This window comes from Rhinichthys klamathensis, unplaced genomic scaffold, assembly GCF_029890125.1.
Source record: "Rhinichthys klamathensis goyatoka isolate OS25496 unplaced genomic scaffold, OSU_Roscu_1.1 h1tg000771l_1, whole genome shotgun sequence".
NCBI classification, from domain to species: domain Eukaryota; kingdom Metazoa; phylum Chordata; class Actinopteri; order Cypriniformes; family Leuciscidae; genus Rhinichthys; species Rhinichthys klamathensis.
In genome coordinates, this window is record NW_026607171.1 from 27,735 (window position 1) to 91,941 (window position 64,207).

At 38.2% G+C, this 64,207-nt stretch overlaps 4 protein-coding genes across 7 annotated transcripts; 1 reads left to right on the forward strand and 3 right to left on the reverse strand.

Moving 5' to 3' along the window:
* Nucleotides 1–1,179: 1,179 nt before the first annotated feature.
* On the forward strand, nt 1,180–28,601 carry si:dkey-247m21.3 (5-hydroxytryptamine receptor 4). 2 transcript variants are annotated; one of them, XM_056243043.1, is made up of 7 exons: nt 1,180–1,332; nt 4,850–4,944; nt 5,035–5,166; nt 6,195–6,395; nt 7,206–7,359; nt 11,122–11,684; nt 28,408–28,601. In XM_056243043.1, the coding sequence occupies exons 2-7, from the start codon at nt 4,916–4,918 to the stop codon at nt 28,499–28,501; spliced, it is 1,173 nt and encodes a 390-aa protein (XP_056099018.1). In that variant the 5' UTR covers nt 1,180–1,332; nt 4,850–4,915; the 3' UTR covers nt 28,502–28,601. The 2 variants fall into 2 exon arrangements, with proteins under 2 accessions (XP_056099018.1, XP_056099019.1); XM_056243044.1 differs by lacking the exon at nt 28,408–28,601 and adding an exon at nt 15,697–16,029.
* A 1,201-nt stretch (nt 28,602–29,802) lies between these two features.
* Nucleotides 29,803–46,057, reverse strand: zgc:86764 (uncharacterized protein LOC797431 homolog). The gene is made up of 14 exons (XM_056243045.1): nt 45,941–46,057; nt 45,336–45,468; nt 45,134–45,256; nt 40,468–40,701; nt 40,205–40,375; nt 39,331–39,480; nt 39,059–39,209; nt 36,493–36,629; nt 36,314–36,409; nt 35,997–36,143; nt 34,305–34,400; nt 34,107–34,223; nt 30,390–30,488; nt 29,803–30,185 (listed from the first exon to the last, which is right to left on the reverse strand). The coding sequence occupies exons 1-14, from the start codon at nt 45,955–45,957 to the stop codon at nt 30,120–30,122; spliced, it is 1,737 nt and encodes a 578-aa protein (XP_056099020.1). The 5' UTR covers nt 45,958–46,057; the 3' UTR covers nt 29,803–30,119.
* A 1,189-nt stretch (nt 46,058–47,246) lies between these two features.
* slc26a1 (solute carrier family 26 member 1) lies at nt 47,247–52,816 on the reverse strand. 2 transcript variants are annotated; one of them, XM_056243052.1, is made up of 4 exons: nt 52,714–52,816; nt 51,137–51,251; nt 49,503–50,144; nt 47,247–48,982 (listed from the first exon to the last, which is right to left on the reverse strand). In XM_056243052.1, the coding sequence occupies exons 3-4, from the start codon at nt 50,115–50,117 to the stop codon at nt 47,465–47,467; spliced, it is 2,133 nt and encodes a 710-aa protein (XP_056099027.1). In that variant the 5' UTR covers nt 50,118–50,144; nt 51,137–51,251; nt 52,714–52,816; the 3' UTR covers nt 47,247–47,464. The 2 variants fall into 2 exon arrangements, with proteins under 2 accessions (XP_056099027.1, XP_056099028.1); XM_056243053.1 differs by lacking the exon at nt 52,714–52,816 and having other exon boundaries at nt 51,137–51,267.
* Nucleotides 52,817–57,208: 4,392 nt separating this feature from the next.
* On the reverse strand, nt 57,209–58,675 carry rbp4l (retinol binding protein 4, like). 2 transcript variants are annotated; one of them, XM_056243047.1, is made up of 5 exons: nt 58,528–58,675; nt 58,295–58,431; nt 57,820–57,932; nt 57,519–57,731; nt 57,209–57,409 (listed from the first exon to the last, which is right to left on the reverse strand). In XM_056243047.1, the coding sequence occupies exons 1-5, from the start codon at nt 58,642–58,644 to the stop codon at nt 57,399–57,401; spliced, it is 591 nt and encodes a 196-aa protein (XP_056099022.1). In that variant the 5' UTR covers nt 58,645–58,675; the 3' UTR covers nt 57,209–57,398. The 2 variants fall into 2 exon arrangements, with proteins under 2 accessions (XP_056099022.1, XP_056099023.1); XM_056243048.1 differs by having other exon boundaries at nt 57,209–57,397; nt 57,515–57,731.
* Between the last annotated feature and the right edge of the window lie 5,532 nt (nt 58,676–64,207).

The following is a 64,207-nucleotide window of genomic DNA, read 5'->3' on the forward strand; positions in this document are numbered from 1 at the left end:
ATAGAAAGAGATCAAATTATATTGTGCAGCTTCCTTACTCAGTCTCTCTTCTGTCACTTGTTATTAAGCTAAATTCTAATATACAGCATTAGCTGTAAAGGAAGTGGCTTTCCTGTAATGGTAAAGTAAAAGAAGCAGCTCAATCAATGGCAGTGATATCAATAACCCACAGTAGGCTATATTGTCATGTAGGCCTAATTTAATTTAGCAGACTGAAGACCAGCTGAAGTCATGATGTGTCCACCAATAGAAGATTTTTACTCTTCTGCAAACATGTTGGGAATGTTCAAGGTCATTCTTTGTTTGCTGATTCATTTCTTATTGGGAAACAAAATGCCAACAAATTAAATTTGATATATTAGCTATTTGTACTAATATGTTTTTTCCTCTATTCAGTAAATTACTTATTGTGGGCAAGATAAACAAGGTCAACACACGTTTTGCAGGGGGTTTGCATTTTTTATAAATAAAAATGTAGTATTTATCAGCTTGACTTTGGGCATCCTGCATAATGCAGAATCTTACTTTTAGCCTACACGTGTATTGAGTCTGATATGAGATATAGAGTAGATTGGTATGTAGGTAAATCATTTTATAGATTATATCTCAGAATTTTGTTAACTTGACCAACATAGCGACACAAATTCAGCAGTAGCCTACAATATACGGACGTATCTCCCACCCGATTACAGGGACTTTAGTAAAATGCAATAGGCCTAGCCTATGTTTGGTGCTCTTTCGCCATCTCGTGGTTTGAAAGAAGTCTTTCAATCTTCAGACTGTGTATGAATGAATCAATGAGGCATTTCAATGACAGTGGTCTCCACACAGCAGACTATCATTCCGTGACCATTTAGTTCGTAATCAGTTATATTTCACTTCCATTTTTGACACTGTAGTGTCGCTACAGCATCCTATTTTGCTTAATATAACAACTGACGCTTGTTCGTGACACTACAACTTTATATGGCAAAGTACATAGTGAATATTGCATCCTTAATATCAACAGCTCATTTTTCAAGAAGAAAAACGGAAACCTGAAAGCCTAATTGGCCTTTTGTTTTGAATAAGCGCAGTAAAGTGAGTTGAGACACTGGGTGGCGCTGTTGCTCTGTTGTGGTGTGTTACCGACGCTTGTGTATTCTGTGTTGGACAGGCAGCTCAGAGCGCAACATTCAATTCCATCAATAGATGATCTGCTGCTTGCAGCCGCTGTTTGATTGTTACATAGAACAGAGAAGAGCACTTCAGTCTGCGACAAACTGTGATGGAATATGACAGGTTATAAAAATACGTGTGGATTCATAGAGACATGAAACTCGGAGCCCCTAGGTGAGTAAAGTTGTTTGAATGATGCTGCCTCGTACTTAAATGGCTTCAAGTGTCAACATGTGCAACAGGTTATTCTAAGCACTATAAAGTATGTCTATTTTGAAATATTTTAATGTAATAATGATAGCTATTATTATTTTTGTTGTTACTATTGTTGTTTGTTTAATGTTTTTGATAAGATGTGGTTTGTTTTTCCTAAATTGTAAAGAATAATCATTTGGTTTCTATTAGAGAGTATCAGAGTTTATTTGTTTACTGATTTTGGAGAAATTTGCCTCCAACTATGAAATTTACAGCTGTGGTTGAAATAATCATGAATTTGTTGAAGATATCATAATTATTGTAGTGCCACTGATTTTGCACACTTTAAACAGCCAAAGATGTGATTGTCATCATAGTTTATTCATTGTAATTGTACAGAGGAACTGATCCTGATCAAGACTAAAACCACATTATAGCTTTCTATATTTTATTCATATATTTCAAGATGAGCAAAGACTTTGTGAATCCATTTCCAGTCGGTTAAAAAGATTGTTTTTAAAAAGATGTGAAGATTGTTATTGTTTTATTATATCGCCATGTAGGTCCCTCACTGGTGAACGTGATTTCACCCAGTACAACATGCTCCTGGATCAACATCTTTGTTGATCCTGGAACAACATTCAAATCAACCAATCAGATTTGGGGGACAAGTTTACAATTTATGTCAAGTTTAAGCTTACAACCAGGGTTAGGTGGTTCTACATCAGTGTTATTATTCACATATCATTTCACTCTGATTTTAGGGATAAGATATGGGTAGGGTTAGGGTTAAGTTTAGAGGTAGGAATAGGGTTAAGACAAAATTTTAGGACAAGAATGATGTTCCAGGATCAACAAGATATGTCTTACTTGGCAAAATCACATTGAGCTAACATAACTACATGATCAACGTGTGTTTCAGACCACTATTTGTGTCACTCCCATATGGGTTTTATTATTGTGTAAAAATGTCACTCTCATAACATGTTTATGAGGCTTATGGCTTATGTTTAGTTATTTTTTTGTCACCACAGATTGTATTTGATCCCTTTAATGCAAATGCCACTCCGTTTTCCTGGTGGCGTGAAATGAAAAAAAGAGGTTGTGTGGGAAGGTGTCAAAATTGTTTATCGGAGGGTTTGTCAGTGCATATTCTTTTCATTATGTCAATTATGTCACTTTGTTTTGTTTTGTATAAGAGAAGCCAATCAAATCGTAACAACCGAGTATTGCCAAGAGGTTACAATGACAATAACTTGCCAAGAGTTATACATAGTGTTATTTCTATTGAAACCTCGAGCTACCTACTTCATCGATATGTTAGTTAATGTTTTTCAGTTTTATTGTAAATTGTTCAATAATTAAGCATCCAGGTTGTGATACATCACTTTAGGGTGCAGTTTCAAGTATAATGTTCATTAGCTCTAAAGGGTTAGTTCACCCAAAAATGAAAATTCTGTAATTAATTACTCACTTCCAACCCATACGATTTTTCTTCATCTTCGGAACACAAATTAATATCTTTTTGATGAAATATGAGACCTTTCAATCCCTTCATTGAAAGTCCACGCAACGACCACTTTGACACTCATTTTTGCTTCTTTTCACGATCTTTTTATGAACTTTTTGAAGCGTCAAAGAGGGACAGAAATCGCTCAGATTTCATTCAAAATATCTTCATTTGTGTTCCGAAGTTGAACGAAAGTCTTATGGGTTTGGAAATGATTTTCATTTTCGGGTGAACTATCCCTTTAAGTAAAGAGTTTGAAGTAAATTTAAAATTGTAACAACCAGTTTATTTAATTTATTTAATGCTTTTATAAAAACAGGAAATTTCAAAGTCCCACATTATTTATCTGGACAGATCTATATGCTTTGAAGTTTGAAATCCCTTGAGCTGAAGGGAATAGTGGGCTCTTAGATCTTATGAGACAAGATTAGTGAAAGTTAGTGTTGTCACATGGCATCAGCTTTCATACTTCAGCTCAGCTTTCTTTTTGGGTCATTCGAGAAAAAGAACAAAAAACCGGGTGCCATCCCCAGTGTGATTTTTAAGTGAAGTTTCTTAAGATTTGAAACATTCTAACAATTACATAATGTGTTTAAGAGTAATTAAATTATATTGTGATATCTTAAGCTAAATGAATGCATTTTGGGACTTAATAACTGTATAGCTTCTGAAAGGTAACAGGGTTGACAGTTACAGTTACAATTTAATTTGACAAGCCTTGTACTCAAGATTATGAAACAAAGGTGCTTCTTAGAAAGAGAATCTTTTTAAAGATGTTTTCAATTGTCAATTGTTCACTATGCAAAATCATGGTAAAAGGGTTGACATTTTAAAATTGTCCCCTACTGACAGATGAGCATATAGAGATTAGAGAATAAAGAAAAAAATGCTAGATTTTATTTCTATATTGTTAAATGGTTAATCAAAAATAAACACATTGATTAATTTAGAGACATTTCTACAGAGCCCACGAGGGGACATGGTGAGGAAAAATTATATTGCAGTGCTTTTGAGTTCTCTCACAAAACTATTGAGTTCCCAGAGAAAATTAGTTTTATTGCAAAACGTTTGTGAATGAACGCAAACTTGCAAGAGGAGCGCATCTCATATACTTTCCCATCACCATGTCCTTTTATGGGTTCCATGTATTTCTATATTGACACATAAAATTGCCTTCATATGTTTAATTGTTAAATTGACTATTTTTTACACATATATCAGGGACACAAATGGCTCCTGTTTTGTAGAATGACCCTTTTACCCTCTCCTTTAAAAAAAAGCATCATGTGTAAATCAGCTGTCCTCTCTGTGTATCTGTTCAAAATAGCCTATTTTGTTTAGTGTGTCTGAAACAGGGGTATTATAATCATGCGGCTCATTTGAAACTCAAACGAAAGCAACAGAACAGGAAAGAAGCGTCCGAGCTTTCTCTCTAATACCCACTTGAGCCTCCCAGCTGGGCAAATACATCACACACCTCCAGTGTTTACCCTGTGAGAGCTCTCTCTACACTTCTGCTTGAGTTATGGCTCAAGCGCCACAGGCACAGGGTGCGATTTGGCCACTGTGGGCATTAACCCTGCGATGATGATGGAGTGCATGTGCTTTGAGTTGAAGTTTTATATCTTCAATATTTGATGTGTTTTGAGATTGAAAATCTAATAAGACTTAAATTTTCCAGTTTTTCCTAACCTTTTTTGTTTTATCCACAGCCCCATCAGTAATACTGAAGTACCCCTTTATCAACATCAAACCAGAAATGTCAGCAGCAAAAACTATAAAGTCTATAAAGTGCAGGGACAGTTATATTTAAAGGGGGTCATAGACTCATCATGGCTCATATTCCCATGTTATATCCCAGAAGCCCGTTTCATATACAAAGGTGCTGATGGTTTATTCTCAATGCTCTCACTTTGAAGCTCATGCTGAAAGAATATGATTGAATCTGGGATGTGAGAACCCAAATCAGTTGTGTTTGTCCCACAGGAGTGGGACTGCTGTGTCTTGTGTGAACCAAACTCCATCTGACCACTTCCATACAGATGACCAGTGATGGCCGCAGCATCAGACTCAGCGGACGAGTAAGAACCACCTCAGATATTTTTACTACAAAGATTAATACGAATTTATCTTATATTCATGTATAATTATCGGCATATTTTTGTCTACAGTGCAGTGGATCCAATCATGTCTAAACACACTTTAAGGATAATGCTGTCTATTGTCCTGGTAACCATCATCATACTGACTGTGCTTGGTAATTTGCTTGTGATGGTGGCTCTCTGTAAAGACAGACAGTTAAGGTAATGGTGCTTCATATCTACATTTAAATTTACTGTGTCAATGTACATTTTTGATGGTAAAAAAGCTTTAAAATGCAAGATATCTAAAAGAATCCTGACCAGCCTCACATAGCAGCAATGGCTCAACCAATTGTGTGAGTTTGGGGCGGGGCTATCAGTTAAAATATAATGGATTTATGTGGTTAATACATTTATCAATCAGTGTTGAAAGAACTTCAATATATTTTTTTAAATCAGTATTTTTGTCTTTCTTTCTAGTAAAAATGTCTTAAACCTTAAAACAAGGTGAATTTACTTGAGAAGCAAAACGGACATGATATAAGGATTTGTTTTCAGACAAACGATACATCTTGAATCTTGAAACCCCACTGCGCAGTTAGTTTTTTCCTACAACCAGAAAACAAAGGGAAAGAAAATAAAAAAAATAATCCTCAATTTGTTCTCTGAAAACAAACCTTAAAATCGTAGGCAGTTTGCTTCTCAAGTAAATCGATCTCATTTTAAAGATGCTTCAATATTTTCTTTCTGCAAAGTAAGACATAAATGCAAGGAAAATATTTCCTGCAATGAAATTTTCATATGAAATTATAGGTTTTTCAAATGTCTAGGGTTCTCAGAAGTGCAAGTCATCATAGTTGGGTAATAGTTGGGTCACTTCTACAGTATAGTGATGAACGGAAATACAAAAAAATAAATGTTTGTGTTCCCCTTTTCTCCAATAGCAAAAGATAAAATCCATGACGATAGCATTTGTATGACTTTACTTAAGAGGAAAAAAATATTGAGAGACTTGATTACTTTGGTCAAATTTCCCATCCCTCTATCAGCTGTTGTATTCAAGAAACACTAGAAACTGGAAACTTTGAATATGATCATATAAAGAACTTCCATAAAAAAGCTCCATAAGTATGATAAAATATCATTAAATTACTTAAACATGAGTATTTTTGACAAACTGTACAGACACTATTTTGTACTGTTAATGTCTCAATCTTATTTTTTTTGTGTATCTACTGTTCTAAACATAGGAAGAAGAAGACCAACTTCTTCGTTGTATCCCTGGCATTTGCAGACCTTCTAGTTGCCCTTGTTGTGATGCCCCTGGCAACCATAGAGTTGACCACGGGTCAGTGGAGTTATGGAGAGACGTTCTGCTTGGTCCGTACCTCACTGGACGTGCAGCTGACCACTGTATCTATTCTGCATCTGTGCTGCATTGCACTAGACAGGTAAGTGCTACTCATGAAGCTAATATAGTAACAAAAAAATACTAATGTCCTACACAAATAACTGCTTGTGTTGCCATGGCAATATTGAGAAGAGAAGTCTAAATTTAGACAGTTTTGGGATAGCAATTTTCATTGCTAGATTTGATCACATTTTCTCTTTAAAAAACATTTGCATTTTGATACAGTATATACATATATATTACTTATATGTACAGTATATATTGTCCAGTTTCTAATTATGTGTCTTTGAGTAAACTGTACATTCAAAATCGTATGCACAAAAAAGAAACGCATAATTTATGTCTTCACGCTAACTCCAAGCGGCTTGTCAGCGTGTCAGCTAATTATGTGTAATTTGCAGTTACGTACAGTATGCAAATTGTCTCATGTTCACCCATTGGGAAGACTGCAGCACTCTTAACCCGAAAGAGAGCAGCTGTGATTTATGCAGCGCACCTTGTCCATACGGCAGTAACATGACTCATTCTTAGTCTCTCAAAGCCTCTCTCTATCTATCTCTCTCTTTCCCCCGAGCAACAAATTCTGTTGATCTATCTCACTGTGTCACCAAGTTCTTTTTCCATCCGTATATGATTCCCATGACTCATGATGTCTTTGCCTCTGCGGTCTCTAGTAAGTGCAAATTTTCTAGTTATAATTCACTGCATTTGCTTTTCAAGGAAAGATCAGCAGTATCATCAGGGTATATCAAAGTACAGTATGTAGGGACGCAGTGTTTACGAAAGACAGTGTACTGACAGCTTCCATTGAATCATTAATTCAGATATTTGCAATTTTTGTCTTGGGCAGGTATTATGCGATTTGCTGTCAGCCTCTGGTCTACAATAACAAGATGACACCTGTAAGAGTCTCACTGATGCTGGTTGGATGCTGGGTCATCTCCTTTTTCATCTCTTTCCTTCCCATCATGCAAAGCTGGAATACTATTGGAATCGAGAGCATTGTAAGTGAGCAGTAGTTTGGTTCATTCTTTTTGTTATGCTGCTGATGCATTATAAGCTTTAAGTAATTACTCTCCGCTAGATCTCTCTAGGTTGGATTATAAAACCTTTGTTGTTGTTTTTTAAAGAAATGGTACTTTCCAAAATAAAAGTGTTACAAAAAGTGTGTAACAATAATAAAAAATAATGGAATGAGATCATTAATTTACTTTAGCTATTCTGTAGAAAGGGGTCTAAATGATGTCACTTCTTAGGCGTGGCCATTTTAAGGAATGTTGCGTTTTTGTAAACAGGACAAATTCCCATTATATTTTTGGTAATTATAGTAATAATTAAAAATATTATATAACCACAATTAATTAATAATAATTCAACAGATTACACTACTGTTTAAAGGTTTTTTAGGTCAGTAATTTTTTATTTAGATATGAAGCATTACATTAAGTAAAAGTGAAGGTGAAGACTTTTACATTGATTAAAAAAACATATTTCAAATAAATGCTTTTGAACCTTATGAACAGTTTTGGGTAAGTTACTCTAATAAAGTGATTAATTACTAATAGGACGAAGGACTTGTGTCAGACTCCTGTGCTCTCCGCTCGTCTTGGGCGATGATGGATCGTCTGATGTGGGGGGGGGGCAATGCCGGATAGGGCGTAGAGGCAAGGGACTGGCGTTGTCTTTATACACCCCGTGATAATGCGGCAGGTGTCATTGAGAGCTGTGTCAATCAGTTTGGTATGGTGGGAGCGGCTCCAACTTGAGCAAGCGTATTCAGCTGTGGAGAAGCACAGGGCTAGGGCAGTTGCCCGGATGGTTGGTGGATCAGCGCCCCATTTTGAGTTTACCAGTTTGCGCAGGTTGTTATTACGGGTGTTAATCTTGGCTTTAGTGTTCTGAAGATGAGTTTTAAAAGAGAGTGTCCTGTCGAGTGTGACTCCCAGGTACACGGGGTGAGGGTGGTTGGAGAGTTTGTATCCATCCCATGATATGCTCAGTTCTTTTTTCGCATCTCGGTTTTTAAGATGGAAGCTGCACAGTTGGGTTTTCGATGGGTTGGGTTTCAGGTGGTTGTTATTGTAGTAAGTTGTCATCTCTAGGAGGGCACTTTCCATGACAGGCTCAATCTTCTGGAAGTTCTCCTGTTGGGTGGTGATGCAGAGGTCGTCCGCATAGATAAAACGGCGGCATTGTGGGTGAAGTGGTTGGTCATTAGTGTATATGTTGAAGAGAAGGGGGGCCAGTACGCTGCCTTGTGGTAGGCCATTCTTTTGGGCTTTCCATTTGCTCTTCTTGTCGTTTAATTGTACAAAGAACCGCCTGTTGTTAAGGATGCTTTTGATGATTTGACAGAGGTCGAGGTCACCAGTCATGTCAAAAAGTTTCCTAATCATGGTACGGTGCTGGACAGTATCGTAGACAGCAGTGAGGTCTATGAAAGCTGCTCCGGTGATGAGTTTGCACTCAAAACCGTCCTCAATGTGTTGGGTGAGGTTCAGTAGCTGTCCAGTGCAGGAGCGGCAAGGACGGAAACCAGCTTGATCTTTAGTAAGCTTAGAGTCTATAAGTGGCATAAGGCGTTGGAGTAGTAGACTCTCATAGAGCTTGTAGGTGCTGCAGAGGAGGGAAATTGGTCTGTAGCTCTTTGGAGATGATGGATCCTTTCCAGGTTTGAGAATTGCAACAGTCTTGGCCTTTCTCCATACCGGTGGGATTACTTTCTCTGCCATGCATGAGTTCAGCATTTCTAAGAGCCAAGTCTTTGCTTTAGGTCCCAGGTGCTGTATCATTTCCGCCAGTACATCATCGATTCCTGCTGCTTTCCCAGGTTTCAGCATGCTCATTGCAGTTTCAAGTTCTTGTGGATCGAAAGGCTTGGTGAGTGCTCTGGCTGGTTGTGGGTGGTCCGGTACCGCTGTCCGGCGGTATTCTCCTGTGGGTCTGCGCCGGTTTTGGCTGCGACCGTTTGCCACCAGCTGTGCTGCAACTGAGTTTGCTGTGACTGTTGTGAGTGTGGGCGGAGTGGTATGGTCTTCACCGAGGCGGCGGATTGTGGCCCATGCCTTCCTGCTGTTGTTGGTCATGTTGGTGTTTTCTAACAGCTCCTTCCAGGCTTTCCTTCGATCTTCCCCGACTTTGTTCAGCAGGATCTCTCCGAGTTCCATGGTGGTGGGGGAGAAGGGGTCCTCATGGTATGCCCCGTGGTAGGCTTTCAATAAGTCACTAGATGTTTCCGACAGCCCGGAGATGTACTCGGTCTGGCATCCTCTTGGTATATGTCGCCTGGCTGACCTTTTCAACAGGTCTATGAACATGCTGTAGTTGTTGGGGTGTGATGGAATGCTGGAGATGGAGTTTTCAATCTCCCGTTGGAATGACAGCCAGTCTGCCTTACGCAGATTGAACCTTCTGCGGAAGGGGACGGTTGTTGCTTGGAGAACAGATCGGATGGTTATAGTGATTGGCCGGTGTTGCGTGTGGGGGATAGGGTCCAGTACCTCTTTCACAACTCTCGATGTTAATTCACTGCTCACACACACAAGATCTGGGTTATATCCTCGTTTCCATCTGGCGCTGTGAAAAGATTTTGGCAGTTTCGCGTCGTGGATCAGAGTCAGGTGTTTCGACTCGAGCCAGATTTCGACTTCATCTCCGTCTTGATTGTTCTTTTCATATCTTCGATTGTTCTTTTCTTCTTTGTATCACTAATTACTCCAGATCAACCGCAGTCAGTTTATAAAATTGCATAATTTATTCTTGAACTGGCCAAAGTATTTAAAGGGAGAAGGTTACATCAAAAACATACATTTTAAAATTAGATATTACATTTTGATGTTAAATCCACTACTGTTTTATAAAGAACTGTTCTCTACAGCATGTAATGCAATAACATCAGAAATAACTAAATTACAGAAAAATTAATAGTAATCTATTACTTTACTTTTTCATGGGAAAAGTAATAAATTACAGTAATTAAATACTTAGTAATGAATTACACCCAACACTGCTTATGAAGGATCATGTGACTCTGAAGACTGGAGCAATGGTTTCTGAAAATTCAGCTTTGCCATCACAGGAACAAATTACCCTTTAAAATATATTAAAATAGAAAACAGTTATTTTTTATTGCAATAGTATTTCACAATATTACCGTTTTACTATATGTTTGATCAAATAAATGCAACCTTGGTAAGCATAAGAGACTTCTTTCAAAAACATTAAACAATCCTACTGAGCTTTTGAATGGTATGTATGTGTAAATTGATTGTATATAATTTTTTTGTATGATTTTATTTCTTGCATGTAGTTGAGAAGGTCAAGACTACAAAATAAATCAGTATCGGTTATGAGCCGATATTAGATATTTTATAATTTATTGTACTAGTCAATATTGCATATAGTATGCACTGGTTGATACTGGATAATTGTGCCTGGTATTTTTACTATATGCATGATGTAAATTACATTTTACAGTATCTAACACTCCCTTATAAGGTTACAGTCTTTAAAAACCCTTTTAAATGTAATCTTTAGCAAATCACCGTATCTATGTGAATATCCATTTTCCATACATTACATTATAATGTTGTGATGCTTAAATTCACGTGGCATTTAAAATGATTGATTTTAATCTTTAGTGTTTTTTAAATGTATTCAGACAAAATATTATAGAATTGTTATTGTTTGTTATTGACCATAATAACATGAAAATAATGTTTTAATATCGATGCATACTTAATTGTTTTTTCATTTCAATTTCCCAGATCGAACAAAGAAAATCCAACTCTTCCCGCAATTCAACTTGTGTGTTCATGGTGAACCGACCCTATGCCCTGGTGTGTTCAGCCGTGGCCTTCTATGTGCCTCTGGTGCTGATGGTTCTCGCCTATCAGCGAATCTACATCACCGCTATCGGTCATGCTCGGCGAATCGGATCTCTACATCGGGCCGGCTCGGCCCCTTCTTCGACTTACCATAACCACGATCAACCAGGCTCCAGTCGCATTAAGAATGAAACCAAGGCGGCCAAGACGCTGGCTGTCATTATGGGCTGCTTCTGTCTATGCTGGGCGCCCTTCTTCATTACCAACGTGGTGGATCCCTTCATTAATTACAGCGTGCCCTGGCAGATGTGGACCGCTTGGCTCTGGTTGGGTTACATCAACTCGGGCTTGAATCCGTTCCTGTATGCTTTTCTGAACCGGGCTTTTCGGAGAGCCTTCCTTAGGATCCTGTGCTGTGGGGATGAGCACTATGCCCGGCAGGGGGGCTTTAGTCCGAGCAGACAACACTCAGAGTCTGTCAAAGGAACCTCCATTTCTCTCAGGTACAGTTAGTCCCTCTTGAACACTCTGAGCTTTCAGAATTGAGTTCTGGGGAGAAAAGAGATGAATGTAAGAATGTTGGTAAAGTGAGATTTCTGGTTGGACACCCATGCATCATTAAGGCCCTTTTCTTTTTTAATTTAGTTTAATCGTTTACACGACACCGTTTTCAACTAAAAACCGAAAACTTTTTATGCATTTTGGCCGTTCATTTTCACGACAACGACGTTTTAGAGGCCTAAAAACGCAAACTTTTGAAAACGTTTTTCAAAGTGCATGAATTAGTGAAAACGATGACATCATGCACATGCGTATTACGTGTTCAGTCTATAGGAGCGTGGTGTTTCATTACAAAGTGACATCGCCAACTACTGTCCTGACAGCAGAATACAGCGTTTCTAATAGTTTTCGCAGATCCGTGTGAACGGGGTCGTTTTGACAACGGAAAACGCAAAGGAAAAACATTTCCATTTTTAGTACATCGTTGTCGTGTAAACATACCCTTAGTTGTTTGCTAAAGGCCATGAAAAGTAAAAGTGTGTATATATACACATACAGTAGGCCTATACACCATTTAAAAGTTTGGGTTCTGTAAAATTTAAATTTTTAAAAGTTTCAGACTCACCAAATACAGTAAAACAGTAATATCGTGAAATATTATTACACATTAAATGAACAATTTTCTATTTCAATATATTATATACTGTATAATATATTTTTGGCAAAGCTGAATTTTCAGCATCGTTACTCCAGTCTTTAGTGTCACACGATCCTAATATGCTGATTTGCTGCTCAAAAAACATTTATTATTATTATCAATATTGACAACAGTTGTGCTGCTTAGTATTTTCACGAGTTTACATGTTAATGAAATCTGATGTAATATTATAATGCGTATTTGGCTTGCTGTCCGGGGGGAGGGCTCCGAGCTCAGAATTCGGCCCGACCCCAGAGTACTCCCCCCATAACCTTAGAGATCATAGGTAACTATGAGCGGACCCAGCAGAATGTGGGGTGAAGGGATGGTGGTGGGATGCTGAGAAATTAGTCATGAGACAGGAGGTAAGGGAAGGCTTTATTTATACTGGCTTCTTCTTGCGCTGATTGGATGATTACCTGAACATGCTCCTCCCGAACTTTGTTTACATAAAACTTCATTTTGTGGAAACAGTGACAATTTATTTCAGGATACTTTGATGAAGAGAAAGGAAAAGAGAACAACATTTATTTGAAATAGAATGTTTTTGTAACAGTGTAATGTCTTTACTGTCACTTTTGATCACTTTTTGTTTTTTAATAATTATATATATTTTTGTTATTGATGTTAACATGAAATCTATAGCAGGGGTCTTTGATGGGGTGTCCATAGCTAATTATTAATTATATTTTACTAATATTTAATTTTTCAAAAGTTTTCATCATTTTGCTAAAAGACCATGTGCGATAAACAAAAATATAATATTAAGTCATAAGTTGAGCCAAAGTTCAGCTAAAATGTTTCATCATCCCCCCCACAAAATGTATTAAGTCAAATTAAAATGTTATGTGCCAATTTCTCATCAATAATAATAACTTGTAATGATAGTGATAACAATGCAAGTATCATAGCGTAAATCATAAAATGCAACCCTCAATTCTTTACAATATGTTTATCAAGTCCTTGGCCTGCAAAATGTTGAAGATGATAAAAATGTTAGGAATGATAATGTTACTGTAATCTTAGGCTGTGTGCATTATCATGAAAATGATTTTTATAAAACCCATTTAGAAACATGCTAATTCCATACAGCTTTTTACAAGACACTTAAAAATGACATAATCGGCTAGAACACGCTCAGTAACTTTGAAAGTGAAAAGCTGCGTTTAGCCACAAGAGCTGGTAGAATATTCAGCAACAAGTCTTTCCATGTTTCCAATTGTTTTTCTCCTCATGGTTTCAGACTATTTTAAACGGGCTCTCCATTACAAAGGCAATTACCCACAGACTCGTTTTGCATAAGTATAGATGACATCATTGCGGCTCTTGATCAAAACAAAAGCACATGGTTCTGACCGTGGAATATTCATCGTTATGAAATTTTATGATCTGCGTAAAACAACACAGGCATTTTAAATACACCACTATTTACTTTCCCATCTTTTATTTGTGCGTTTCTATTATTTGTGTGTGTTTTTCACACCAGGCAAATTAATTACTTCATTGATGTTTTGACCTTTTTGATTTTTGAAGGCCAGTACTCTGAATGTCTACGCTCAGTGGTTTGCCGTCTCATCCTAGCAAAATACTTCGTTTTATGCACCAATATAATGGGTGGATCCTTATGATTTGCTGTTACAATGATGTTTTGAGGAATTATTCACCATTTTATTACTTTTAAGTGGCTCTAGACAAATAGTGATGTTTAGTTTGCATGAGTAGTCTCTTATTTATTATTATTTTAGTGTGGTGCAAAGCCCCTGCCCAATGTCACAGTCACCAGCTCAGTCACCCTCAGCACTACACTTCCCAGGATCCTTCATGCTCACCACCACCTGCACACCAGTGGGGATTTCTTTAAGACTGCAAGGGAAGCTCGGCTTCCCCTATAATGTCAAAAAATTAATGGTCAAATATGTACTATTGTGTTAACATTTTATTGGCTAAAAATGCGTTAGAACACGTTCATCTCGAAGACGAGTTCGTTGAGAATCAGCTACATATAGCAGGTGGGCTGACTTGATTTCCTTCTCATACATTCCCGTAGCGTCACAGTTAATTTCCCTGTTGAAGCTTAGCGTCCATTGACTTCAATGGGGCTGCTTTGAACAGTTTTTTTCAGTGCTTCGAAACTGGACGGTCATTGGATAAATGGTGCGATTATGTCCTGCCCACTGACGCACAGCGTCTCTGGGGGTGAATGGAGGAGTGGGCTGGCCTGGACTCCGGGCTTCTGCGTGATGATTGGAGGGTCTGTCGAAAGACTGCATCTCTTTTTGATCGACAGAAATTTTGTACTATAAAAAGTCGTTGAAGCTATTCGAGCTCAGTCCTATCGCGGATTTTGCAAGTGTAGTCCAAAGGTGTAGTCGAAAGACAAACTGCTGCAACCTATTTCTTGGTATTTGCTTGGTAAAATTGCTAGCCAATTTTCATCATACATTTCACACAATTATACACCCCATTCCTTGTTTCAGTTTAACCTAATTCCCACATTTCCCCCTGCTGGCCATTGAGAGGACACTGGTCAAGTCACTGGAAAAGACGCCTAGTTGATACGACAGGGTCACAGAGCATTTTCTTGAAAAGGAACGTAGGACAGAATTTACGTATAAATAAATGGACAATTTTTATGATGTAGGCCGAAAATTAGCTTCCCCTCTTTGAAAGACCAGCACTCCTCAATCACTTGCACCTGCAAGCAGTCAACCTCCTCACCATTGATGTGGTCTCTTCTACACATAAGGCTTGTTCAACTTCATGTAGCGCTGCGCAGACCGATTGGCAGCTGACTTGAAGCAGTGCATGCTGGTTAGATATTTTGTCCGACTTGAGACAGCGCCGACGCCATGTGACTGTGACTTGTGCCAACAAAGTACCGTGAGAGCGGTTCGAGAGGAGCCGGCTGATCATTCATTCATGCGTAGCTTCTCCAGAGCAGCTGCACGAGCTCTGATGACGACACTGCTGTTCCACGATTGGCCGGATTCACCGCATGAAAACGATCACATGTGTTCCGTGTTTATTCTAAAACCTTCAGTTCCACTAATGCTCACAAATCTGTTTTTTTATAACAGTAAAACCTCTTTTCATGTAGTCGCGATGTTATATTGTGTCATGTTTATCAAAATAAAACTGATAAAAAACGTAGACCCCACTCTGTACAAACAGACGCTGTATTAAGCAAAAGGCCTACATAAAGTATTGAATGAAAATTTCTCTGAAACATCTGTGTATTTGACAAATATTGCATTTTATTTCACTTCAGCGTCACTATGGGAAGCAAAAAGTGTCTGACTTCACGTCTCCATTTTCAGCTCCTCCCCGCCTGCAAGCGGCAACTCCTGCCAATCGGTTACATCCAGCCGCAGCAGATGTCGAACACACCTATAGACACTCACCTGATCTACTCACCTGATCCACTCACCTGTGTTCGCCATCACATTGTTCCAGTCGCCAGTATCTGTCATCTGTCTTCAGTCTGCAACGACTCTCCTCATCATCATCTGCTACCCGTTCAGTCATCTGTAAAGACATCAAGAGTACCATTACTCATCCAGCTAAGTTAACTACAAACTATCTGGCTGCAGTTATACTAACCATTGTCACTCTCTTACTCACGCTTCCTGTTCCTGCAAATAAACATCTGCATTCTGTATCTGTGACAGAAGACCAGACCACTTTATACTGAGAACAATATGAACTTTCTCTTCAATCTTATTTACCCCGCTGATCGGCTGATCTCGCATTTCCAAGATGGCCTCCCAATCAAGAACTATGTAGAGGAGTTCCTCGAGCTTTCTCATCAGGTAACCTGGAACGATGACACTCTAAGACCGCTGTGGGTGAGTGTTTCTATCCTTACAATTGGTGAGGTTGATGAAGACACAACCACCACTCAGCCACAGTCACCCATGTCCACTTCAGGCAAGATGTGGCATCAGATGCATTCAGGCATCAGTCTGTTCCCATGAGAGAAATTCCTGAGCCCGTTCCAGTCCCCAAGCTCAGCCCAAAGCCTGCTCCAGAATCCTCGCCAGCCCATGAACCTATAGCTCTTCCCAAGATTTATTTTTGTCCCCGGGCATAGTGGCCCAGCCTGACTTCCTTGGCAAGGTCATGAAGGCCGATCCACAATGGCTTCCAGAACTACCTGCACCGCCATGGGCCCTGGAGCCACCTCCACCTCCATGGCTTCCTGAGCTGCCAGCGCCTACCTGGGTTGCTGGTGCCATCCTGGAGGTATCCCTATCACCTGACACCCATCCTACCACCATGGATGGAATCCATTTTGAGCGAGGTCACGCTTTCTGGGAGGGGGAAGTACTGTCACAGTCACCAGATCAGTCACCCTCAGCACTACACTTCCCAGTATCCTTCATGCTTACCACCTGCACACACGAGTCCTCAATCCAGGGGCGTATAATTTAGTAGGGACGCTAGGGACGTGTCCCTACCAATATCCAGTGACACTGATGTATCCCTAGCAATAATTTCGATCAAAACTTAAAATATATTTATATATTGATGTCCCCGTCCCCACCAATTTCGAAATCAAACCTATGCCACTGCCTCAATCACCTGCGCCTGCAAGCCGTCACCCGTGTTATCACTCATCAGCACTCCCTATATCAGCTGTCAATCTCCTCACCAGTGATTTCTGGTCTCGTCTACACATAGACACTCACCTGATCTACTCAACTCACCTGATCTACTGTACCTGATCTACTCAACTTGATCTACTCAACTCTCCTGATCCACTCACCTTGTTCCAGTCTCCAGTATCCGTCTTCTGTCTGAAACCCGTTCAGTCATCTTGAAAGACATCAAGAGTACTATTACTCATCGAGCTAAGTTAACTACAAACTATCTGACTGCAAATCCCTGCAAATAAACATCTTTATTCCGCCACTTACCTGTGTTGTCTCCTTTTGTATCTGTGACACCCAGTCATGTGGTAAAATGGCCTGGTATATTTAGCTAGTACATTTTGTTCAACTCTGTTGGATTTAAATATGTTGAAAAATTGTGTTTTTTTTCAAATGCTTGATCACCTAAAATAGTTAATTCCTGTTTTCCCGAGGCAGCGTATGTCAAAAATTATCTAAGAGGATGTTTCTGAAGGAAAAATCATCATTGGTTCTCAGATTGATCCCCTCTGAAATGTAGTCCCCTGTTGATATTATTATTATATCCAAATTAATAGTGAACATTGGGCTCGCTTAATTGCTTTAACATCCCTGCTTATTCCAGTGTTTCGTGGACTATAACTATAAGGATTTAGAGTTACACTATTGTCTCTTTTGTGAGGGGCTGCTACAGAATCTGTCCTTGTGCAACATGAGCAAATATGGAGCGAGAAGAGAAGTGAGGTTTTTGTCTGAAAGCTACAGCCTTGATGCCCGCATGAAGTATTTTCATGCTGCATTTTTCCCACTTTGTTCATTATCAGACTGATGATTGGCGATGCAGAAAAGGTGTCAGAACACACAAATCTCTCTGCTTCTGTTTCCATAGAGACTTCTATAATGGCCACCATCCAGCAAACCTTATCTGTCAATCACAGCCTTTCATATTTTCCATATTCTACACATTTTTTCCTCAAACGTTTCGGAGGTATGTCTGGAATGTGACGTTCTCCCAAACATGGAACATTTGGGCAGCTTAGCTCTATAGCCATGCGGTTTAAGTCCTCTCTCTACTCATGTGGAGGGCTTTGAGTTGAGCTTTCTGAATCCGCTCAGTAGCAGCCGGACTCGTGTTTTGCTCAGTGTGACTGAAAAAACTTCACGTTTGTGAGAGGAACTTTGGACCTTTGGCTCAGTCAGAACCAGGCGCCACAAAATCTTGTGGGTTTCCAAGAAATAATAATGCAGGACTGTGTCCAAAACTTTTTCAGAAAGATATGTACATGTTAAGAAGTTTGAAGGTAAACTTCAAACTCTGAACTCAGCGTTCAGATTCAGCCAAGATCAAATCAAATCAAAACAGCTGTGAAACACAAAGCCAAGAAATAAAACCAAAACATATGACATAATGTTTTATTGCAACTCTTCAATTTAATAAGTGTGATTCAGGAATGAACGTTCTCTTGCTGATATTTCTTTTAATAGACGCTGAGATGAAGGTGGTCACATGTTTTATGGTCCTATCTTAGAATAAGGACATTGTTGTTATTGCTATACCTATAAAATGTCCCATTAGATTTTGGTCTGGTTAATGGCTCAAAAGAGAGAAATTTATTTTGATGTGGCCCTTCACCCTGACATCGCTTTTATTCAGAGATGGACAGACCTGTCTCAACACATTTTTTAAAACGCATCCACCCTGTGACTGCAGCCATTTTGAAGCTAACTCTGACTTGTGATGAATTTGACACTGCAGAAAAGGCCTTAAATATTGAATAACTTAATTTCTGCCATTAAGATCTCATCTCAGACACTTGGAGTGGGTTAACAGGAGCAATGGGTTAATGTTTCTGATTGATTTTACAATGTACTTTACAAGCTTTTCCTGCTTGCCGGAGCAGTTTTTATTTCAGATTGATCCCAGAAGTGGCAGTTTTAGCAACCTATATAAATAATGGTGGGCAAACCTCCGTGCCATGTTTAAAAGAGGGCATTTATTTGTTATTATTACTAGCTTGCAGATTTAAACTAATTGACTATATATAACAAATCATAAAATGTGCTGGAATATAATCCTGGATTCACTTTCACCATTGAGCATCTGTCTAAACTGTTAGACAGTCAAAAATATAATCTTTTTCCTCACCCATGTCTTTGCAAAGTTTTCAAATTTTCTTTATTCCACATCAGTGTTGCTATTTTTAACAAAAAACTTTTAAAAGTCATTTTTGGTAATTAAAATTTAAAAAAATTAAATATTAGATGAAAAACTTAGCTTGAAAACCCTTGATCCTTAACTTTTTATTCTATGGAAAAGAGTTTGAACATCCTGCTAAACATCTCTTTTTTGTTTTCCATGCAAGAAAGTCACACAGGTTTGGAACAACAAGAGGGTGAGTAAATGATGACATAATTTACATTTTTGGGCGAACTATCCCTTTATTAGAGATATCCAGCCTTAAAATACCACTTATTCATTTTAATTGTTGCTCTAAAAACTGTTAAATGAGCTGATTTTGTAAAAATAATTAGATAATCACTGGTAGCTATAGGCAGCAACCTGAACACATTTTGTTTTTACCGTTTCTCTTGTGAAGTCTAAATGAGGTTCGGATTGAGCATTTGAGAAAGGTATCCACTATAATCCACTGCTAAACATGATGTTTCCATGTTTGGTCAAAACTGCACCACTTTCACTCTCAGCTGCACCAAATCCTTGTGTTTCAGGTTTAATGTCAGGTCAGGCTATGAGCTGGTCATCAGACTAATGGATAGGGTCTTGCATGCATATCTATTTTAAATCATTTTCCCCATGGTTTTAAAAAATGTTGACAGGGAGTCATAGATTTTTTTTAACGGTCTCTATTTCTTGCCCTGTCACTTTTTTCCAAGACATTTCACATTTTTTGTCTCATTTCTTAATTGTGAGCATTAAAATGTTGTTTATTTTAGATTTGAAAGTGCTGTTAAGTTCAATTGCAGTTTGTACAGGGGCCCAGAGGTTTGTAGTCCTGGTTTCTGTGTGAAAAAATAGTTTTGACATTTATGTTTTTCTTGTTTTAATGTCAATGGCAGTCCAGCAGGTTTGCGCTGGTGTCCATGTGAACATATAGATCCAAGTTGTCAGGGATGATTATTTAAACATAAAAGTGCAACAGATTTGGCCGGGCAGAATTTCAGTATGGCCTCTTTTGTAATTTTCAATGACAGTATTGAAAATATTTAGTTTTGTATCATTTCTTTCCCATGCAGAATGTGCACGGATTACTCAAGGCCTGATAGATTCTAGCAAGAAATCCGTATCCTCTTATGATTTGATTTGTTACAGATGTTTGGGATGTTTTTTAAATGATCATACTACTTCGATGAGGTTATGTTTGATTTGGAAATCAAAATGAAGGTTTGTTTGGTTAGATATATCAGTGCGTATTCCCTGGACCTTTCTTTTTTTTGACCACCCGTACTGCCTGTTTTATCTTTAGCAAAGTTCACAGTTAGAACAATGCGGTTTGCTGTGAAAGTAAACTTGTGTGCTCAGTTTCAAGTCACACTTTGATACGAATCATTATTATTGTATTACTTACACCGATGAGGAAGTGCAGAAGAAAGAACCGGGGATAATGTTAAATGTGTGTGATTTATATGTCAGGCAGAGTTACAGACTAATTACTACATTCAGACTTAATTACTTTAAAAGCAGAAGGTTGAGTGATGTTAACGGATGTTCCTCTTCTCTGGCACTGATTGGATTGTGCAGTTACTTATTGGATTTAATTTGCCTATAAACGATTCCCAATCAATAGGCTATCTACAAATAATAGAGGACAGTGTTGCTCATTAATAATGTACAGTCATCCGGTCATTATCACAAAATAAACCCTGCTGGGGTAATTAGGATGCAGAAGGAACGGAGGACATGAAATATTAGTTACGATGAGAATAGTAAGGTTTGAATTTAGGTGCAGTCACATTAGCAAGAAAAGGACCATTGTTAATAGTGTAGGTACGATGCACTGCTCACACTGAAGTCACTTTCAAACCAAATTCGTGTGACCAACTTGAACATCAGCTGTATCTGCATGGGAACTTTTTCGCCCTCACGCAAAACTCCCAGTTATGCGAATTCTTTTGGAATGACTGGATTTCACCCTTGAAATTAGCTGAGCAACGCTAAGGTGCATACTCCGCTCAGTGCCGCTGGCAATGCTATAACGCCTCCGCTTCTTTGCCTGCAAAATTCCTTAGAAGTTTTGCTAAAGTGACTGCGGTCTTAGAAGAGCAGAAATATCAGATGACCAATCAGAATCGAAAATTCCAGTGAACCGCCTATACAAGTATATTTTTCTCCACTTGTCTTTTATCTTCTCTTCTCCACCCTCATCTTTCTTTTCTCTTCTTATCTGGGAATGTTGAAAGATTTTTCGATAGCTTATAGCTAAGTATAGAAACAAGAAGAGGACAGAGATCAGTCAAAGGAGAAAGCTGCTTTTTATTTTTTATACAAAAGTTTTTACAAAGTTTTCAAAGCCTGGCTGCTGTGTTGTAGGAATCTGTTTTGGCATATGGGGAGAATTATTGGACATTAGGAGTATAATGTAGCTCATAAAAGGGGGAACTCATCTGAACTGGATTACTGATCTTATCAATCTCAGTCTTATTATAGAACAGCTCATGAGAACGGCATGAAAAAAGGTTTCAAGACATGTCTGTTGACCTAAGGGGTTCATTGCTTCTTTTGGGACATTAAAGGGTTAGTTCACCCAAAAATGAAAATTCTGTCATTAATTACTAATTACTTTTGGGGGTTTTTGCGCAAAAAAAGTATTCTCGTCAGAAAGCTCTCGGAATTCATCAAAAATATCTTTATTTGTCTTACTGGTTTGGAACGACATGAGGGAATTTGACAGAATTTTCATTTTTGGGTGAACTAAACCTTTAATAATAGTTAGTGCAATGTGCTACTGCTAAATCATTTAAGGGTTATTTTTAAACATAACTTCTTAAAGTTTGACCATCTCGTCAGCAATGTATGTCTTGAGAATTTCCCAGAACTTTATGCATTTGGAGACCTTAGCAATGTTCATATTTTAACACATACACCCACCCTGGTATGCACATTGTTTACAACAATCCTGTTGCATAACGTTAAAAGGCATTCTATGAGTAAAAGTTAAGAAGGTTTTAATATTTGACAGTTGATTCAATAAGAATAATTTGATCAGATTTCACTCTGACATTCAAGGTTAATCTCATTTTCTTGGGCATCATAAGCAAACACATTTACTTCTAATAAATCAGGATTCATTTACAAAGCAAATGTATCACTGAGGAAAAACATTTCCACTCTATTCAAATGGTTTGGCTTATTGCATTGTAGAACCTTGTACCAAACCATGTGATCATGAAATGATGTGTATTTTTAGATACATATACCAGTCTCACATTTTTCAGACAATATAGTGCTTTTGTTGGCAAAGTCTAAAAGAGCAGATCATTCGCCCAAAAATGAAAAGTCTGTCATTATTTACTCAACGTCATGTTTTTCAAAACCCATTCACAAATTGGATTGATTTGGTTCAAGTAAAACTCAGTGATCCAGTCACAGCGATTCTCAAGGTAACAGCTTAGAAGGAAAATACTGTATATAATGACTTAAATGTCATATCTGTACCTTTCTTAGCTAATTCCTTATTGCCTCAGAAGACTTGAAATATATTGTAGCAGTCGTATGGACCAATTTTATCAAATTTTATGGTGCCGATTTATTGGAACTGGACTGATGTGTTTGCTATTGTATGAAAATGACCTGTGTGAAATTACTGATTTGTCTTGTTTTCCATAAAAAAAAAAAAAAAAAACTAGCATTGGAACATGAGGGTGAGTTGGCTACCTAATGACAGAATTTTCCTTTTTGTGTGAACTATCCCTCCATAGTTTGCATTGACTTGTGTTATAAGCTGAGAGGTCAAATCTCAAAGGTCCCATTTTAAGAAGGAAGCAAAGCTGGTTGGAGAGATGAGAAAGTGATGAGGAACTTAGTGAGTTTGCGGCTTGTGTGACAGTCAGGCTGAGAATTCCTCAGTCTTACCCTGCCGACCCTCAGCCAAGATTCGCGCCAGTGAAACTCACAAGTCATTCACTCTATACTCCCCTAGCTAGCATACTTGAACCCAAGACACATTCTTTGAGCTGTTTCGCTCCACCAAACAGCTGTTGTTGTACTGTATCATGGTTAAATGAACAACATGCTGAGGACAGAACCCTGTGGAGCCCTGTTCATGCAAGACAAACGGGAAGTGACACTCATGCTGTCCATGCTGAAGAGTTTTTTTTTTTTTAAGTGCTTTGCTTAAATGCATGATAATGTGTGGATGTGCAAAGTTTCATCCTTGGAAGATCTGCAGTGAGCTCAGGTTCACTGAAACCTGCTGTAGTCGTGAGATAATGCAGATCAAGTGCTAGTTTTAGAGTTTCTGTCCCACATTCTGCTTCTCCATGATGATGGTTTATTTTTTTATCACTAAGCACCAGCTACAGTCATTCAAATGGAGACGTAGGAACAACTTAAAAGTGGAAGGGACACATAGGCCACAAGGCCTGTGAATATAAGGAGATGTAACATTTGCCAACCAGTGCCAGAAATATTTTTTTTTAGCTTTTAGCTGTGGTCTGATTACTGACAATGCAAATTGCAGATGTCTGCAACTTCAAGGGCTTTACAAACCAGGTGTCAATATAGAATATAGATATGTGGACTGTATACAACATTAGTCAAGATGTAATACTTATGGATAAAAATAAATAAAATAATACTTTTATTCAGCAAGTACACATTAAATTAATCAAAAGTGATTCTAAATACATTTATAGTGTTACCAGAGACTTGATAAATGCTGTTTTTTTTCTTTGCTTTCTATTCATAAAAAAAAGTATCATGGTTTTAAGCTGCATTGATGTTCAACATTGATAATAATAAGAAAGGCTTCTTGAGCAGCAAATCAACATTAGACTGATTTCTGAAGGATCATGTGACACTGAAGACTGGAGTAATGATTCTGAAAATTCAGCTTTGCCATCACAGAAATAAATAGCATTTTAAAATAAATTCAAATTCTATTCATATATCAGTTATTTTATAAAAAATAATTTGAAATATATTCAAATAAAAAACAGTTATTTTAAATTGTAATAATAGTTCACAGTATTACTTTTTTACTGTATTTTTGATCAACAAGACTTATTTTTGGTCACTAGACTAACATTAAAAATATATATACAAAGTATACACTCACCTAAAGGATTATTAGGAACACTTTTTGTTAAATTTCTCATTAATGCAATTATCTAATCAGCCAATCCCATGGCAGTTGCTTCAATGCATTTAGGGGTGTGGTCCTGGTCAAGACAATCTCCTGAACTCCAAACTGAATGTCAGAATGGGAAAGAAAGGTGATTTAAGCAATTTTGAGCGTGGCATGGTTGTTGGTGCCAGACGGGCCGGTCTGAGTATTTCACAATCTGTTCTCAGTTACTGGGATTTTCACGCACAAGTTCACAACCATTTTTAGGGTTTACAAAGAATGGTGTGAAAAGGGAAAAACATCCAGTATGCGCAGTCCTGTGGGCCTTGTTGATGCTAGAGGTCAGAGGAGAATGGGCCGACTGATTCAAGCTGATAGAAGAGCAACTTTGACTGAAATAACCACTCGTTACAACCGAGGTATGCAGCAAAGCATTTGTGAAGCCACAACACGCACAACCTTGAGGTGGATGGGCTACAACAGCAGAAGACACCGGGTACCACTCATCTCCACTACAAATAGGAAAAAGAGGCTACAATTGGCAAGAGCTCACCAAAATTGGACAGTTGAAGACTGGAAAAATGTTGCCTGGTCTGATGAGTCTCGATTTCTGTTGAGACATTCAGATGTTAGAGTCAGAATTTGGCGTAAACAGAATGAGAACATGGATCCATCATGCCTTGTTACCACTGTGCAGGCTGGTGGTGGTGGTGTAGTGTTGTGGGGGATGTTTTCTTGGCACACTTTAGGCCCCTTAGTGCCAATTGGGCATCGTTTAAATGCCACGGCCTACCTGAGCATTGTTTCTGACCATGTCCATCCCTTTATGGCCACCATGTACCTATCCTCTGATGGCTTCCAGCAGGATAATGCACCGTGTCACAAAGCTCGAATCATTTCAAATTGGTTTCTTGAACATGACAATGAGTTCACTGTACTAAAATGGCCCCCACAGTCACCAGATCTCAACCCAATAGAGCATCTTTGGGATGTGGTGGAACGGGAGCTTCGTGCCCTGGATATGCATCCCACAAATCTCCATCAACTGCAAGATGCTATCCTATCAATATGGGCCAACATTTCTAACGAATGCTTTCAGCACCTTGTGCCACGTAGAATTAAGGCAGTTCTAAAGGCGAAAGGGGGTCAAACACAGTATTAGTATAGTGTTCCTAATAATCCTTTAGGTGAGTGTATGTGTTCCAGATTAGCAAAAGATTAAAATATATATATTTTTTTTAATAATTAGTCACATATGTCATCTAAATGGCAACTGTAACTCAAGCATTGTGAAAGTTTTCTTTTTGGCTCTTAATGGATGTGCACCATAATTGTGCAAAAAGTCTTCGACAAGGTTTAATTAGTTTTAATGAATGTCTAAATTTGGTCAGAGGAACTTTGATGGATCTCTTTGATTGACACAGGTTGGCTTGACATTTTTTATGAAACCATTAGGAGAGATCCTTTTTGGAAACCATACTTTCTCTAAATCTAAAACAAATCCAAGAGCAGCTAAAACGTATTGGACCCATTAAAGTATTAGTTCACTTCAGAATAAAAATTTCCTGATAATTTACTTCAAGATCATGTCTTTCTTTCTTCAGTCGAAAAGAAATTAAGGTTTTGAGGAAAGCATTTCAGGATTTTTCTCCATATAGTGGACTTCAATGGGGTACAAGGGTACAACGGTTTGAAGGTCCAAATTGCAGTTTCAATGCAGCTTCAAAGGGCTCTACACGATCCCAGCGAGGAATAAGGGTCTTATCTAACGAAAGGATCGGTCATTTAAAAAAAAAAAACATTTATATATATTTTAACCAGAAATGCTCGCCTTGCACTAGCACTGCGATGCGCCACGCATTATGTAATCACGTTGAAAGGTCACACGTGACATACGCAGATGTACCGACCTAGTGTTTACAAAGCGAACGTGCAAAGAAAGTCAAACGCCATTTACAAAAAAATAAAAAATAAATAAAAGTTAAAACAAAGATGTTGGACGATTTTGAAGTTGGAGGAGAAAATAAAATTAAGTTTTTCGCCCTGTACCCTACCTTTTTTGAACCGGAACATGTGTGACCTTTCAACGTGATTAATCCTTTAAAGTCCCTGTAAAGTAAAAATGAACTATGTGTTCTGAGTTTGTCATATCACAGAAAAATGTGTTATTAGACACTCAGCCAAATTTGAATGATAAAAAAATCCGGCAAGTACATAAAATAAGCTATCAAAATCTTGAAAAAATGAGCAGTAGTCTCTGCTCTCAAACGCTGGGGGCGTGTCCGTTGGCTGCGCTGAAACCACGCCCACTCGTGGTAAAGCTGCCGTCGCCACAATCAACTGTCACCCGATGCTCCTAGCAGCCTTTTAGGGTTATTTATAACATAAGCGCAAAAGGCAACTTATGGCGCTTTTCCACTACACAGTACCAGCTCGCCTCGGCTCGACTCGACTCGCCTTTGTTTGGTTTTCCACTGTGTAAAAGTTGTACCTGTACCTGCTTTCGGGTACTTTTTTTCGTACCACCTCCGGCGAGGTTCCAAGCGAGCTGAGGCGAGCTAACCCGATACTAAAATGTGACGTGAAAACAATGCCGACTGCTGATTGGTCACAGAGAATCTGCGTCATCATTGCACGCGCCAGATGGAGTATTTTAAATAGTTTGGCCAGAGATAGTTACTAAACTTACTACTATTGTTATGGCAACTCGGAAGAATACGCCGTGGTCAAACGAGGAGGTGCAGACATTCCTTTGTTTGGTTGCCGAAGAGAGGATCCAGCGAGAGCTTGATGGGGCAACGAGGAACGAAATGCGTCGCTATGACGACCGGGTACTATTTGTGGCGGTACTTTCTGCAATGGAAAACGGAGCGAAAAGCGAGCCGAGTCGAGGCGAGTCGAGTCGAGTCGAGCTGGTACTGGTAATGGAAAAGCGCCATTACACTCATTGGTGGGCACGCACTGCCGATGATGTCACCAGTTGTCGGCGCGACCGGGAGGATGAAGGCCGAGGCGGGAGATAGTCGTTTCGGCCCCATTCACCAGTAACAGCGGATTATCAGTGAATCCCAGTTGTCTCCGACGAAAGTTTATAAAACTATCCCGTGTAAAATGATCACTACAGAGGCGGGTTTTGGTGGTGATCCTCAGCTCTCCATCAAAGTGGCTCTTCACAAAATTAATCCACCCCTTCTTGATGTGATCCTATTTAGGAAATTTAAATAAGGAAGGACACCGATCTGTTTTGTACGTGATCGCATCCAGGTAGTATGCATTTCCGTGACGAAGACATTGCTAACTAGCAAACTGTAAGCTGTAGTAACTAATAATACTGACAGTAACTCGCGATTGAGCGGCAAACTGATGCGAATGTGCTCTATTTATATTGTTAGGGGAGCGGCCAGCCTCAGGGGCTCCAGTGCGTCATCAGGTAGGGGCGGGGCCAGGAGCTCAGGGGCTCCAGTGCGTCATCAGGTAGGGGCGGGGCCAGGAGCTCAGGGGCTCCAGTGCGTCATCAGGTAGGGGCGGGGCCAGGGGCTCCAGTGCGTCATCGAGTACCCTTTTAGCCCCGCCCAAAAAAATCCGTAAAATATCAATGGTGAAAAATTGTTTAACAGTCTAACTCCACAATTCAGTACTTCACAGTTCAGTCTTTGTAATGTGTTTTAGCAATACATTTCTAACATTTATAATGCGTTTAGAATTTTTTTTTTTTATTGCCTTTACAGGGACTTTAAGGTTTCCTGTGTATTTTAGTTCAAGAACAACTAAATATTATATTTTAGTTCAGAACTTTTTTCCCTGAAGAGTTACTGAGACATCATATCAGGGACATTTAGAAATTGTATGTCCAAAGCCAGTCCATAAGGCTCTATATTACTATACACAAAGAATCTGTTGCTAGTTTGTTTCTGGTCTGATCCATCTTTACTTTCATTACTTTTGGCTTTTCTTGTTTTCCTGTTCACATCTGTTTTTATTCACTTGTCCACTGACATTAGCATATTCTTTTTGCACTGAACTGCATTGTCTTCTTTTCCAAGAAAGCTTCTTTGCCTACCAAGCAAAATATAAAATGTATATATTTTTTTATCTTCAGATTGTCATTTCTTCAAAGCCGAAGATACAGCAACAATTCCAACCGATTTCTGTCGAGTGAGCTGGAATCACAGGAGTCTGTTGGTGCATCATAGCCAAGAGTTCAAAAACCTACAAATGTTGTTTGATGAAAACATACAGACAACAGCCTACATAGGAAATATGTGTCAAATCAAGAGACTTCATTGCAGTTAGTTTATTTGGCCTATTTGGCAGAACTTCTACAGTGTGATGTTAGCATGCAGACATTTTAGCAGACGAAAGCAAACAGATAATATGCCCAGGAATTTAAAGTTTGAAACAAAAAGGTAAAGAAAACTGCTCCATACAGAGATCTTTCTTCATCCCCTTGAATATTTTTCAAGCTATATGGGGTTGTCAGCTTACTGCTCATTTATGTAGTTCTCATCTTTCAAATTAGGAGCAATCCCAGACAACAACATAGTGTCCGCCCATATTCGGCCCACATCTGGTACGCGTGGATTCCATGTGTACCAGATGTGAGCCGGATCTGGGCAGACAATATGTTGCTGTCTGGGATACGTCAGCTTTGGCTGTAAAGGCTATATATATATATATATATATATATTGCTCAGCAGACAGCTAAAAGCGACCTGTCATTAAGCATGTGGTTATTCTTGCATACAGTGAACCTCAAACGCTCATTTTAATGATGAGTTGATACTCCCTCTTTAATTCATCAAGGTATTTATATTGTACATGTAGTTTTGACTTCTGTGAAAAGAAGCAGTGGCTTGTCACTGTGTGACATTTGTACTTTTATTGTATCATTGTGTAATCGAACTGAATTTAATGTACAGTGTATCTGGAAGATGAATCTAAAAACAAAGTTTCATAAAACTACATAAAAACTGTTGTTAATCGTACTGCATCCGTTCAGCACTTCTCATCCATTACATAAAAGCATCTGTTTGATTGATTTGCCATTGTTCTTTCCATTGTGCTCCAGACGGCTTGATGGAGGGTCCTCGTAGACAGCTAAATGGTGAAGAATATTTTAATTGTGTAATGCTTCATATGGCCTTGAAAGCATTAGCTTGATCAAGCCATTACATTGTTTTGCCCAAATGAGCCACTTACATGTCGAGGTATCTAGTGCCACTCAAAAATTCAAACTCAACCATCAAAGATCTAAATTACTATCCATTTGCAAAACGAATGTGAAGATGATTACAAATGTGAAGTTAAGGCACACAACAGATGTTTATGCTCTGCCAGTGGCAATCAATCTGATGATGTATAATAATGCTAAGATCTCTGAAGCACTGCGTTGACATCCACTCACAATATACATTACCATTGAAAAGTTTGGGGTCAGTAAAATGTTTAGTCTCTTATGCTCACCAAGGCAGAAATCAGAACAAAGATAATTCAATTTTGAATGTACAAAAAAGCATTTTATTAAAAGTGCTGAATATACACAAGGAAATAACTGACCTTCTATGAGCTAATATATACACAATCCAACTAAGTAGGTAAACAATGACAATTAAAGCAATATAAAAATATATATAATAGTGCCTTTTAAAACAAAATAAGTTGTTGGAAAGTCACTGCACTGGTAAAATGTAAATAAGACAAACACCTGAGAATTGTTTTATCCTGTACAGTTTCAAATCCTGACATGATAATTCATGACCTAAACCTCATAAAAAAATAAATAATAATAAAAAAACAATGCCGACAGACCATTCAAAGCATGTCTCTAACGGTGGAATTGAGAAAAGCATCACTGTTGGCTTTCTTGGAGAGCTCGCTCTGTAATAGGAAACAAGACGACACATTTGTTAACATTTTTACAAGCTGGACACTGAATCATTATTATGTGTGGGTCTTAAAATGTTAATGATCTCTCTCAGGGGAATTAGCGGTCACAAATGAGCATCCTTCCTATCACCGATGCTCCATTTGGAGTTAATATACATCCGGGGAAGTGGTCTAGAACCGAGTGATTGGTCTTACGGTAAAGGCTGAGTAGCTCATTGGAACCAGTTTCTGGTCACTGTTGAACTCCTGCAGCGGCACATGTGGGCCAGAGCTGGCCTCTGTTGTCTTGCTCCTCTGTTAGACCAAAGACAAAACCACACAAAAATGAAGCATCATCATTGATCTTCAGTGTAAAGACGCTACCAACAACATACTAAAGAAGATGGGACTTGACCAACAGTTTTACAGAGTACTGATTTTTGTTGATCCAACAGTGTCATCTAGTGTTAGCTGAGGGAACATCTGTTTTAACACTGAACTTAAATGGTTAGTTCACCCCAAAATTCTGTCATTTACTCATTCTCATGTCGTTCCAAACCCGTAAGACTTTCGTTCATTTTCGGAACAAAAATGAAGATCTTCTTTTTGATGAAATCATAGCGATTTGCACAACTAACACTTTGATGCTTCAAAAAGTTCATAAAGAGATTCTTTATGAAAACTAATCCATATGAATTGAGCGGTTTAGACAAAATTTTCTGAGGAGACACGATCGCTTTATATGACGAATGTAGGCTTTTATTCACATATAAACAGTCATCAGCTCACATATCAGTTGTGGTAAAAGGAAGCTCAAGCATGTTCGCTTGACGTGCGAGAACAAATGAGGTTCATTCTCGTGTTACGCAGCAGGTTTGAGCTTCCTCAAGAACCAATGAGGTTCATTCCTGTGTTACACATATGGCACTTTTCCACTGCTGGTACGGCTCAGTACGGTTCGGCTCCGCGCGGCACGGCTCGCTTTAGCTCGGTTTGCTTTTCCACTGCAGTTAGTACCGCTTCAAAGAGGGTGGGATTATAGTCTGACCGTTATAGTTTATCCGCTCCTCGGCAACCAACGAGAGGAACGTCTGCACTTCGTCCACTGACTACGATTCAGCCATTTCTTTTTTGGAAGTTTTCTTTCTTTCTTTTTTCTTCAAGCAAGTAGTTTTAAAACAGGTGCTACAGCGGTGGCTGTTACTGGCTATTTAAATCTAGCGGGTTTGATGTCTCGCAAATACAATGACGGTGGTAGTGACGATTCTGTCTGACCAATCAGTGATCTGCAGTGTGTTCACGTCACATTTTAGTATCGGTACGGTACGCTTGGAATCTCAACAGAGGTGGTACCATTTAAAGCGAGTCGAAGCGAGCCGTACCGTACCGTACCATTAGGGGTGCACGATTCAGAAAATGTCACAATTCGATACCAATTTTTGATTCAAAAACGATTCTCGATTCAAAAAACGATTTGCAGTATATAAATGTAGTTTACTTTTTCCTATGTGATTGATTGCAGTAGACATAATTTAAAAGAAAAGAAACACAACAAATTAAATGTAGTTTGATATTACTTTATATGCCTTCATACAAAAAAAACTTCTTTTTTTTTTTAAATAAAACTTAAATAAAAAGCTTTTACATTTAGCTTTAAAGTGCTGTAGTCAGATCAAACAAACAATTATGCTAAATGTGGTTTAAGGACTACTTCAGCTACCAGGTTGACTGTTGAAATGTGAAGTCGACTGGGCACATTGAACTTCCTAAAAATATATACTAATGTCATAGAACCCTTGCGAAAATATTTTAAATAGATTTAAAAAAGCCACCGCTACTGGTAACATCTATGGTTAGATTGATTTGTTTAGATCCAATGAAGTCGTTCATAGGCGTAATTTGCGGGTATCTCCAGTTAACTAGCAGAGCATTCATTTAGTTCGCTATTAGATCTGTTGTTTTTGAAATCAAGCTGCGCGCTCGTGTCCGCTGCTGTCAGTGTCATGGATACGGTGTTCTCTGTGGCTCGCGCAGTCTTCACTCGGACGCACGCTTCAATCTATCGCCGTTGTGGAGACTCCGGTGAAATCACAAAATAAACTGCACACAAACGTGATAAACATATTCGGTTTTGATGAGAGAGAGAAAAAACTATACGAGTGCGGTTTAGAACCCGTAACCTCTGACACACTTGGGAAAAGATCTACAGAACTCAAACATAAGATCTGCGGATCGATGCATTTATTTACGGGTTGAGCAGAGAGGCTGCACAGTTTGACCAGCAGGCGGCAAGAACTTGCAATGTATAACTATTTATCAGACCGGCCCTCGCAGCCTCGAAACACTACCGGACCACCGGTAAAAGTCCCAACTCACCCGATTGCCACTCCGCCCCTGCACGCCATTAAAAAAAATATATATGAATCGATTTTTGGAATTCTATGAATCGATTCTGAATCGGGAAAGATTGAAAAAAAAATTTTTTGCACACCCCTACGTACCATGCAGTGGAAAAGCGCCACAAGCGAGCCATACCGAGCCAAGCCGTACCGTACCATGCAGTGGAAAAGCGCCAATAGTGCTGGGCGGTATACCGGTTCATACCGAATACCGGTGTTTATTTTTGTTATGATATGAATTTTTAATATACCACAATACTGGTGTATGACCATTAATAACGATCGGAACGCGGCGCGACACTGTTTGAGAGGGTCCCTTTTCACCCTTGCACTCTGTGGTGATGCATGTGTTACTTAGCGTGACTGTGAAGATGGATAGGTTAAACTATAATTGATAGCTGTCAAATTATATTACAGTGTTTCCCATACATTGGTTCACAATATCAACACAGCCTTTTGGAAAATCTATTTGTGGTTGGCATTGACATCGTTGAATAAACATGAGCACCGCACGTCTCAAAGTCAAAACGCGGCGCGGGTGTTTTTATATGAATGTGTCTGAAGTGAACTAACGGTCTTTAGAAAAGTTTCTTTGTTATTACGATTAAATCTTTCTTTATCTTTCCTGATAAAGCAGCGTTTATGGCAGCCGTTACCGGGGAAACCACTATTTCTGCCGCTCCTTAAGCGCCTCCTGCTGGCACCTATTTGTAAACAGCCTTGCAAACCTGTATTAATACTAGTGTGGATTTTTTCTACAATATTCACTCATGACAGTAAAATAGGGCATTCTAAGTCAATCTACTGCAGTATTTCCTCTCTCACTCAGTAGAAAATGTGGATAACACCCAGTCATGCTTGGGGAAAAAAATACCGTCATATACCGTGAAACCGGTATTATTTTAAAAAAAAACGTGATATGGATTTTTTGTCATACCGCCCAGCACTAGTTACACACCACGTTTGAGCTTCCTCAAGAACCAATGAGGTTCATTCTCGTGTTACGCAGCACGTTTGAACTTGAGCAAGAACCAATGAGGTTCATTCTCATGTTGCGCAGCACATTTGAGCTTCCTAATGAACCAATGAGGTTCATTCTCATGTTGCGCAGCACATTTGAGATTCCGCAAAAGGTTTGTTCTCGTGGGTCAAGCAGGTTTGGTTAAGCTTCTGTTTATGTTCGCTGATCAATGTTTATGTGAATAAAAGCCTAAATTCAATCTGTTCATCATATAAAGCGATCGTGTCTATTCAGTAAATTTGGACTAAACTGCTCAATTCATATGGATTAGTTTTACGATCTCTTTATGAACTTTCTGAAGCTTCAAAGTGGTAGTTGTATAGTCAATGGAGGGACAGAAAGCTCTCAAGAATTCATAAAAAATATCTTAATTTGTGTTCCGAAGATGAGCGAAAGTCAGATTTTTGGGTGACCTAACCCTATAAGTCTAACCACAATCCTTTTGGACTGATCTCAAGCCAAAATCTTTGATCACAGAGTTGAGTTTTGATTGCCCCGATCAGGGATTTTCACCTTGGCAGAGAGTTGAGGCCTTCCTGGCACACACAGAAACGTGGTGGATGAGCAGCTGCCGCTGCCGCTACTGATACTGTTAACGGTGGCAGTGCGAGGTGCCGGCTGATTGGGTGTCTGAAACAATTGAAAGAGGAACATGTGTTTTGATAAAATGCTTGTTTTTGCACACAACATTCTCAGTGAGAAAACGAGTACCTTTTTAATTTTGTTAGGGGTGGGGGTGGTATATGTTGCTCCGTGGGCTCTCTTTGTTGGAGTTTTAAACTGAGAGATTTCGGTTTTCTTTGTCATCTGGAAAGCAAGAATCATCCAGGTTAGTGTAACAAAGCAAAAAAAAAAAAAAAAAAAAAATCCTGAACAAAACAGACAGTAAGTACTTATATTAGGGGTGTCGCAATATACCAGTATTGACGATAATCTTGATATTCAAAGCTTGAAATATCGACATCGTGTTAATTTAGAGTGTGGCAATATACCGGTATTGGCGATAACCACGATGTTTAAAATGAATAGGACTTTTATGATAACATGACACGTATACTCCAGCGCCAGTTGAGGTGGCAGTATTGCACCCGCTGACATCTATCAAATGAGAAGACGACGCAGCGCGCACCCGCGCAGCAAAGAAAACAGCACTTTAAAGGGAGTCGCAAAAGACGAGAAGCGCAGAGAATTCTTTAAAATTCGAACACATTATTTTTTAGGAGTTTACACACACCACCAATTAATTTGACTGATTTGACATTCTTTCCCCCAAGGTTTCTATAGATATCGCGATATATCGATATCGTGAATTATTTTGGCCACAATAACCGTGGTGTGAAAAATCTAACATCGTGACAGCCCTAACTTATATAAGGGTAAGATTATGTCTAGGGCTGGGACAACGGGTCGACGTCATCGATGATATGCAAAATATGCGCGTCGATTCATCAGACCCAAAACAAAGATGGCGGCGCCGGAGAGTAGTAGCCATAGACATCATGGTAGTATAGCTGACTGGATTGTTGACTATACTGCTCGCATAACATACATAGCGCGGGCACGGCAGAGAGGGAGAGAGCGAGAGACGCACGCAAGGTCTCTCGCTCTCCCCCTCTCTGTCGTGCGCGGGCTATGTATGTTATGCGAGCAGTATGTAATATCTCGCATGTGCACTCTAGATTCTGAGAGATTTGAACTAATTTGCGGGCATCTGGGAGACGCTATCAATATGCGGGAGACTCCCGGAACTTCCGTGAGACTTGGGATGTCTGAGTGCGGGTTTTTTTTCCCCCGGAGTGCATGTTAATCAAGGAGTGCATTCACACCGGGAGCAGGAGCAGCGCGTGAGCAACGGGTTTCGGAGTCTTTGGTGCTGCTCACGCTCAATTAATGAAGAAAATGAAAGACTCAAAAATATTTAGTTTTTTTTTTTTATTGAATGCTAGACATCAAGTTATTATTTTCATCTAAAAGAAGAATTACAAGAAGCACTTTTTTCAGTAAGCTAGGCCTAGGTGTTTTCAAGGCTTCAAAGTTTTATTGAATGCTACCTATGACTAAGAATGCATTACTTTGCGCTTGTATAGTCTTTTATTTTGGAATTTTAAGAGCAATAAACATATATTGCAATGTTAATGAACTCATGTTTTTTTCATTCAGATATGTAAATCAACATGTATAAATTGCTATTAGTCAATTAATGGGGAGATAATCGATAACCGAATCGAAATCGAATCGGACAGGAAAAATGAATCGTTAGATTAATCGATGCATCGAAAAAATAATCGCTACATTAATCGTTTAAAAAATAATCGTTTATCCCAGCCCTAATTATGTCACTAAGTATTTACTACTAAATTGCACACCATCTGATATTTTAAACACCAATAAAGTGAAACTCACCCGTTCATTCTTCTCCTTATCTTTCTGCAAGCGATTCTCTTCCCACTGGCTGGAGATGAAATCCATGATCCTTTGACCTTGCACAAGGAAGAAAGACCCCTTATTCTTTTCCCATTCTTCCACACGGCCTCTCAACTCTTCTTCCAGCTGTATATGTAGAAATACACAGGTAAATTGACAATTTTTTTGTTGTTCACAGCCACAACTTGTTTACAATAGGAATAGGTCACCCCAAAATTAAAATCATGAATTTTATAAAATTAAATTATTTTGGTTGCAAATTTTTATTTTTTGTAGCAGGACATTTTTTTAAGTACCTTTGGGAGCAGTTTCTGCACTTTGGCCCTGTCCTTACTCTCTTTGAGCAGAGACCCTCCTCTGTTACTGAAGCGATTTGGATCCGCAGCCTTTCTCTGGTAAGTGAAACGTATAGAACAAAATGACACATGTGAAACCACATAAGGTTGAGTTGACTGTAAGCATGGGAGTAGAGAACCTCAAACTCTTGAAAGAGAGCCCAGTTCCTCTTCCATTTCTCTAGGTCCTCCAGTATGGGTTGTGCTGCCTCATAGAAAGCCATCATTCTCAGCAGCTCCGTGTCATGGAGGGCCAGCAGTTCCTCGGTGTAGTGATCTGTTCAACCAGAATGAAGTTAAAGCCTTTTTCCATTAGCAAGGAGTCCATTTTTTTTTCAGATCTTTGAATTTAAGGATTTTAATAGGGTTGGTAACCTTTACAATATTTAAACTATTTCCATAAAATGGTAATGAATTAATGAAAATTAATTTGCTGAGAAAAGCTAGGAATTAAAGCTAAGCTAATGTTACTTTCTTGTTCAAAATTAACTATTTAAATATTGAGTCAATAAATCATCAATCCTTCCTCCAAAAAATGTGTCTTACCCTGATTCACTATGGTAAGCGGACACCTATTAGTGTTAATATTTTAGAGCAGGCGGGAAATTGCGTACATGCGTCACTCGCCTGTGCGCATCTAATCATATCCGTAAATAGAAAAAAAATGTGCTCCGGTTACTTTGATGCGTGTATGGTGTGGGCGTGGCATGGGTTAGTTGTCACAACGAGCGAGAAAGGTTGACATGGAGCACGCTTAATCTTCACCGCCTCCACCCATTTAAAAAAAAAAAAAAAAAAAAAAGCAGAAAAGAGGAGAGTCTGCTGGCAAAAAGACAACGCGACAGATCTCGTAATTAAACGAGAATCAACATTGCCTTGGCTTTCCGGAGATGGCGACAACCGAGGGATCTGAAATGCTGTAAAAGCGACACGAAGATGGCATTATTATTATTCACCAGGTGAGTAAGGGATTTTATCCAACAGATACTCATTGACAGAGTTCATTGTAATTATCTATTGTAAAGGGTCAGATTCATTTGAAGTCAAGCAGTCAAAGCACAACCAAAACAATGTTCTGCAAAATGCATGCAGTTTTATTTTTCAACTGCTAGAGGGCCAAAAGTTGCATATACCCCTTTTCCAGGCACATACTCATATGAGACGCGCGCGCGCACACAAATTTAATGGCATAAACAGACTTAAGTCCCATGAAAATTAAACTGGAATGTCACTGTTTCTGTCACTGTGACTTCCCGAACAGGCACACTAGGGCTGGGCGGTATATCGAGTTTGTACGATATATCGCTATACTTTTTTTAAACGATATGGAATGAGGCAATACCGTTTATATCGATACAGTAGTTTGATATGAGCACATCTGAAAAATAGCGGAGGTCGCAGTGTGAGCTCCTGCAGTGAAAGTAGCTACATAGTAGGCTACAATTTGTCCTAAACATGACACAAGCTTATATTAAGGGCTTCAAAATAACTGGTAGCCTAAGATATAGTTAACAAGTTTAAAGCAGCTTGTCCTGTCAGATGCTCTGACAGATACTGTTGCTGACTGACAGATAAATACTTGCGCTGATTAATGCGTTTGAGATGTGGTGCTTTCCTCAGTGCTCAACTTACATTTCACAGGTATATTCTCCATCTGTAAATGTTAGAGTCAAACAAATATGTCCATTTCACTGTCAGGAGAGGACGAGCTTCTGCAAGTGAATCTCCGCTAAAGATTACTTTTGAAGTAAAAGTGAAAATTGAGGATGCAGTGCATCGAGATATCGAATTGAACTGAATCGATGTTATGATAATCGTAATCGAACCGAACCGTGAAACCAGTGTAGGTTCACACCCCTAATACACTTATAACACCCCTGTACTTATTCCCTCACCCAATGAGAATCGATAAGGAATCGAATCGATAAGCAATATCGATAATGGAATCGGAATCGTTAAATTCTTATCAATTCCCATCCCTACTAATAACATCGCACTATATTGCTCTTTATATCTAAATATATAAAACTGCGCACAAGAGAGACCCAGTGTGCGAGAGAGTGAGTGAATCAACAGTTTCAGTTTATTTCCAAAAAGGACAGATGAGAGTACCGGCGGATTATGCGAGCTGCCAGTTTTCTAGAATCACTCCCTGTACTGTGGTCAGGAAAACAGAAGTGCAGCACTGCCTGCAGAAACACCGGGACGAGCAATGTTTTTTTAAGGCTAGTTAAAAACAACACATAGCAGCATTACGTCAGCGTTCATTTCTCAAGCCTGTGGAAACACGTGGCCGGTTCGCAACAGGCTCTGGCTCCAGAATGTGAACCATACTGGTGGAAAATGGGTAGTGTACCTTTAAAGGGATAGTTAATCCAAAATTGAAAATTCTGTCATCATTTACTCACCCTCATGTTGTTCCAAACTTGTATGGATTTCTTTCCTCTGCTAAACACAAAAGAAGATATTTTGAAGAATATGGGCAACCAAACAGACCCAAGGCCCCATTGACATTGAAAAAAAAAAAAAAATTGTTTGGTTACCGATATTCTTCAAAATATCTTCTTTTGTGTTCAGCAGAAGTAAGAAATTCATACAGATCTGGAACGTGTGAGGATGAGTAAATTACAGAATTTTCATTTTTGGGTGAACTATCCCTTTAAATATTTAAATGACTTGACTGCTTTTAAGTTCTGGGTAACTTACTATCACAGAAGTGAACATTGAACAGCTCTCTCTGTTCTGGTCCACACATGCATTTGTCCCATAGAACCACAAGCTCCTGTCGGACCTTATCAACCACCTCCTCCAGTCGAGCCATTTGCAGTTTCTCCAGATGTTCCACACAGCCCTGCCACTGGAAGAGGAAATGCACTCCATTAGCATTTGTTGGTAAACCACAAGGAGAGTTAAGATCTACGACTTAGGTTCTAGGGCTCTGAAATGACATCCTGTGGTTTAGATGGAAAAGCTCTTACCCGCCTGATATCATCAGAGAGAGTGCTCATCGCAGCCTCTCTGAACACCTCGCCTTCCGGCTCAGGACAACTCAGACGATTCCACAGGCTCGTGGCTCGCTCCTTGAGTTTGTCACGAGCTGAAATCAAGGACTCCTTCTTCATTTCAAGCTGTGTGGAATAAATATTAATTCAATTAATGGGGGGTATTCCAGAAATCAAGGTTAACTTACCATGACACACACCGTGAACTTTTGGTTGATTAACCCAAACCTTGCTACACAGGTTCCAAAATCAATAGGGCACGCATGTGCTGAATACCTGAATACCGGAGCAAGATATTTTCAGAGAATAAGTTGCTATGGCTACTTACATTGTTACCTCAGGTTTTGGAACTGCAAGTTAAGGTTATCCGCTTACTCAGAGTAAACATACCCATGTAAGTCGCATAATCTGCTTTCTGGAATACCCCCACAGGCATATGATCAGCTATACAACAACAATCATTATTAAAATTATTATTTTATTTAATTACTAAAATTAAATAAGTTAATATATGTAATATACTAGTGCACTGTATAATATATGTAATATACTAGTGCACTGTATAATATATAATATATATATTTCAAAATAATAATAATAATAGTTATTGACCAGCAAGCAAATGTAACAGTTTCATATGCTCTGCAGTGATTTTTATTTGCATTTGGCATGTTCATTTTAGACCCTGGCTGAGATGCTAAAGGTGTTCTGTGCATAAACACTAGATGGAACCACTAGCTTATGCAATAAGATATGGTATCCATATCTTCTACCCACCCAAATCAGATAAAACAATTACATTTTCAAAACTGAAACAACTTTTTTAAATAAAATGATTAAAGTGTTGCACCTGGCTGAGCAGCAGTTTCAAGGCTTTGATATTGTCATGTGTGAGCAGAAAAATGTCAGTGTCGGGGCATATGGACTCCCGTTCCAGACTGCTCTCTGGTTCATGTCCCATCTCGTCCATTAAAGTCCTGATGTCCTCCCTGAGCCCAGAGAATACCTTCACCCTGCTCTCCTACAAACACAGAGCTAAAATAACAAAAGCATCCAGGACAGAAACTCATCATGAGTGTTCAGAACACTTTCAAAAGGAGAAAGGATACATACTTTTTCTTTGCCGAGTTTCTCGACATGCTCCTGGAGTTCCTGCAGCTGGGTTCGAGAGGGCACACTTCCCGAAGGAATGTAGTATGGGGTAGCACACAGAGTCACGCACAACTCCTCGTCCTGCTTCTTCAAATCGGTCAGCTCACTCAAACGTTCATTCTTCTCCTTTAGAAGAGAATCCACACGGCACCGCAGGTTCTTCTCCAACTGTAGAACTGTAAGATCTTCCTCAAACTATAAAAGATTGCAGGATAATAAAAGAAAAAACGGAACTTTCCATGAATAGCATACAAAATCTGAAATTCTCCGAAAACAATTTTACCAAAATTTGAGACATGCCTGAATAGTTTTAAATACCTGATGTGTGTTGATTTTGTTATTTTAACATAATAAACAGCATTATAAAGTAACTAAATTAAATTTTAAAAGGTACAATATGCAGGAATTTTTCACCACCAGGGGTCGCTAACCTCTTACAATAACAAAGGCGTATAACGATGACGTATATTCACATGTGATACTAATTTCACATCTTTGTGCACTGTTGCACTTGTGTATACATTTTATACTTGTTAAGATACATTGTAATATTTTTATCTATTTTTTATTTATTTGTCAGTATATGTCAGTCTATGTAATATGTTTGGTTTGTATTCTGTTACAATCCTGCTGCAACACTGCAATTTCCCCTTGGGGATTAAAGTTTTTCTATTCTATTCTATATTCCGCATTAAGCGGAATTATGGATCTTGTCGTCAAGCTGATGGATCTTTTATGGATGAGCGAATACATTAGGGCTGAAACAACTAATCGATTTAAACGACTAAAAATCGATTATCGATTAGTTGGTCTGCTTACGTCACGGGGAGCGTTTACTGGTGATTGGTTGAAACAGGCCAATCATGATGCTCTCTGTCTTACATGCGCTGCGCTTCATGAGACACACGCAAGGTCTCTCTCCCTTCGCCGATCTGCTGTGCGCACAGAGACCGAGATCTTTTTTACAGTCTATATGTTTGGAGCACAGTCTCTTCTGTCTCGCATGCGCGCTCTGCGGGCATCAGGGAGCCGCTATCAATATGCGGGTGATTTCCGGAACTTCCGCGAGACTTGGGATGTCTGTATTTTGTCTCGAGCATCAGGTTGCGCAATCAGTTCGCTCGCAACATTAGTGATGGATTAAAATAGCGCGACCACAGAAATAGGTTAAATTAAAACGGTGTTTACAAAGTGAAGCACTAGATAAAAAGGCAGTTAATAACAGCAGCAGTAAAAGATTGTTTTTTAGTCACTGTACTCAGTGGTTTTCAGCGAATGCTTGTGCACTAATGCATCATTTTTCCTGTCCTTTTAATCAAGCCTGTTAGCTTGCTGCGTACCTCCATTCCGTTCTCTTTTTATAGCATCTCTTTTTATTGTCTACTATTAAGTTTTAATTCTTTTTCAAACGCGATCTACTGCGGCTCTACGTTCACACGCTTGTTTTCAGTCTTTCTATATTTATTTGATCAATTATCCTTATAATTCAATTAATTTTAAATAAATTAAATGAATTATATATTTGAGATGTTTTTAGTTTATATCTTCACATCTGAACAACATGTCTGTGTAAATTTGTTTTAACAAAAATTGTGTTAAAACATATGTTGGATATAATTTTTTATTAATTTCAGGGTTCCTGCACACTTTTGAAAGTCAAATTTAAGGCTTTTTAAGACCTTTTTAAGACCTTAAGAAATCAAAATTAATACCGTACATTAGGGCTGTGCAGTATTGACAAAAATATATCTTGATATTTTCAACGTTTTGTTGATAATAATTAGATGATATTTTCCTGATTGTGTTTTTGTGCTGGTGCCATGGCTGGTTTAGGTCTGTTGTTGACAGCTGACTCACGAAGATATTCATATTTTTCATATTCTATGCAGTGGTCAGTTCACAGCAGTGACAGAAATTAATATTTTAATTAAGGGGCAATATTTGCCACCTTAAATTGATTTTTTCAGGGGCATTTTCACCTATATATGGACATTTTTTCTAAACTTATTTAGAGTTATGCATCACCTTTAATGTCAAATACTATCATTCAAATTACATTATACAGTAATTATACAATAATACTTAATTATATAATAATCATACAGTACCACTGTTACCAGTCAAATTAAATCATTCAATCAAAATCCATCTTTGCAGTGCAGAGGTGACAGAAGCGGCATCAGAAGTGGCATTAATATATTTACACTCCATTTACAACTGCATAAATAAAGCTATGAGATATATAGCCTATTTTTAAATCAATATTCAATATTTAAATATGAAATGATTTCTAATTTTAACATTTTATTTAAAGGGTACTTTAAATATGAAACCGCAGCGGCAAATCACTGTTGTGAGTAAGTGAGTTGAGGGAGTCATTCATTCAACCGATTCGTTCAAACGGCTGATTCATTCGGGAAAGAAGCAAGTGATTCGTTCAAAACGCGGATTTCAGTCAAGAAATCATCGCTGTCGGTTGCATTGAGACTCTGCTACTGTTTCATTTTGAAATTATAGTCGGCGAAATAAAGGGAAAACAAACAATATTGACAATATTGTGTCTAAAAAGTAACTCAATGTTAACTTATTGTTAATTTAACTTTTGTATAACATAAATATCACACTTGGAATTGTGCACGGGAAAACGGCACTCTTTCTGATGTGATATTCTAATATAAGAACATAATATGATATAAATATAAGACAAAAACTAATTTGGGGACATAACAGTTACACTGCACACATCACGCAGTGAAAGCACGAGACAAATGCGATGTCAGCTCGCAGTGCCTCGTACATTGTTAAAACAATGATTACAATATCATAATAGACAATACACATCGCACACCATACGCACATAAAGAATGAACTTACAACTGAACTGACATTTACGACCTTTCTTCTCCTTCTCTCCTCTCGCGTGCAGGAGACAGTTATGCTGCCGCGACTCGCGAGTGACGCGAAATGTCACGTGAATTAGCAAATCCACAAAGATAGAATAATAAATAAATAAAAATACGTACGCTAATTAGATAGTTTTAATTTGGAAAGCTTTTAGATATGTCTAAGTCAAAGTGTCATCTAAAATTTAAGACCTTTCATAAGTAAAAATAAGACTTTATAAGACTTTTTATGGTCTTAAATTTAAAAAATCTAATTTAAGACTTTTTAAGACTTTTTAAGGATCCGCGGGAACCCTGAATTTTACATTAATCATGGTTGTCAACTTGTCATCAGCAATTATCATTAAAAACAAAGCAAATATTGATATTAGTAAAACTCAATGTGTGGCTTTTGCACTTTTTAAAGTACACTTTTACGCATAAATACCCTTGTGGCGAGCAGGACGAGGCCGAGGGACGTGAGAAAGCGGCGCGAGGCCGGTGGCGTGAGTGATAATGAACGACACCTGTGAGACGCACCGGTCTCGCATCTCTCACGTCCCTCGGCCTCGTCCTGCTCGCCACAACCCTGATTTAGGGTTTTATTTAGTTATAATAAACAAAAAATCAAATTGAAATTTTTATCCGATTAATAGAAAAAAATAATCGTCCGATTAATCGATTATCGAAATAATCATTAGTTGCAGCAGCCCTAGATGTTTTTAACATGACTGTGGTATGAAGAAGGGCGCGATTGCTAGCTGTATACCAGCGCCACACGCAACGCGAGTCCCGCGGATATAAAGGAATAAGGACATTTCATTCTACCGAACTACTCGCAAGTGCTGAATTAATACTCACACAGGTCAGTTTATTAGACGAATGAAACTTGAGGTAACGCAGCGCTGTTTCACTTGCTCTAACAGTTACACTATCACACTAAACTGCATTTGAGTGTGTTGAATGTTGTTAGTTGGCTGTATGAGACTAGCAGTAAGCTAGATCAACATTAGAATAACATACAGATCATATTCTAACATTTCATCATGTTGAACTAACTTAAATAACATTGATTAGTTTTATGTACATTTGCTCACCTGTCTAATAAAGTACATGCAACACTCGCGTCTCTGTCAAGTCGAAGTTAGTCGCGGAGCTCTCGGCATTTCGAAAGATGTTGATCTTCGTTTTAGTCCTCTTTTTGTCTCAAAGTCTGCTTGCCATGGTCCATAATGTTTAAACAAAACAACAACAGCGTGAGCGTCTTGCTAGGCATAACGGCAATAACCCGGTTGTCCACGTCTGTCGCCATGGTTACTATCGCAGTGCGAGCGCAAACCTGGCGGAAACCGGGGGTAACGCGGATATGACGCCATTGACTGGCGACTCCTCACCCCTGCTCACACGCCCCGTTTCCTTGGTTAAAAATCGCAATTTTCTCACGATTTACAAATAGTTGGAAACATTTGGGATATTGTAAGTAATCAACAAAACAAAATATATAACATTGGCCTAGTGGTTTTTGGATATTTTACTGCAAAAATCCAGCATATTGTACCTTTAACTAAACAAAGGTGGAAAATCATTAATCTAATTGTAGATCTAAGAATTGTAGAATTGTAGAAATATTAATCTTTTGTAATATTTAGTAACTTTTTATTTTAATTTCTTTTTTTGATAAATGAATGAATAAAGTCTTTGGGCTGAATCCGAAATCACCCATCAGAATATTTCACAGCTCTTACTTTGTACGGCTCAACTGTCAGTTCCAAGCACAGGGTGTCCAATTGTTTCTGGAAAGTAATGATATCGGTTCTAATGCGATGTCTTAAGGCCTCTTCCTCCATGATCATGGAATGTAAAAGCCCCTAGAGAACATGTATAATAAAGAGTAAGTATAAAGCCTAAATATGTGAGGGATGTGATATATGCAAAGGCATAACTTACATCTATATGCTTTTTCACAGTTTGCATTCGCTCCACTCTCTGTTCTTCCATGATGCCGATGCTGTCCCATATGTCTACAAGCCTGGCCATCGCATGATTGATCTCAGTCACAAGAGAGAATGCCAGAGCCTCACTGCTCATGAAAACAAAAGCAAATAAATTAGATTAAGTTAAATGAATATTGAAGGATTTTGAGTGCTGGGACTGACAGCCTCCGTATCAATTCACTTTCATTTATATCTTTTTGCAAAACAATGAAAGTTAATGATCTCCTTTTGTGTTCAACAGAAGAATGTTAAAGTTTTGGAACAACATGAAGGTGAGCAAATGATGACAGAATGTTCATTACTGCTATTATTATTATTATCATATTTATTTGGCTAAACTATCCATTTAACACTGTTAAATTACATGAACACCAAAAAAGCTTTTAAAGCTTCAATAAAACTCGCTGGATTACCAAAATGCATGTAGTTAGGTAGGTAACGTAAATGTATGTAACTAACATGTGTTTTATGTTGCCACTGCCAGCCACAGTAAATACCAGATTATATAATATAATATAATCTCGCGATGTTTAACAGTCTCCGCGTATACACACTTACCTTCTTCGACAAGACATCGTTATACCGTATTGACGCACAACTCCGTCGATAAACTAAAGATAATATGATGTATACAAATAAATAACAGTCGTCTCTCCCCGCAGCCAGCGAGCGGTAAAATTTGAATCGTAACTGACGTGACGTCTTCTTGTCTTCTTCACTCGATTCAGCGTGAAAAGACAAGTGCGCCACTTTGCGTCCTGGAGCGGAATAGTTTCCTTATCATAATAATCAAACGCATTCCGTAGTGATTTATGATAACGAAGGTTTGTTTAGTTTTCGTCATAACCTTTTGAATGTTAGGTTGATAAAATATTGGAATAACCTTCAGATAACCTGTGGACCTTTGCTCCACTCATTTTTTTTGTTTGTTTTGTTTTCGTCACAACCTTTATGATGTTAGTGTGATAAAAAAATATTGGAATAACCTTCAGATAACCTGTGGACCTTTGGTCCACTTAAACATAATAGATACGAAACTACACATTTGTTGTAAAAGAACTGGACAAATGATGAATCATGCAGCCAGGTGGCCTACAAACCACAAAATCTGCAGTCTGTGGAGAATCTTCAAATCAGGTAACTTACAGTAAGCTGTAATGCCACTTTTGTGTGTGTTTCTTGGCCAACACATTGGCAATTGGGGTTTTAAACTAGGTCTGCAGGGGGTCCAACTATTATTGTTTTATCTCCAACATTTTTTTTAAACAATAGTACAATGTTAACTGAAAACAAGAGGCACAATAACATAAAGTAGCTACTAAAATTAAAACGTTTTTGCATTGTGAACACATAAATATATATATCAAATAATAATATGTGGTTTTATACAATATTTATCAGGGGATTCCTGCTCCGTCTCTCCTCTCAAGGCATCATTCATGTGCATTTGAAGTTAAATACAACTTAAAAGTAACCTTGAGGCAGCAAGTATCCAAATGGTGGAGTCCAAATAATAGTTATTGACACAGGTTTAAAATATAATCACTTCTCCAGGTGAAAATCATCATTCACTTTTATTTCCCAAGAAAACCATAAAAACATGTTCACATATAAAATACAGTAGAATAACTTAAAATCACTTAAATTCACAAATCTGTATTGCCTTCTCATGGCTCTGTGTTTATTTATTGATGTCAGAATTTGTTTGTTTCCACAAAGGATATTATATATAGCCTATATTTAAAATTTAAAATGGTATTAAATATTACACTTATTTTTGAGGGATTAGTTTGTCATTAGAAATATATAATAAAAAAAAAATCATTTTGCTATTTGTTGCTAATTTTTAAGTAAAAAAATGCAATTTTGTCTAACAGTATATAATCATAACCCCTGAGTTTGTACAGTAGCACAATATTCTGAATATTCATATTCAAACAGGAGTGGAATTTTTGTGCCATCAGTTGATGCTTTCATAAACTTGTTCAACATGAGATAATTTTTCAGGAGTTGAATTTCATGTTTCAAATGTTTTAATAGAAACAGGTTTTTTTCAGCTCTTGAAGCCCATTTGTGGACACATCACACAGACGAGTCATTAACCGGTTGTGTCGAACCAGTAGCAAAACAAACAGCACTCTGGATGGTATGAAATGACAGTCTTTCCATGTCTTTGTCACCAGCCCCAAAGAAATAGCCTCTACTTAAAGAATCTATTATGGTTGTGTTGCAGCAAGCTAGAATTACATTGATGCCAACTTCTTTATAGTCTTTTAAAACCGCTTTGAAGGTGCTCACTCCTGTTGTGTCTATTATGGAGATGCAGGAGCAATCCAAGATGATAGTATGAAAATCTAAGTCTTTTGAAATCAAGCTCACACTTACATCTCCATTTGTTTGATCTACGCTATCAGTCTTCTTCACAGCTTTTTCTCTAGCTTTTTTCTCCAGTTTTCTCCTGCGGGTTATTTCAAGGAATGGCTCAAGATCAGTTGCTTTATATAAAGACTTTAAAAAGAAGTCTTTGTTGGCGTAGAAAAGAGGCGCCTGAAAACGAAAGATCTTCACTTTTGGAATAGGCGAGAGATTATCATACTCTTCCATGTCCTCATAGTCACTGGTTTGTTCAATTTGTCCCAGTAACGAAACCTTAGGATTCTGAGTCTGGACCACCACACAGATCATAGAGAAGACCACTCCAATCAGCAATCCAAGCTCCACGCTTATTAGAGCAGTTGAGCTCATGGTCACCAACCAGACAATCGCCTCAATCTTACTCTCACGCCATTGTTTAGGGACGTCTCGAAATTTGTGCAGGGCTCCCCGCAGACTGACGATGATGATGCAGGCGAGGACACATTTTTGCAGGGCGTAGAAAAATGGTGCAAAGAAGAGGAGGACTAGAAGAACCACTAAGGCACTCACTACGCTGGAGACCTGAGTCTGGCAACCTGTTGAGTCCTTCACCATAGTTTTCGCAAGGGCGGCACTTGTAGTGAAAGAATGGAAAAATGAAGGAATTATATTGCAGAACCCAATTGCTATCATTTCTTGGTTGGGCCTAACCGTGTAGCCGTTCTTTTTAGCAAACATCTCGGATAGAGAAACAGTAAACGCGAAACTGATGACAGCTAATGGAATGGCATCAAATGCTACCCGGGGCATCAGTTCAACGCTTGGCACCTTTGGAGGAATGAAACCAGTTGGAATGGCACCTGAGATACTGGAGCTAAACTGCCCGTTTAAATCAGAAAAATGGGAAACTATCGTGGCAACTGCCACTACCACCAGTTCTGTGGGCAGTGGTATCTTCAAACGGTCTTTGTAGCGATCCTGGATCTCTTTTCCTGCAACCAGCACTATGATGCAAATGGCACTTGTTATTAAGTCACAGAAGTTGGTTTGGTGGATGTTCTTGAAGATGTTGATCCAGGTGACCACCACTGTCCCATAGCCTTGGTGTCGAGGGATCTTAAGGCCAAGCAGGTACTTTGCCTGAACAGTGAGGATAGTGCAAGATGCCCCAGTGGCAAAGCCATCGAGCATAGGAGCAGAGAGATAAACGGAGACAAACCCCAGCCTGAGAACAGCCATCAACACCTGAGGAGAAAATACAATACACCTTCAGGTCAATGACATGGCATAGATTTTTTGTATTCATTTAGAAGTAAAAAAAAAATATATATATATATATATATACAGTTTGCATGTACAATGACTTGAATACGCCTCTTTTATAATGAGCTTTTTAAACTTCTGTATGTGGATATTTTTGGGGGGCATAAAGTAAAAATGTAAATATAATTAATATTATTCATCTAAAAGATGTCATTATTAAGATTATTAATATTATATTATATATTTTTAAAGAAATACATTTGAACAAAATAGTTTTATTTAATCTCTTAAAGTATCAGATTTGACCTTTTTATGACAGTGCTCCCACTTTTTGACACCCTTTTCCTTATTTATTTATTTAAAATAATGATTAAGATATGTCCACTCACATGTATTTAAATGAAAATATTTTACTACTTTTTGTTTGATGGTTACAACACATTTTTGGAATCATAAAGTACATTTAGCAAATTTCTTAGACCTTGCCAGAATATGTACGTACCTGGTAGACTCCAGCAAGCAATGTTAAAGCTGTGGCAATGCTAATGGCGTAGCATTCTTTTCCACATTCCATATTCAGTGCCATGATCTTCAAGTTGACAACAGTGGTGTTGGTTTCCCCAGTGCCATTTAACCCAAATGCGTTTTTTGTATTGTCTTCATTCAAATCAAAGCCTGCAAGGTAAACCTCTCGGTCCACAACTTGTCCAATCATCAGACTCATGAGGCTGAAGATGCCCACAGAAACATGTCTTGACGTCCCCATGAAAAAGTATATGATGTTTGCAAAAAACGATGTGTACAAGCCATAGATAGGGTCCAAGCCGGCCAGCAGGCAGTATGCAATGGCTTGAGGGATCAGTATTATGCCAACTATGAGCCCAGACATCAGATCTCCCCATATATATTCCTTTACCTTGTACTTTGGAAGCCATTTAACTACGGGGAAGAAGCCTGTTAGAGTCCTCTTCACTTTAGGTCCCGAGCAGGAGAGGTTTCGCTGCAACTTGGTCTTGATAATCTCATGAATCCTTCTCCTCTGTCGTACTCGGCGCTTTAGTGGGGCCACAGTCACAGAGTTTAGGTCCTCCATGGCTTCCAGTGATGAGAGACCCATGCACTGATGAGGCTTTTAACACAGCTCCTGAAAAAGGGACAAAGACCTTTGATCAGTAAGTGATCTCCCTTAAAGATCAAACTGGATGTCTGTTAAATAGGGGTAACTGATTAATCGCTATGCTTAGGACAAGTCTGAATGGAATTCAGTTTCCTCTATTTTCTTTTTTTGGCTGTTTCAAGTCAATAATTAGTCACACAAGTTAACACAATTATCAGATGTTTTGCAGACAGCATTCACCAATCATTATAAATGATTCTCACGTGCTTCTCTTTTCACAGCCTCTACAGCTGCTTGATCTACAGACTAGAGCGAAACTAAGAAACAAAAGCTTGATCTTACATCTCATCTCAGCCAGAACTATTATTAGGATTTTGTATGCACAATGTATTATGTTTATACAACTCTTTTATGGTGGCAATGATGGTAAAATCAATTGCCTTTAATAATCATTGTTAAAAGTGACAACCCCCACTTCACAAATGACAAGGTCAGATGTATGTGGCACATTAATTTAAGCGAAGGGATGGGGCTATTAAAAGCAATTCTTGAGTAAAAACGTCCAATTACTAATTAGTTCAAAGAAAAATCTCACCAAACATTTCTTTTTGATTCCTTGTCCCATTAAATCCTCTTCATGTCAATGTGGCAACTGGCAAGCATCTAAGTTTGGATGTGCCTGTCCTTCTTGACAATGAATGAAGTCTGGAATCAAAGTGAACTATGCATGCATGCTATTTATTGTCATAATTGCCTTTTTTATTGGAGGGTCGTAAAATCACCACTTAGATAAGACCATTTTCCATGATGACGTTTCATAAAGTTTATTGTATTTGAACTGGCATTAACAATGATTTTATTTTCCTCTGCAGTTGTCCTTGATGTGGTCAAGGTGTCTGATTTTAATAGAGGAATTACAATCTAAGTGAGCAACTATTAAATACAACACTCACCTGAATAAGTGGTCTCTTAAAGAATAGAAATTAAGCTATAAATTGAATGTCAATTTATGCACTGACCTCTTTACCCCACCTCCCACCGGCTAAATGAAAAGCAGTGCCGCAAGTCCATGCTGCTTCAGTATGCAAAAACCTTGAGGCAGTCCCTCATTCCAACGTCAGTGGTTTTCATAGGCTGTAGGAACAGAAGGCGGAAGTGTTGCGTCACTCCTGGGTTAAACATATGCTAGTTTGTGTTATGTATTGATTAATAGCAGAGCATCCTGGCAATAAGACACAAAGTCAATCTTTTACTGATTCTTATCAGACGGAGCAAAAACATTTCACACATCAGATTGTTCCATGAAAAATAATGAAAAATAATGAAATTAATGGAATCAAAGTTTCATTTGATCTAGTTAAATGATTTATAGATTGAACTGAGTAGTGTAACGCGAGCCAGATTTTAGCTCATTTCAATATTAATATAATTTTAAATTTGAAAAGAAAATAACAGAATCAAAGTTTCATCTGAACAAGTTAAATGAGGTTTAGAGAACTAGTTTTAGAAGTGGCTCTTTATTTCAGGGAATGCAGAGATGTTACTCTCAGCATGCTGTTTTTCATGCTACTTCCAGGATCCATGGCATTATACTGTGAGAAATCGTGTGAAATATGATTTACACACACATTTCTGCAGGGTGCTTTTTATCTCTGTCCTTTATCATCAATTTTCTGCTTTTTAAATATAGGTCCCATGGAACCTCACATGGATCACATGGGATTTTATCATTGAAACCTGACAATGGTTTAAAAAATTTTTTTAATACGATAGCATATTTATTAAGTTAAATCATAGTTTATATTTGTGGATGTGCACATTTCTTTTCATGTTTGTTTGTGTGTGTGTGTGTGTGTGTTTGTTTGTGTGTGTGTGTGTGTGTGTGTGTGTGTGTGTGTGTGTGTGTGTGTGTGTGTGTGTGTGTGTGTGTGTGTGTGTGTGTGTGTGTGCGTGTGCGTGTGTGTGTGTGTGTGTTTGTGTGTGTTTGTGTTTGTGTGTGTTTTATTTGCATTACTATTATTGTCTTGACCCCTAACAGGAAGCTGCCGAGAGAGAGAGAGAGAGAGAGAGAGAGAGAGAGAGAGAGAGAGAGATTGCTGTGTCAATAAATAACAAAAGACCTGTCCAGGAAACCAGTTTATTCTGCAAACTGTAAGTCTCTGTCATCTGTTCGAATACATATTCTGTAGTTAAGAATAATGTTGTCCTATCCACTCTTCTTAATTTCAGTCATACAGTCTTTATCAAGTATTGCAGGTTGTATAGAGACAGATCTCGGTCCACTTTAAATTGAATGAGTCAGTTATATGAGTCATATACTTTATGAGTAAATATGTTATGAGTGAATGACAGAGGCAAAAATAATGTGTGGAAACCAGTTTTACCAGTTTAGTGTCATTTCTAAAGTGTCTATAAATCTTAAAATGTTTCATGACATGAATGTGCCAAAAGGCAAGAGGGATGTTGCTTTATCTACATTTCTTATGATACTGTTGCTTTATCTAAATATTCTTGTGATATCACACTAATATATAAAGTCTGTGAATAAGAGGAAGCCCACCACCATACAAAGACTGAGGATGAATATAATACTCACCCTTATTATATGAGTGGATGAGTAGAATGGAGAATACATTTGCCATGCCTTCACTGCAGAATTTCCCGGTGCACAGTAGCTTGACTGGATGGGGCAAAGGATTGTGGGTAAAGATGTTACTTCACTTGCTTAACCCGACGGCAACCAATCATAGACAGATGGAGAGAGAGGAAGAGAAAGAAGGAGGGGCTGTGGGCTGATCACCATAGAAACAGTGCCACCCACAGTCACTTCTTAGTATTACTGAATTTATACATAGCTGAAAGCATCTGAGTAGTGCACAAGAGCCACATGAGGCATGACAGTCATTTTTTCTTTGTTATACAATTGCACTGGAATTTGACTTTGTATTGATACATATATAACATATATCTCATCATTAACCACAGACTTTAGGACTTCAAAATATATGCATTGAGCATACTTTAAATGTGAAGCGTGTTGTTTTTGTGTTATTTTTTTGGATTGTTAATGCTTTCTCTTAATTGTCTTAGGCAATTTTAATATTAATATGCCTTTTGTAGGTTGTTTTCCTGTAAAAGTGTAGCACTGTTTTGTGTCTATGGCTCTGTGTTGCTGTCAAAACATTGCTCTGTTTGTTCAAGCATCCTAATCGGCGCGCTTCATTTTATTCATTTGCATTGAAGTAATAGCAAATATTAATAAGCATTTGTTTAACAGAATCAGAAAAAACATTGTTATTTTCCAACATCCTACATGTTCTTTGTACTGTATTGATTTGTCCACCTAAAATACATTTTTGGTGATAAGGATGAAAAGGGAAGGGAAGAGATGCTGGATGACAGATGTTTGAATAAGAAATGAATGTATGAAATCCAAATTTTATATAATAATATATATATATATACTATATATATATACAGTATCTCACAAAAGTACACCCCTCACATTTCAGCAAACATTTTAGTATATTTTCTCAAGGGACAATACTTTAGAAATGAAATTGAATATATTAGAGAGTAGTCAATGTGCTGCTTATTTAGCAGTATATATTTACTGTCCTCTGAAAATAACTCAATATACAGCCATTATTGTCAAAATAGCTGGCAACAAAAGTGAGTACAAACTAAGTGATAACAGCAGTACCTTGTTTATGCCACATGTCCTATTCATCATGTTCATGTGTTTGTCTGCTTGACAGGACCATACAAATTTGTGTATCTTGTATTAGAGCAGTTAATATGTGTGCTTTGAGTAGAATTCTCTCATACTGACCACTGGATGTTCAACATGGCACCTCATGGCAAATAACTCTCTAAGGATTTGCGAATTAGAATTGTTGCTCTCCACAAAGATGGCCTATATAGGCTACAAGAAGATTGGTAACACCCTGAAACTGAATTACAGTACAGGCCAGGGTCATACAGAGGTTTTCCAAGACGGGTTCCACTCGGAATAGGCCTCGCAAGGGTCGATCAAAGAAGTTGAGTCCTCGTGCTGTGCGTCAGGTGCAGAAGCTGGCTTCAAAAAACAGATGCATGAGTGCTGCCAGCATTGCTTTAGAGGTTGCAGAAGCGGAAGGTAAGCTTGTCAGTGCTCAGACCATGCGCCGCACACTGCAACAAGTCGGTTTGCATGACTGTCGTCCCAGAAGGAAGCCTCTTCTGAAGCTGGCTCACAAGAAAGCCTGCAAACAGTTTGCTGAAAGAGCATGAATTACTGGAACCATGTCCTGTGGTCTGATAAGACTAAGATAAACTTGTGTGGCACAAATGGTGTCCAGCATGTGTGGTGATATCCTGGTGAGGAGTACCAAGAAAATTGTGTCTTGCCTACAAGTATGGTGGTAGCATCTTGATCTGGGGCTGCATGAGTGCTACTGGTACTGGGGAGCTGCGCTTCATTGAGGGAAACATGGATTCCAACATGTACTGTGACATTCTGAAGCAGAACATGATGCCCTCCCTTCAGAAACTGGGCCGAACAGCATGATAACGACCCCAAAAACACAGCCAAGATGACAACTGCCTTCCTGAGGAAGCTGAAGGTGATGGAGTGGCCAAGTATGTCTCCAGACCTGAACCCTATTGAGTACCTGTGGGGCATCCTCAAGCGGAAGGTGGAGATTGTCATTATGGAGGAGTGGAAGAGGATCCCAGCAACAACCTGTGCAGTTCTGGTGAATCCCATGCCTAGGAGAATTACGGATAGATAACAACGGTGCTCACACAAAATATTGACACTTTGGACACAGTTTTGACATGTTCACTTAGGGTGTACTCACTTTTGTTGCCAGCTATTTTGACAATAATGGCTGTATGTTGAGTTATTTTCAGAGGACGGTAAATATATACTGCTGTACAAGCAGCACATTGACTACTCTATAATCTATCCAAGTTTCATTGCTATAGTATTGTCCCTTGAGAAAATGTGAGGGGTGTACTCACTTTTGTGAGATACTGTATATATATATATATATATGTTGTGATGTAGTAAATCTGGTTAATTTGTTCTTCTTTTTTGTTGACTTGTAGAAGTCCTGAATGGCCGGTAACTTAAAAATTTAGTGGGTGAAAAAGTTAATTTCAAACCCTGCTTATACTAATGGCAAAGATTCAGTATTTGCGTAGCAAGACTCATTATGACCTTTCAATATATATATATATTTCCACAGCATTAACAAAGCAAAGCATGAGCCCAAGTTAATTATCTTTTAAAAACAGGTCAGTATATGGTCATTTAAATTTGCTGACATTCTGCCACTTTGTTAATGTTCATGAATGGTGGGACATTAGTATGGTTACTCATTGCTTTTATCACAATGTTTTTAAAATGTGTACATGTCTGCACTTCAGTGAACATTCGTGACATAAGTTATACAGTCTTTAGAAAATGTAAGGGTTTGCTATCAAATAGGTTCTTTTTGGCTGGCATTATCAAAATGAATTTTTTTTTTTTTTTTTAATGTGTATTATTTAAATATGTTTCAATGTAGCTGCATGATGATGATGCATGTTATAACCAAAAGAGGGAGCTGTGTTGAAATGTAAATATTTAGATTTAATTTAATTACATTCAGAGAACTGAATCAGACTTCCAGTCTGTAGTCTGGACTTTTCTAGTTTACCTATCGCCAGGCTTTAAAAGCCACTTATGTCATTAACCCTGACTTTCTCTAGCAGAGACTTGGCTCAGTACAGACAGTCTGTTATGTCTCCAAGACACCAGCTGGCATGAGAATACTTAGCGGCAGACAGTCATAATAAGAACAGTTTTCAGAGGGTATTAACCTATTGAAGATAAATTGACAAGACCTCGGATGACCCAACATGTAATAATGCTTAAAAAAGTTCATACATTTCTTACTTAGGCAATCCTTTTTTCTTTGAATCTTTTAAAGTTGTTGCATTGACTGTATATTAACTGTGTTACCTCAGCAAAACACATACCTGAAATTAACATTGAAAGATAGATCTTCTGATAGACCTAATTGAATTCATATCATCACTATGAAAAACACATCTACATAAAATGTTTTAAATAGGCTACTCTTAGGAATGCAAATATCTTTGATTCTTTGCAAAATATATTTTTTGCTGCAAATATAATTGGAATAGTATAATAGAAAATGGAATGGTATGTATATGGTATGGAATGATATGGTAAGTAATTATGATATAATTGTAATTTCTTAACATTTGTCCATTCTCTAAGAATTAATTTAATTTTTATATGCATTTAATTTGTTTGGAACCAACAGTTATATAATATCAGTTTACAGGAAGACGGCACTAGCCTAGTACACTTTTAAAAAACTATTGTTTAGTTTATCTTAAAAAAGCCTTACAATTTTGACTTCATTGAAATTCAATTTTGAGTTAATACAATGAGGTAGATTGGTTTAATAAATAGAAACTCAATATATTATGTTTTCTGAACCACATTAATGGTCTAAGTTGATTTGACACAAGATAAAAAGTTGTAATAACAAATCATGAAAATATTTTTTTTACAGTGTGGATAACTTGATCTTCTTTTGGCTACACAACACTTGTTTTACCCCAATTATCTCACTTCTGCAAACATTTTCCCATTTTAAAACAGGTCAGTATGTTTATTTATGTTTATTAATGTTCATGAATGGTTTGGCATTACAGAAACTATGGTTACTCATTGCTTTAATCACAATGTTCTAAACGTATATGAGTAAGTTTTCCCATAATCTCTATTATGTTCCCCAAACAGAAATATTTCTTGTCCTTTGTTATTTATTTTTTTAATATGTTGATTCTGTTTTTTCTTGGCATTGGTTATCAGTGCAAATGTGCTGGAATATAATGTCTCTTTCAATTTGAATGGGGCATTCAAACTGCTCCATTTTAATGTATCCATTTTAATATATTTTAAATTTGCAGTAATCTGTAAAGAATCCTTCACCAGACTGACTTCACACCATGGCCAGTGGTCCTAAAGATGATATGCAAAGCAATACACAATCCCCCACCCCTGTAAATTCTATAAAAAATGACTTAAGTTTTGTTTAAAAAATATTTATTGTCACAGACACTTAAGACACATTACTTGACTCCCTTGAGATAAGAAGTTAATTGATTTGATGTCTCCCTGATACACATGCATCTCTACAGCACTGAAATGGAATGACAGTGGATGCCTCTTCTTTTGCCAGCATGCTAAAGGAACCCATCTTTGTTTCCTCTAACAGCTTAGCAAGCCCCTGTAAAATGAGAGATGAGAGAAATCAGACAGAGAAATCCGAACTCTATCTTTATCTGCATATTTAACTGTAGCTAAATTGAGAGCCTGACTTCTGTCCGTGAACTTACCGGACTGTAGCACGGGCTGGAACTGACCAGCCATGCAGATCTCGTCCTGTTTCTGGCGGACGATGCGCTGGATTGCAGGAGGTAGGCCACGGGGGTTGCGTGAGAAGATCAGGGCATAGCCGTCATCGCATGTGCCATCATCCTTCAGAGTGCGGCAAGCATAGGTGATAGCATAGTTGTCGTAGTCGGTGTCAATGACCCAGTAGTTGTCACCTTTATTAAGAATAAACAATAAAAAATGAGCCAATTGAGTCATGTGACAGTAATGGGTAAACATGTGATAATATAAATGTCTTCTGACCTCCACTAGACAGATAGCTAGCCAAGCCCTGATAGCTCATGAACATCTTGCCAGGAGTGGTAGGGTCAGGTACAGTGTATTGGGCAGCCATGTCAGCACACACAACCCAGAATCTGTAAAGAGTTAGCAGGATTAGCATTAACGTGACATCACCACTAACATTTTTAAACATGATTTCTAAATCAAACCAAAATACGCAAGCAGAATTAGCATTTTGTGATGCCATTGCTGTCATATATTAAAACTTGATATCTGAATCTACCCAGAATCCTTAAGCAGCAGGATTAGCATTAGCATATGACATGATTTCTGTCATATATTTAGACTTGATTTCTGAATCTACCCAGAATCTGTAAGCAGCAGGATTAGCATTACCATGTGACGTCATTGCTGCCATGTGTATTAAACTTGGTTTATGAATCAGTCATTGAATTGAATGCTTCATTACAATCATACTTTCAGATTTTCCACTAACCCGAAAAGAGTTACGCGGCCCTTTGAAGAGGCAGTCATGGTGCCATCGTCATCAATGGTGTATTCTGCAGAGATGTTGTCCTGGAGGAAGAGTCCCTCTGGGTCTTTCTTCTGCTGAGCGTACCATTTGCCTGCATACTACAAGGTACAGTAAAGCAGGTCAGGTCATCCTGCAACATTATTAATGAGCAAATGTTTATCTCCACCGAGATCATCAAATAGCATACTACATACTCTCTTGGGGTCAAAGTCGTCCTTGACTATAAAACTGTCCACAACGCAGGAGACGGACCAGCAGCGCTCAATGTAGGACAGGAAAACCACCAGCAGGGCAAACTTATAGTATTCCATTCTGAGTAGCGGAGAAGGAAAGCACCGGTGAAGCAGTCTGATGCAAAGCTAATCAGCTCAGTTGTTATTTCTAACAGTCTTTTTCATAACAGTTTAAACTGCAGGTTAGTTAACCCAGAGGGCCTACATAAAAACTCTAGATCTTACCTGTTTGTTTTGTTGTTGTATGGACTGAACGAAAGCAAGGATCTCTCTGTGGTTCTCCACAAGGCTGTGTTGTCTACACTGAGCAGCAAGAGCCCTTTTATACCAACTCTACAGACAGGCTTATTGATTATTTTCACTTCTTGTGACTAAATAAGGTTCTTAAATCTATGGTTAATCCGGTTGTAGAAATCCTCACTGTAATCTGGCTTCTCAGTTGAACCCTCCCATGCTTGCCATAAAAACAAAAAAAGCTTTATGCAACTAAGTGGAATATAGTGAGACTTTGTCTAAATAAATAAAATCAAAAACATCTGGGAATAGGGGTCGATGAAGCTGAAAGACGCTTTATTTGTGAAATTTTGTTAAACACCTACTTATTATGTAATGGTTTTAGGTTCCTGGTAATTGAAAAACAGATTTATGGAATTAAGGTTTTCTTCCACAGATTAGCCTACAACATGATATAGACTTGTATATATTCTATTAAAAAAAACTAGATAGTTATGGTCCATATCATCTCTTAACAGATTATTAAGTGAAGCTGGAATGTTGCAGACTAAGGGTGGTTGATTTTTTCATATCAAGTGTAAATAAGTCCTTGATGTCCTGTATGTTGATATCTGTAATGTTAAAATATCAACTATAAGAGAAACAATTCAAGATATACAGGAAGGCAAAACATAATTTAGTCATTTATTTGTAACTCCACTCCAGTAAAATTCTACAGATGTGTTTCCAAAAATGAACAAGCTTTAGCTAATGCAAGATGTACTAAATGTCCAATAACCAGAAAACAAGGCTAGACCAATTGTTGTGGTGGAATGATTGTGATTGTTGATTTAGAATGTTATCTTGATGACAATAAGCTTCTAGTGGCTATGTGCCAATTTGATGAGATGGACTTGACTACGGAAGCAGCTTTATTCATTATGAGAATCCATTATGTAATGTACGGCTACTTGGTATTTGTGTGGTGTTATCTCATTCATTTCACATTCATCAGGTTTTAAAAGGAGCGTTTATTTTTAATAGTGCAGTATTGGCGTGCTACAAAAAGCAGGTATAGTAATTATGCAAACAAAATCTAGATTATATAATATTTCTTTACCCTAGTATGACTATGATGTCATTGAATAAAAGTAAAATTGTATCCATTACCTATTTTGTTCCATATTTATTCATTAAGATGCTGTACAGGTTCCTAGTCTCCCTCGTCATTCAACTCTATAATAAAATTGTCTAAAGATTTGAAGTGTAGGCCTATATACATTTTAATAGTAATCAATTAGCAAGTTCGATGAAAAGATTGATTTATTTAAAAAGTAAACGTATATATATATATAGTACAATTTACTAGCTACACCATCAGAAATGGATAGGCCTAAATAAAATAGCATTGAATTATTTGCTGTTATTGTGGCCACTTAACAAGCATCACAAAAACACACACCAGTTTTATTGGTAGCTCTTTTAGCCCGAGATTCATAACCGGTATCACAGTTTTGTATGGAAATGTATTTCAGGAATCACTGTTAACAGTAGAGGGGCCAGATTTACTAACAGCTTGCGCCATCGCAAACCATCTTGGTGTTAAAAAACAACTACTGTCAGGATTTACTAAAGACACGCAGTGAAACATTAGTGCTAAAAAAGCCGTGGACAGTTATTTTTGCGGCTGACCTTATTGCATATGCATTTAGGAGTTTCCCTTTCAGACGCAAAATTTATGGCGGGAGAGTAGTTAAATAGGCTATATCATGCAAGGTGATTTACTAAGGTTTGGGCTTGTCAATTTACTGGTGTTTGCACCATTACTTACCACCCAAAAAAAGTATGTCTTAAACCAGACGCTAACGGAAATGATCCGTCTGTTCTTTAATATGCGCGTCGTCAGTAGATCATGCGCAGAACTTTCCACTCCCACCTATTTTGGAATTGCGCTCATGCTAATTTGCCCTGTTTAGTAAATCTGGCCCTAGGTCTGTGTTTTTAAGATATTTACCCAGACGTTTGATTTTGAAGAATATATTTATTGTAAAATATGATTGCTGAACATTTGTCTATTTTGAAAATAATTGTTCTAGATTGTCCCCAGAAGTCTTTTCTGAACTGTTCTTTGGACTACTTCCCATGCATATCTGTGGCCAACATCTGCTGAATTAGCAGTATTAGGATTGGTTGGCCACGGGCCACACTACAGCACTGAGATCTCTTGGCTCAGATGCTACTGTGACCTCAAGAAACTTTGCTCCCAGGTGGTGAACGTGATTTCACCAAGTGCAACATGTTCCTGGATCAACATTTTAGGGATAACTTATGGGTAGGGTTTGGTAGGTTTAGGGGTAGGGATAAGGACTACATTTTCAGACAGGAATGTTGTTTCCGGATCAACAAAATATGTTGATCTAGGAACATGTCTTGCTTGGCAAAAATCACGGTGACCGTTCTCAGGTTGGGTGATCTAGGCAATATACTGTAATATGTATCCATACAGTTGCCAGTATGCTTGACGGGTTCCTTTACATACTGCATAATTAGATCCTGTCTTAAGTAACTCAACAGTGGCAGTGTTGCCATAATTTGAATCCGAATCCATTTATTTATGCTAAAGATGAGAGATGGCTAACCTGGCTAACCTCTCCTGGCACACCAGACAGTGTTCAATGGTATCTATTTGTAGGTGTACTCCGCTGAGATTAGTACACTTCTTTTTAAAGACTTTTATTTCTTTTTTTGGCCACAGCTTCTCAAGCCATCTGCTATATATACTATGTAAACAGATGGCAAGGAAGACTATGAATATGTTTTATTGTTTTTCCATGGTTGTTGTTATTCTTGTGCAGTGGAGCACATTTACCTTTAAACAGGTGTAAGAACTATGGGGGAAAACTTTTAAAAGGATACTCCACCCAAAAATGAAAATTCTGCTGTCATTTACTCATTTCAAAAACTGTATGATTTATTTTCTTCTGTGGGATGGAAAAGAAGATATTTTTTAGATCAATTTGTCATACAATGGAAGTCAGTGGGCTCTGATGTTGTTTGGTTATATTCTTTCCTTAAAATATCTTCCTTTGTGTTCTTCCGCAGAAGAAAGAAAGTCAAAGAGGTTTGGAATGACGTGAGGATGATGTAAATAACAGCAACATTTTAATTGGGTTGGGATTGAGTATCCCTTTAAGGAGTTTTAACAGGTCAGAAAGTGTAAAATATTGTTTGCACTTGCTGTTTAACAATTACCTCTAACTAAACTAAACCTTTCACATTACATTGTTTCTTAGTGGATATCCTCAATTCCTGCTAACTGTTTCCTTCAGCTTTAGCACACACAGAAATGTATCTATAGCCCTTTTGTTTTGTTTGTTGTCCAAGTGAACCTCAACCCATAAGCCCTGATCCTAATCCCACACATCCCCCATGTTCTCATGGTTTGCTCCTAGCCAATCAATGAAACTATTCAAACAAAGGCACTCCTTAGTGTGAGTTTGTACACAAGTGCTGACCATGCACATGTTCAAATTGGCTGAAACACTAGATTAGACTATTTTTCTGGAATCAGATCCGTTGTTTCATGCTCCAGTTTAGAGAACAAGTTTTTTATTTTTTAAAGGTCTGTGTTAGCTACAGGTTAACAAATACATGTGTGGCTAGCTAGCACTTTCTGACTGTGTCATATTTATAATTTTTTCAGGGGTTTTCAAGTTTTATTGACCCAGGCAGCCCACCCCCTCCCATGCAGTCTCTATCAATCCAAGGACCGCATTTGAGAAAAAGTCGAGATCAGTTGAGTTCAGTCAAATGCAACATCTTTCGCATGTAAGAAAAATAATTTCAGATGAGTTCGAATGAGTTCGGTGAAATGAAAAACTGTGGTCTACTGCACCTTTGTGGGCATTTTAGGCAGTGACAAAAGCTGCATTCAGACTACAAAAAAAAACACTTTATGTTGTCTTCTGATTCTTTAAAACCTTGAGTCTTGTGGTCTTTTATTTACAAGGGCTTGAGAATTTGTTTGTTTTTATGTTCAATTATTTAGTTGTTTTGTTTTCGTTCCTCTATGGCAGGGTTCCTCAAACTCGGTCCTGGAGGGCCACTGTCCTGCAGAGTTTAGCTCCAACCCTGATCAAACACACCTGAGCAAGCTAATCAAGGTCTTCAGGGCCACTAGAAACTCACAGCTAGGTGTGTTTGATCAGGGTTGGAGCTAAACTCTGCAGGACAGTGGCCCTCCAGGACCGAGTTTGAGGAACCCTGCGGCATTATTCTTATCAGCAAAAACATTACTGATGCTTAACACTAGGTGGTACAGTAACAAAAGAACTATTGCAAAATTCACTTAGGTCTGGATTCAGGTTCTGATTACTGCCCTTATGTTGGTCAGGACGGTAGAAACTTACTAATAAAACATGTTGCTTGTCATGTCAAAGGATACTAATGTATTGCATATAATTTTCATGGCCAAACAAACATTAACACAAATAATTTATACATAGGAATAAGTTACCCTTATCAATATGTTGGCTGATGAAATCCTATTGGTTATGGGTCTGATGTGCTAATGTAGAGATCGTAGAATCACACCCTTGTAGACGGTACTGAGAGTTGACTCCTGTCCCTCCTGAACCTCCAAGTTTCTCCAAAGAGACAGCATTTTGTTTAACAGGTTGATTTAGTTAAAATGTCTGTGTACTCAGGCAACTAACTGACAGCTGGATACATCTGACTAATAATCATGTACAGCTTCTAAACTTCTGGGTTCACCTACACAATAGAAATGTACCAGTATTCACCTTCCTTCAGCAGCCAAAGCTGTGACTTGTGTTGTGCACGTACTGTATGGAGCTATTAATATGCTGATCATCCTCTTGTCTTGACCTTTTGCTTAAGATGGATACGAGGCCTTTATATAGATATGTACTTTACCTGAACAAAAGATTATAGGTATTTTATGATAAGACTCTGTCGTTATTCCATCTAGACCCACATCTTTCACTAACACACAAGCTTATCATGTTACTGCCATACAAAATGAGGCGTTCATAGAATTATGATGCAATACAGATATTGACTATTTTTGAGAATTGCTGGTTTTAATTTAACTTAACTTTTTTCTCTTAAATGGTCATTTAGTCAAGTTACGTATTCAGATTACTTTTTTTAAGTAACTAGTAAAGTTACACATTAATTCTAAACTTACAACAAAATATCTGTTACTTTTTCAAATAAGTAATGCAAGTTACTTTGTATTCCCATTATTGACTGACAGCTCTCTTGTCCCCATATTGAGTGAAATCGAGAGCAAGGAGCAGAGGCGTTGTGCGCGCTGTCTAAACATGATGGTTATAGTTGTAGACTAAATGTGAGCATGCATTTACTCATCTTGCACAAAACCATATTCAGCATACCTCAAAATTTA

What these genes read in the sequence shown, in the direction of transcription:
- si:dkey-247m21.3 (XM_056243043.1), top strand. Translation starts at nt 4,916, where the DNA reads ATGGCCGCAGCATCAGACTCAGCGGACGA. An exon ending in CTATTGGAATCGAGAGCATT is followed by an intron (nt 7,360 to 11,121) that starts GTAAGTGAGCAG and finishes TCAATTTCCCAG; the next exon opens with ATCGAACAAAGAAAATCCAA. An exon ending in GGAACCTCCATTTCTCTCAG is followed by an intron (nt 11,685 to 28,407) that starts GTACAGTTAGTC and finishes TTTTATCTTCAG; the next exon opens with ATTGTCATTTCTTCAAAGCC.
- zgc:86764 (XM_056243045.1), bottom strand. An exon ending in CTCTCTTTCAAGAGTTTGAG is followed by an intron (nt 36,410 to 36,492) that starts GTTCTCTACTCC and finishes TTCACTTACCAG; the next exon opens with AGAAAGGCTGCGGATCCAAA. An exon ending in CCCCTAACAAAATTAAAAAG is followed by an intron (nt 34,224 to 34,304) that starts GTACTCGTTTTC and finishes CAATTGTTTCAG; the next exon opens with ACACCCAATCAGCCGGCACC.
- slc26a1 (XM_056243052.1), bottom strand. Translation starts at nt 50,117, where the DNA reads ATGGGTCTCTCATCACTGGAAGCCATGGAGGACCTAAACTCTGTGACT. An exon ending in TGCTTGCTGGAGTCTACCAG is followed by an intron (nt 48,983 to 49,502) that starts GTACGTACATAT and finishes TTTTCTCCTCAG; the next exon opens with GTGTTGATGGCTGTTCTCAG.
- rbp4l (XM_056243047.1), bottom strand. Translation starts at nt 58,644, where the DNA reads ATGGAATACTATAAGTTTGCCCTGCTGGTGGTTTTCCTGTCCTACATT. An exon ending in ACGACTTTGACCCCAAGAGA is followed by an intron (nt 58,432 to 58,527) that starts GTATGTAGTATG and finishes TGTACCTTGTAG; the next exon opens with TATGCAGGCAAATGGTACGC. An exon ending in TAGCTATCTGTCTAGTGGAG is followed by an intron (nt 57,732 to 57,819) that starts GTCAGAAGACAT and finishes TTCTTAATAAAG; the next exon opens with GTGACAACTACTGGGTCATT.